We start from the raw sequence: 72,089 nt of genomic DNA, 5'->3' as shown, positions 1-72,089 counted from the left end.
GACATCGTTTTTATTTAAGATATATTTTATTTTAAGATATAAGTTTCAGAAAGAGTGTGGGACTCTTGCTGAAACTTGAAAGACTAGGTGTTAGAGGTACTCAAAACAATTTCTATCGCAGCTGTCTTACTGGTCGATCTCAAATTACTAAAATCAGTACCATGTTAGTGAGGAGCTATCGATTTCTTACGGCGTTACACAGGGTAGTATTTTGGGTTCAATATTATATCATATCTTTATAAAAGACCTTTGTGGAATCTGCTTACCCAATGGACATATCGGTCCTCTATTCCAAGTCAAACTCCAACCTTCAGCTCAGCATAGACTGAACTTTGCAGACTTGTCTATATATAATTTGTAACCAGCTTAGGACAAAAAAAATTATTTGCGATACTGCTAAACAAGACGCACGATGAAACAGAAAATATATTCTTTCTATAACCTAATTTCAACTGACACATACACACACGCAAATATGCTAACAAATAACAAAAAATACAAATAAAAATGAATCTTATTCATCAAATATGTTTTGTAATTACCTAGGCGATATTTCTAATATATTTATTTCGATTATTTCAACTTTCATTGAGAAGAGTTAACATCCTTAAAACAGGTTATTGAATTATCCTAGATGATGTATATTGATTAATCTAAATCTTTTTAAAATTTATTAAACGGTAAACTGATTATATTTTCCAGTATCTTATTATATATGTGTATACTATTTCCCAAAATGTTCTGTGTCCCGTATGCAAGCGAAAAGCAGGGGCATTACAAGTGTATTTTTATTTCTTGTATTAATAGTATTTATTTCAGCTTTTTATGTATATTATCATAAATATATTGTGAAACAGCCGTTAATATACCTATTTTTTTTTTAATTTTCATGTGTCTTGGAACTAATATTGTAAATTGTTCGGAGAGTTCTTTTTTGCGGAGTAAATACAATTTCAATATCTGCGGCATTATCCCATAACAACATTCCATATGACATTAGACTATGAAAATTACTAAAATAATGGTTTGCGAGTTTCCGAATCGTTTTATATAGTGTGATAGTAATTTAAAAAGAAATAAACAAACGGCTTATCATGATCGAGGTGTAGAACAACTTTTATATATTTACAGCATATGTCAAATATCAATACTCGTATTTATAAACATTGCATGAAGCTTCGACGATATATAAATATATTCTAATAAAAAAAGTTCGTGCTAGAAAAAGCTGTTGTATCAATAAATCGAGATACTTCTTCATGTCACGTGTCGCATTTTTCATATTACGTGACGTATCATTTGAATACGATGCCCTATATGACTTATGAATATGATGACGCGTCTAGAGAAATGAATCAAGCGGTATAAAATTTAAAATGTTATTATGAACAAATACTGTTGATTAATATAGGCGTACTATATTTTGATGTTGTTCATTCATTTATATACGTATATCAAATATATAAAACAAATATTAAATTATTTATTTTATGATATTAATAAAAATCAAAATCAAAAAGGTTTCCAGTACAAATACAATAGAAAGAAATTACCATGAGATTGATACGAGGATGCCTACGTGATATCTCCAAAACACAAAAATAAAGAACAACACTTAACTACCATACAGAAATTATTTATCGTTATTTTTCAAATAATATTATTTTCAGCAAAGTGGACAAAATAAAGGTATTCTAAATGTTTTTTTTCCTTGGCCATTAGACCAGTGTAATCATCGTTTCCACATTAAAAAAAAAATCGGTTCGTATTGGTTTAAGAACTTATTTTATATTCATTTTCAATACATTATACATTAAATATTCATTTTATTACGTTATTATATCTTTTTCAGTATCATAACCACCATATAAAAAAAAGACTCAAGAAAAGCTTTGCCAAACAATAGGAGATCACGCATCAACTAAGATATATTTGCATTGAACACCCTTTTTGAAAAAAATACAAAACAGACAACGTATTACAATGAGATATCAAATAGTTCAAGAAATGAAACGAATAAATGAAACTGAAATCAAATAGTTGATTAGAGACTGTAAAAGTTAAGACTGTCAAATTTTTAAGTGAGGATTTATAATTTTTTTCACATCTCACATTAAGTTTTATAACATACAGATTCGAGCAACTAAAATCTATCAAAAATTAACTGTCTAACTGCAGGGTGAATCGAACATCAAACGATATAGATTTGGTATATAAATTTTTTAATAATTTATTACGAATTATGCTTAGGGGGATACATGAAATGACAATAAATGGTAAGGCTTATAAGTTATTATTAATAATTTTGTCAATATAAATCAACCGCTGTTATGAATATTGTAAAATCTAAAATAATACAAGAATTATAATGTTCCAATTGTTACTTTCTTTTCAACTTTCTTTGGGTATATGATATTAATTTCTCGATTAATTCTGATGTGTTTTAGTTTGGATCAATATTTGTTGCCTATTTGAAAAGTGTCTTTTTATTAAGTCAAATTTCATGGTTTCATGTTTTTTGTAAAAAAAAAACACTTTCATTTTCATTTCACAATTTTAAAAATTCATTCATATATGTTTTTTTACTTTAGTTAGGGTTCGTATCAGTGGTAACTTCTGTAATAGTTTTCTTTCCAATTTTTTTTAAATTCTGTCCTTTTCTATTGTATTTTTCATGCTCATGAACATATAGATGATAAAGGAAGTAAGAAGACGACATACTTAAAAGTGAATACTAAATATATTTTTTAAGAAATTACTGGTGACCTGCCCCGGCTTTGCACGGGTATAATTTATTAAATAAAATAAAAAGTGCGCTTACTATATTATTACTTATTATATTAAGTATATTATTTATTAATTACTTTAAACAAGTATGTCATAAATGAGAAATATTAATAAATAATATAATTAGCATATTTATTTGACCTATATAACCTATAGTTTTTCACTGATTTGCAATAGATAAAAATATTTATTATGAGCGTACCTTAGGTGATAGACTTCTTAGGCATTCTGTAGGCTTTTTAAGACCCAGCATTTTATAGTAACACCATTTTGTAGTAGTAATATATTGACAAATTATATGTATAGATGTTCCCCGTCTATCGCTTTTTCTTTTATTGAAAATCACGTCAAAGTCCGTTGTGTGGTTAAGAAAAAGAAAGTGGAGATACAGACAGAGGCTGAAAGCGACTTTGAATGATTCAACCTAGTGATTGGATTTTTTTCGATGCAATATTTTCACATAGCTTGAATAGGTTATGATAGCATTTCTTAATTTTCTAGAAAGCAGGTCTTTTTGATTTTCTCACCTATTGTATTTTTCGACCATGTAACATAACCTGGGATTTCCCATTTTTGAAAAGGAGCGACCACGTTGTTAAAATGTAGGTCGGTAGATATATGTACAATTGTCAGATTTCTTTTCTGAGTATCAAATAAATTATAAGCACAAACTTTTAGCATTAGCATTAGCAGCCTGTAAATTTTCCCACTGCTGGGCTAAAGGCCTCCTCTCCCTTTGAGGAGAAGGTTTGGAGCATATTCCACCACGCCGCTCCAATGCGGGTTGGCGGAATACACATGTGGCAGAATCTCGTTGAAATTAGACACATGCAGGTTTCCTCACGATGTTTTTCTTCACCGCCGAGCACGAGATGAATTATAAACACAAATTAAGCACATGTGAAATTCAGTGGTACCTGCCTGGGTTTGAACCCGAAATCATCGGTTAAGATGCACTTGTTCTAACCACTGGGCCATCTCGGCTCAAGCACAAACTAAACATATTTAAAGTCAGTGGTGTATACCTGGGATTAAATCCACAGTCTTTGGTTAAGATTAAACCGGGTCATATTGGTACTTCAGAGATCAATCCTCTATGCTAAATGGATGCTAATACTGCAAAGAACCCTGCGAACGGATATTTATGTATATTAGTTTACTAGATGAATGTTCTAGAGCAGCCCGAAATATTCATGTTTTATTATTAAGGAAATAACTTTTGTTTACTCTTTGTAAAGCAGTTGCAATGTCTCGTGCATTTTCGGAAGTTGGAAAATGTGTAATTATTATCATAAGTTGAGTCGAATACGTTTTTATACTAATAAATTTATCTAGTATTAAATTTATATAGTAGTATGTACATTGGTAATAATGAAAATATATGAAATGAAATGATATTGCATTATTACAAAGTAAATAAAAATAAGATATTTTATGGATTTTAAACACAATACTTTTTTCATGTTATCTTATGTATATGTTAAATGCACATCATATCCGATATCTTTATAAACGATATATTAAAATTATATTCTTTATTTGAAAATATTGGACCAAGTATAAGAGGCGCTTTTCGTTGAACTAAAGAATATTTTTGTATTCTACATCTAGCTGTATAAGCATTGCTTTGTTGGTGCATGTCATAGGTATTATGAAGTACTTTCATTGTTACGAACAGTTGCAGTGGAGGTCTATAAGCTCGTTAAAAGCTAGATTTACATTTACTTCAAGATGAATTAATTTTATTTAAAATGAACATTAAATTTTCTCTTAATTCCTTTTTCGTTTTACACACGTTGGAAATAAACTTTTGAAGCAATACTAGTAGTGTAACTTAGCCCAACGCTCTACGTATCTATCTTCTTTTAATTTTAAATGATATGTACGATGTAAATTTTTTCATAATCAATCATAATCCTAAATAGAAAACAAAACAGAACTTTCCAAGACCAAGGACCCTTTGAACAACATTATGATTTTGACGTTAAAGCCTAAAATTCATTTTATGGATTATTATATTGAATTAAATAAAAAGTAGACGATGTTCATTAGCATTATTTTACTAGGTTATTTCTATTCGCTTTAAATTATTTTAATACCGATGTAATCTTTTAATGTAATAAAACAATTGTTTTCTAGTTTCTATGTAGTTAGAGAAATTAAAAATTCCAAATCCATATTTGTCAATCTATTAATTTCTTTTTTTTATATAAAAATAATATTTTAGGCTCTATAGAGTTTTTTATCCATTGATGCGATACAAACCGATACAAAATGTTTCACTTGGAAAGTAATCATTTTCAAATAAAAAGATTTCTTAGCACACATAAACGTACATAATACACAATTTAAGGTTTAAATCCTTGAGTTGCCTAAAAAGACGGTTTATAGGTTTTCGAATGAATACACCTTTACAATTTTATTCGACCAAAAATCTACCTGAGCTTAAGATCATAGTACACGGAGAAATGACTTAGTAGAGCGTTCTCCTACATTTTTACATGAACCGTGATAATATCGAGCCGTGGAAGTCTGCGTCTCATTTAAAACCCTTATTTTTTACAAATATGATGCATAGTAAAGCAAAAACGTAGCAATAGAACAAAATCGATTCGTATTGAGCTGAAGTTTAATCACAATTGTTATGAAGCATGAGCAAATTAAGTACCGAAATGTTTACAAGCTTTCTAACAATATGAAAATGTTGATAGTCGATCCAAGTACATTGCGATCAGCAATTGTAATAGACTATTAATTTAAACGACGTAAAAAATTGTTAAGTTTAATGAAAATTATTATATTTTCCATAATTTAATTTTTGTCCTCGTAACTGATATGATAAATTATTTAAGTTTGTAGTACACCTATTTGTTGTTCGCATTTATGCGAAAAGTATAAAGATGGATCGATCACATGGGAATCGCTGTGTCTTCCGCTGGCGAGTTATCTTAAGCCCTTTGTACTTACTGGAGTAGGTCAAGCGAGAGCTTTGCATAATGACATTTACATCCGGGCTAAGAAGCACTTGAGGATTTACACAACCAATCATAATCCTAATTTTCTGAAAGAAGGAATTATAAATCTATTTTTTTTTACGATAAAACGTAGTTTTAATTAATTTTTGACAACGACTTCGTTCGCGTTTTATACCAGTTTTATATATTATAAATAGTTAAAATAAAAACTCGCGGAATATAACTTCTCGTGCATTATTAATATGACTAAACTATTAAAGAAGTCTGTAATGTATTTTTTAATTAATCTCATAAATTAACAATTGTAATTGGATCCATATTTATGTCATATTCTCGTTTATAAGAGAGCCGAGATGGCCCAGTGGTTAGAACGCGTGCATCTTAACCGATGATTTCGGGTTTAAACCCAGGCAGGCACCACTGAATTTTCATGTGCTTAATTTGTGTTTATAATTCATCTCGTGCTCGGCGGTGAAGGAAAACATCGTGAGGAAACCTGCATGTGTCTAATTTCAACGAAATTCTGTCGCATGTGTATTCCGCCAACCCGCATTGGAGCAGCGTGGTGGAATATGCTCCAAAACCTTCTCCTCAAAGGGAGAGGAGGCCTTTAGCCCAGCAGTGGGAAAATTTACAGGCTGCTAATGCTAATGCTAATGCTCGTTTATATAGTAAAAATATATGTACATGTCGGATGTATCCGAAAAAATATTTCGATGGCGTTGCTAGGAAAATGATGAATTTAAAAATAAAATAGGGTTGGTTGGTATAGTTAAAGTCCTGTCACATTTTTTTCCGCAGTACCCTCATACCAAATGCATCCATTTATTTAAGATACAAATATATATTTGATATACGGTTTTACTAAAAATAGGTAGTTTTTTATCACCCTAGCAGAAGTGCACACAATCTGATTTAAAATCAGAGCTTAAAACATGATTTATTCCCTATTGAAAATCAACTATTAAATATACTGATTTAAAAGCAGTCGTCATACTTAATAACCCTTCCGCCACTACGTTGGCAGCCTCTAGAGTTAGATGCTTGTATCTAAATTGTATCACACGCCAATTATTATTATTCTTTTAGGTGTATTTTCAAAAAATACATGAGATGACTTTTTGCAATATTCAAAAAAAAATCAGTACTGAATGTTTAATTTATTAAATATAAATTATTGTGTTTATTTTAGTTCTGTTTTGCGCATGTTTCATGATTATGCTGCGTAATGGTATGGAAAACTCGGCCAGCTGAGAGAGTAAAAATATAATCAGACAAATGTATTTCGAATGACCTGTTAAATGACGCTTTTCGTTTTTTTACTACTGCCTTTATAAACGTTAGGTTTTCACAATAAATATAATTTGTGTTGAATACCTATAAGTGAGAACGAGGCTATGCTCGCGGAAAATAATACCATATTTTTTGGTACTGCTTTTCCAATGTGATATATTTTATCTTATCCAATAAACGTATATATGTATATATACCATTATTTATTCATTTAGGTATACCAAAAAGTGTGACAGTTTTAACGGGGCGATTGGATAAAGTTAAACTAAAAATTTCATGTTGTATAAAGGATTTAACCCAATCATGGTAATTTAACCTAATTTTGTTCACGACTATTCAATATACAAGGAATCCTTAATATTTTTACAGGTATAATTTTAATTTTCCTGCTCATACACACCACATAATCAATCAATGTATTTTTGAGTCTGTAAAGATGTGTGAAATAAATTATTTCCAAATATCAGCTGCTTTTTTTATATTTAATGTCAAATCCGATGATCTTCTAACGTGAACCGGTTTTCTACATTTTATTAAGATTGGCAGCACAGCGATAGAGATGATAAATTGAAGAAGGAAATTTATAGGAAGCGCATAGTGTCTTGAAAAGCGCGTTATTACAAAAGGTTTCAGTTGAAATGATAAAATTAGGAAACATAATTTAAAAAAAAAGTACACAGATTATATATTATATTTATAGTTTTAAATACAACCACAGGAACAATAACTATAATAGAAACTGCAAAACTAATATAAGTTCATAACGTTCATAACTTTTGTTCAGCTTGGAAGCCGATCAGTTATAGCTTTACGAATATTTAGTCATATACATTTTTGGTTAGTTAGGCATATCATTTCTTATTTTAATTTGAGGGTAGATTTAACACAAACAAACAAATTACAACACAATTTTGTAATTGTGTTGTAATTTGTTCGGATATCATTGTGATTATAACTAGAACATTTTGAATCAGTTGTATTGTTTTAATATCTTAAATTTTAAATAAGTATAACGTAATTTTGAATTATATTAATATTTTTAACTCATCCAATTTTGTAGATTCAGATATTTGTGTTGTCTGGTATAGTTTGATATTTAGTCTGATAACGACAGATATTTGGCTCTCCGGAATGAGATGATCAATTTTCTTTTTAATTCATGTACGAGGGAGCAGAAAAACAAGTTTGATTTATTCATAATTGCGATTTAGTATTGAAATATGCGTGATATTGAAATATCAGAAAGGTCTAATTTTAACAAATCTACCAAGCAATAAAATATATGTGGAAAGGATTTGACTTGGTTGACTTGTGAGTTGGTTTTTTGCAGCTTTTAATTAATATAAGTATTTATTTCAACTATAATGCAAAATGCATTTATCAAAGGCATCTTTTTACTATATTTATATATGTTAAAGCTTGAAAAACTCCCACTGTTGGCGTAAATCTTTTATCTCGTTTTCAATAAGTCTTTTAGCTTATTTCACCACATTGCTACAATGCAATTGAAATATTTATAATAAAAATATATTTTAACTATCAATATATATATACATATATATATTAATATTACTCGTTTAAGTATCATGAGATTATTTATTTTTATGAAAGAAATGTATTAATCTTCAATCAAATTTATACATTATAGGATAATCCTCCGTACCATGTGATATATGAACTTTAATACAGACTAAAAGTTACGTGATATGGTACATTTACCTTATTTATCATACCAATTAAACTACTAAATTTGCAAATGATGCGTGCAACGAAACGGAGCTTATACTTATTACGTGTATTTGTTATATTCTTTAAAAACCTCCTAACATTTGTTAATCTTTAACTCATTAATCATCCTAGAACAATATGTAACAATGTGTATTCTAATTAATAGCAACACCTTTAAAATGTGAGAAATATCATCTATGTATGTATAAACAGGTCTTCCATATAAAAACAGGTAACGATGATTTTTTTTTAATTTTTATGTGTAGCGTGTAATGTAATACGTGGTTATTTCTCAATGTATGTCTTCAATAAGGCTTTGAATATTTTATAGTATATGTTATTGTAGGGAGAAATGGTTATAATATTTTGTGGCTTATATCGTGTGACTAACCTTAAAATTGAAAAATTGTTACTCAGCTCACGTTTCTTAGCAGTCTTTTTTTCTGCTTGGTTAAAATACGATAGGCTTAACGAATTAAAAATTGGCTTCATTAAAAGTATATTAGATTTTATATTTCTATGGTACTTTTAATATTAGAAGTATGTACTATATTATCTACTTAATATATTGATACATGCTTATACCAAAATTTTCCACCAAAACGTTCGATTAAATTGTTTGTTTCAAATGTATAAATTATGATCAAGGTAGGTGGTAGTGACATTTTTTGCTTTATCCGTCATATAATTTGATTAAAATCCAAATTAAACTCGCATGAGGCAGTCGCTGGTCTCGTTTTTTAATGTTAAAAAACATTCTTACCTTCAGATCGCATTACTATTTAGTATTTTCAAATGTCATAACGATTTTACTACTTTCCATTATGCTTTAATCTTGAGACTAATCTAAAGGGTTATTAATCAAAATGAAGATTTTAATCTACGAAGTTAAATTATCAGATTGAAATTTTACGAGGTAATATAAATGGTAATATAAATATTCGTTTTAGTGATTTTTATTAAGAACAATTCTCGCGGCTATAATAGGACATTTGAAAGTGTTAGATTGTTTTCGCTTTCGGAATATTATTTTATTTCTTGCTGTAATCTTCTAATGTTTTCTCTTATTTAGTCAACTAAATAGATTATAGTTCTCTTTAATTAAATCTCATTATAGTTTTTTTTTGCATAGAGGCAAACGGGCAAGAGGCTCACCTGATCCTAAGCGACTACCATCGTTGTATCATCTATGGATACCGGAATGCTTGCAGTGAGTTGCCAGCCTTTAAGATATTAGTAGGCTCTTTTCTTAAAGGTTCCCAAGAATCGGTTCGGAAAAACTGCCAGGGAAATTTGGTGACGCAAAATGCCTTAAAAATAGCGCTGTTGTTTATTTCCATATACCGAGCTGGTATAGATGAAATTTTTAATTCTGATGAAATGTCCGAAGATATAATTCAGCGCCTGCGATTGATCCAAATAAATCCACGTAACATTTTCCCCGTGAAAAATGCTGTAGAAGATGCAGAGCGAATTAAAGTTTTTTGTATAAAGCCATAATCGATACGCTGATTTACGCGATGAAACTCCTGTCGCCTAATAAATCACTTTGTCTCGTCCCAACATTGTGACATGTGGACCTGTGACATTTCTTCGCAATTAAAGGATACAGAAGGCTTGAGAACAAGCAAGGTCAACGGTGTTTATCCACATCTTATACATGAGGAGGCAATCAAACAGTCATATGGGAGAGATCAGGCGCATCTATTACGTCGTTACTTGTTTTCCGAGTCAAGGGAGTCAAGACACTCTTTATTTGAAATTTTTTAAGAGAAAAGTTGCAAAAGCTGGGTTTTTGGACCCAGTATTTATTAATTTTCATTAAAAAGATCATATTTCAAATATGAACATTAAAAATATCGAGAAAATAGTAGGTTAGTGCTAATTGAACTATATGACTATTGAGTATAGGCGAATGAATTAGAACATTATAGCGTTATGGAACATATTAGTGCAATTATTGCTTAGTCTAAAATAGTACAATAAACATATCATATGGCTTAAGAGGAGCTTATGTTATCAGCTTTTATTTCAGTATTTTTATTTAAGCATACTATATTTTAGAGTTTGCAAGGCCTTCACATTATAAAAGTCGTGCTAAATAAATGTAAATTTTAAAGTTTATTAATTATAAAAAAGGTATCGCATTTGTGCGGTTATTTTGCTAAATTATAAAAGTATAAGGGATTGCTTTCTTTCATCAGTTAAAAGTTGAAGAGCGTTCAGCTTTCTCTAGGGCTTTACGAATGGACAAGGAATTAGGGCATCTGATCCTCGTCTGCGCTATCGGTTACCTACTTTAATTTGTTACTCCAAAAATGATTGCTTTATTTTTCATACAATGTTTTTGTTAAGTTAGCGTTATGTATTTTTTTAAATGATTTAATAAAACAAATAAAACCATGTTACTATATGTGTGTATGTAAAGTCTATTGATAACATAAAGGGAATAGAATTTCCATGTCGTAGATTATCTATACGGGTTTCAGAGCATCGTTCATTTTATTGATTACTATCCGAGAGACTGGATCTGGTAGGATCGGACATGCGATTGAAGTATGTTGAGCAAATGGATTGCTTTGTGAATTCTTTTGCAATCTCGTCTAATTACAGTTGGACATGGACATGGACAATATTCACACGGCGATCAATTTTACAAGTTCGTATTTTTCATAAACGTTATATGATGATGGCATATATAGATATATGAACGAGTTCGAACAAACTACAGTATTCCAGATTCCGTAAAAAAGTTCCGATCCGTTTTATAGGTTTGTCAGTTAGGTTAAAAAACGTTCCTGCAAATACGACGTGAACAGGACCTCCAATAGGGACAAATCCGCTATAAGCGATCTTATAAATTTCATAGGCCCCTTCTGTGTTTCGGCTTAAAATATAATAATAGCTCATAAGTCTTTTTTAAATTGAATTTAATGTATTGATTAAATAAGTATAAGGGATAGTAAAAATTAGGAAATATGGTGTTATCGAATTATATTTAAGCAAAAGAGTGAAGTAATAAGGTATATGTCATATGCACACAACCGTAACTAATCGTTGCACGCAGCAGACAAGAAAAACGGCTCAATGGCAACGATTACGTTTCGATTGCGATAAAATGACAATTTGATAGAAGAATTGACCCCAGGTGTTATGTTTATATAATATAGCATACTTTGATTTGATCAATCAAAAATTACATCGGTTCATTATTAAAGCTGTTCTAGAAAAAAAGTTCAGTTATTATTTGAGAAACAGAGTAACAACATACAGTTTTGAGCGCTGTGAAAAGTACTTGGGCTTTACTTGGTGTTGGGGCTTTGTTCAAGCCTTTCTAGGACGGTAGTACCTTACCACTCATCATATAGCTAAACAGCAATAGTAATGTAGTGTTCTGGTTCGAAGGCTGAGTGAATACAGGAACACGGGATATAACGAAACAAGTAAGAATATGATGGGACTAAAAAGAAACATAGCAGTTTAAATTACAAATTTTAATTCAGCATAGAAGCCGGTATATATTGTATGTCGCCGCGTCTCCGAACCGTTTCAGTTAAAAATATTCTAGAATCGTAGTTATGTACAATGTATGTATAATATGTCGCATGATGTTTATATAGGCAACTTGTAAACCACACCAATATAAATATTTTCTTAAAGAACCCCACAGCGACGTTGCTTGAGGAGACGGGTATATCATATATCACTAATATTTCGAAGAATATATTTTTATATTAATTGTGTGCTCATTGGATATCTTGTCATTCAATGAAATGGTCTTATTATCGTAGCTTAGGCAATATTTTCCCTAATTTGAGTAAATAAACTTATTTGTATTACCCGCTCAAACATATGCGAAGAATATAAGAAATGAAAACTTAAGTAAATTTGATTACGTATGTATTAGCTTACCTTAAATATTCATCATGAACAATATTAATATAAAACTATAAATGTTATTTTCATAAAATAATTGTTTTTTTTTTATGAAAACAGTATCTATAACAAGGTTGATACTTAATTTCTAGTATGCTAGTCTACCGACTAATTAAGACGCGATTTGAATTCTTTGAAAAATATTTCAGTTTTAATTTTTACGACAACTGCAGAAAACTTGCAGCCCGTGCTGGCCTACGCGAATTTAATTTCCGTCCGGAATCACAAAAATCTTTTGTACAAAAAAAGCCTAGAAAATTGCAGAAAAAATAAGAAATTACCGTTTTCAGTGCACAATCATATTTACATATATAAGTACGGATTTGATGCTAAGAAGATAATATCTTCTAATATAATATTATTATCATAACAAGAGTATCATAATTATTAAATCTTTTAAAAAAAATGCGATATTATCCATCATATTCCAATTCAATATAACTAACAAGAAGCACGAAAATATATTTTACTTGCTAGGTATTACATAAATTGAAATGTTTTACTCTTCAGGATATATAACGAAGGTATTTCTACGACATACATTTAATAGGGACGGCGGTCTTGCATCGTTAAATTAAAAATACAACTATAATCTTTTGAATTTCAAATGTGTGTGCATTTTGTAAGCTACTCGCTAAGGTTACTTATAAAAACTATAATAGATTTTTAATCGGTAAATTTAATTAAATTTTAGAGTAAAAGAATGAAGCTTGTCATATAATAGGATTATGGAGTAAATGGGATTTCCATAATCTATGATCACACTATTGATCACTTCATTCAGTAATACAAAATATATACGTAAAGCGAGATGGGGTTTTCCTTCCATTTTTTAAATGTAAATAAGTAATTGTAAGATAAATATTGTCGTAGTTTAAATTACAAATTTTAATTCAGCATAGAAACCGGTATATATTGTATGTCGCCGCGTCTCCGAACCGTTTCAGTTGCGGACGTTTTAATGCAGGCGCTCATAGAGTTCTAACAGTTACAATGAAAGCGGCCCTGGCGGAGCACGCCCGTGCCGCCCTCACGGCGCTCTGTCACTCATTCGATACGGACGCGTAAATAATTCTAGACACGAACTTTGTCCGCACGAAAATCTTGATGAATTATTATCCTTGCAACTTTATCTCGTGTTCTCGTTTGGATTCAGTACAACATTTCATATCGGTTATTTTTGTACGTTGTGATGTGATGAGATGTGATTATTATTTGAGATTGATATTTGTGTAACTTGGTAAGTTTATTTTTTAAGTCTAAATATTTTATGTTTTATTATTAGAAATGAAAGTAGCACTAAAATAAATTTTATGTTATTATTTTATTTATAAAAATTTGTTTTTTTTTTTTTACAATATTTATTTACGAGTAATATCATTTATGTACTGATTTTGAAATATAATATTCATTCTATTTCGGTAAAAACGGTATGTTCGTGAATTTATCAGTGATGTTTGGAGGTCATTTATCATGAATATAAACTATAGATATTACGTCATACATTTTCGAAACAAGCAGGACTAAAAATGAAATTATATGAAAAAATCTTTCATGTCTGATAAAAATTTATAATTTAAAAATAACGTTGCTCGTTGTTGCTTTTCAACAGCTAGTATAAATAAATGTTGTATGTATTTATAAGTAAAAACGTGTATATTAGCTATATTATAAAAAATATATACTGTGAAATTTACTTCTCATAACGACTGTCTAAAGCTTTTCGCAAAGTTCCATTTAAGCTGTTGAAAGTATGAACATTCAATTGGTCCATTGGACCTTCATACTTTTAACTTCACGATGAAATTATAATTAATTTGTAATAAAATATTAATATATAAAGTTTTATAGTGAGATCTTTTTTATTACTAAATAAAAAACCCAATTAGAAATATAACTTATCTAAGTATGCGCATCCAATATTTTTCAAAAGTAATTAATTTAATATGTATTATATAATCCATAATATAGGTTCCATAAGGATCTAGAACCCTACAATAAATAACGGATTTATTAAATATTAAAATGAGTTATGAAATTAGTCAAAAGTGTTTTTTTGACTCATTTCATATATTCTCACTTTTAATTTAATTCGCTGCGGATTTCTTATTGTAGCGTGTCTAATAATTCGTAATGTTATCCGCCCGACAGTATAATCGGTTCGAGTAATAATACTAAGTTGTTTTAGTTTTTCCATGAAAGAAAAAAATAAGACACTGTTATTACAAGCAAAAAAAACATCTTATAAAGAATATTTGGCTGTATTTTGTTTTTCTTGAAAGCGAACTTTCCGTAAAATAAATAAATGAGGCAAGCTATACGTGTATTTGAATATACATACAGTTTATAATTAACTTTACAAAGTAAAGTAATTATATGATTTTAAATTTCATTACGATTCAGTGAGCAATTTATAAACACGGTATCCCGAATCAAAGCGTACCTAAAGGCTAAAACATAAGCGTGTGTTTATACTTACATATCGCTTTTAAATATTAAATAAACAACCCTTTATTGAAAAATAATATACAACAAAAAGTGTATAATTATACATCTTAATTTATTCAATATTTTTTTTATAAATTCAGTCTGTTGGTACTGGTAGTGCTGTAAGTAAGATTGACCATTTTTTATATCACCAATACGCCACAGATGCTTGGGAACTAAAACGTTATGTTCCTTGTGCCAGCAGTTTTTTTTTTAAATATGTTTCTATAGATATGCTATCCATGCCGTTGTTGTATATTAATTTTATGTATGTTATTTTAATGTGCCTGCATATTTTTATATTGCCGGGCAGCATGCACGTATGCTATATAGTTAATAGCACAGACGGGCATGCACAAAGCCCTGTTAGTAAATATTTAATACAATTAATCAATAGATCTACAATATATTGATATTCTTCATCCAAGAAGGCGCAAAAAGCACTTTTGAATTGTCATGTTACAGTCTGGAATTAAATGTAAAGCTAATCGGTGCGGAAACTAAATTCTACCGAGAAGAAACTCAGTAGGTAATCTTTTCCATCATTCCAATTACAGGGTATGTCAATAAAGTACAATTAAATTTATTAAATCCACGCTTTTTTATCATAAATATAATGTTGTATTAAGTAATATCCCTTATTTATTGATATTTTTTTGAAATGAGCTTTAAATTTTTTTAAAAGGCCAAGTTAAAACTAAGAGTGGAATATTATTATAGAAATTATCTCCTATTAGTAAAATTATGCAAGTGACTTGTAAACTAGTTTATTATTTAAATTACACTATTACTAACAAAATAATAACAAAAAAAATTTAAAAAAATTGGTCTAATATTATGTGTGTGATGCTTGAACCTGCAGATAATTAACAGTTTTAGAACGGTTTTGATTTAGAGGATTTTTTAAACTAAAATCAATTGTTACAGCTGTTGTTAGTATAATTAGCGTATACTTTATTAGGTAGTCAAAGATGTTTTAGTTTATGGAGCTGTGGACTGTTAACTATACACTGTACTAAAAGTATTAAACATAATTGAATTATTTATTTTATTAACTACAGGTACGCTGTTTTCACACAAAACGCTTTTTTAACATTTTAATTGTCAATTTCAATGCCTCTTATAAAATGGAGCCGACGGTTATAAGATCGTCAATCGTCAGTATTGTCATACTGATATAATATGATATAATTATCTGTCATGTCATGTCATCAGTATTAATAAGATATTCAATTATGAAATTTCAGCATGGCTTTCAGCTTCTTGAAAATCTATTCAAAATCAAAATATATTTAAATCAAATAGACTCTTACAAGCATTTGAATCGTCATTTTACGGGCTTATAATAAATGAAAAATTATTAAGTGAATAATATTGTTTTGTTAAATAAAAATCAATAAAGGATTCACAGTAGTCGGAAACCAAGTGTTAAGGCTTATCTGTACTCCATTACTGTTGTTATAATAAAATATGAATATTCATGAAGTATTAATATTAACCTTATTATTATTTACACCTAAGTTTTTTGACATTATCATCGGATCTTCTTTCCAGATAGGTACATGTGTGTTTGTAAACAATATTCTTACTTATTTGAGACATTTTTTTATTATATATAAATCCGAAGAGAAATATAACGTAAGGTTGGTTATAATTTATTTTATTAATGTGAGAATTATCAGAATGTTTTGTAAATATGACTTGCTCATATCATGTTTGGTATTAATAAAAACAATTATTCCGTTGTATATTGTTAAAGGAATAAAATATGTTATTTTTAATTCGTTTGAATATATCCTTAGCTTTTTTTATTAAGTGTACATACAAAGCCAATGAACATTGGTCATATGCAGATACACACTGGTCAGCCAGCCCAAAAATAAAACGTCATTCTACCTATAATGAAATGGTTTTAGTTTGTTACATTACATATTGAGATTCTCGATATTGAACATTCGACCTAAACATTAAAAAAGTTTTCCTTTACGTCTATGAAAATTCAAGCAAAATTGGGAACTACTGAATATTATTTACCTACCATTGCTCGAGATGTTTGAAAACTTTATGAATATGTTTCAATCATTGAAAGCACTTATAATATGTATAGCCATAATACCTCGAAATCAATTTAAATTATTAGAACCAATTCTTGAATCTTGCAAATAACCAAGCGAGAGATCCACGTTATTTATATGTTTATATTTAATTAAACGGATTTACCTTTGCAAAATAACCTAAACCATATGTTGAAATTTCATTGAATACACAAGGCAAATTATATTATACAAAATTGTTGAGATAATAAAAACTGTGGAGTTTTTTATCACGCAGTATAAATGTAAATATTATAATTACATTGATGTAATCTGACTAGCTAAGCTAAGCAGAGTAATAATTGTATTTTTGGTAATTTCCTCTCTTTAGAATCAAAATTCCGAAGAGGTGTAACCTTTAATTTAACTTATTCTGTAAAACGACGGCTCCACGGTGCTTGTAAGAATGTATTAGAATATAATTATGAATATATTGTGATACGTCTTTGTTGATTTCGCTTTAACTATTCGTTTATACTCTCCCCAGGGAACCGTTCAGATTTTCTGGGATTGTAGGTATTTCTTTGATTCATCTGTCACTAGCCGAGATTTTATAAATAATTTCACGGATTAACGATCATAAATTTTTTTTTAAATTATAGTTCTTTGTGGCTGTTTATTTAAATTCACAACCATATTATTTTTAGCTTGACTCTGCTTGACTCTTTTACAAACATTACGACAAAAAATAGAACATAAATATGCTCATTATTATTATTATTATTATTATATAATGGCTGTACATTATTTAAGTTTATGTAAGTAGAACGAAGTGCATACATGAAAGTATTACTTTAAGAACAATAATGTCAAGGATTCAGTATTCTGTTCTGAATGCTGTTTTAATCCAAATCAGAAATATTTTAGTAGACTTAATGTTCATTCACATCCTTAAAATAATTTTGTTCTAAGGTCAAACACAAAATAGGTTTAATTTATAACTCCATAAAACATAAATTAGATTATAATTAAGTTTATCTCTTTATATTTTTATATTTGTCACACCACGCCCAAACGGCTAGACGGATTCAAAAGTAATAATTATAATTATTATGTTAATTAGAATGTGTTTATATCATGATAATAATTAAATCGGTCATTTCAAAATACTTTGAGAAATCAATAAAAACTGTTTTATGCATAAACCATTTGTTTACAGGACTTTTTGTGCTTAATAACAGATTCTTTTTTTAAATTGCATAATACCTGAAAAACTGTTCTTGACTTTTCTTGTTTAAGCGAAAAATAGGGTTAGTGATATATAATTTAGCTAAAACAGTCGTAGTGATCAAATTTTTTATTGATGTAGAAAATTACACTTAAAAATAACCTTATTAACATTTTACATGTATTGGTTTGTCATCTTTTAAATATATGATAATGAAAATAATTATTATTTTCATTCATGTATTTATGTAAGTACCCTTTAGTTTTAATATATGAATGGATGACTTGGTTGTGGGGCTTTGTGTAAGCCCGCCTGGGTAAGTACCACTCATCATATGTTCCACCCCGAAGGAGCAATACTTAGTATTGTTGTGTTTATATTTAGGGTGAGTGTAACTATAGGTACGAGAGACGTAATATCATAGTTCCCATAGTGGTGCAATGGCGGCGTAAGCAAAGTTTAAACTTTTTTACGGTATTAATGTGTATGGGCAGTGGTGACCATTTACCATTAGGTGGCCCATTTACATTTTACGTTCGCCTGCATATGTTAAAAAAAAACAAATGTCAGGATTGATTTTTAACTTCCTACCTTTTTTAATAACTGATCAGTCTATTTATACTCATTTAAAATACTTAATATATATGACGATGATATCAAATATGTGCCTTTATAAAAAAATACTTTGTGTGTAGAACATCATTAATTTCAAAAATGGTAAGGCAGGACCTTTGACGTAGAGAAAGTATAATTTAAACTAAAAATGGCTAAGGTACAAAATAGTATTCCTTTTTTTGTAATATTATTTAAAAATCTAAAATGTACCTACTTTATAAAACTGTAATAAATTTAGCTCATAAACGCTACTTTAAAGACTTTAATTATAATAATTATTTTTATATTTTATGCCTCAGTTATGAAATCATGATTAATATGTTGTCTGAATAACTTTTAAAGAGAATAATTTATGTTTTTCGTATACAAGACTGCAATGACTTTCATAAAATAAACATTTTTATATATATAACATAACAATTCATGGTAATATCATATACCGTTGTTAAAAAATAAAACGAATTTTATCTCGAACATACTGAAATATATTTGAAAATAATAAATTAAGTTAATTAAAATACTTAATATTAAGTTTTTTTATTCGAGGTTTTGTGTAATAACGATTATATTAACAGAGCACAGGTATCGATACTAATGGCTCTTACGGTGGTACTCGATTCGGTTTAACATCAGTTACTCTAAAAAGCACGAAATGATTTTCTTCAGTGTCTAGAATTAAGTATGTGTACGTGCAGAGTAATTACTTTTTTAAATTAGAAATCCAGACATCAAAGAACACTTCTTGCTTCTAAAAATCCGACTCACTGACTGTTTTCTGAACACAGAATGCTCGAAGACCCTGTTCTGATTTATAATATAATAAAGTTTTAGACATAAGCTTTCGGATATTTGACCAATTAAAAAAATAATTAAATACTATGAGAACTATAGAAAAATAATTTACAAGTTATTAATGCAGATGACTCTACATTGGAAAACATTTATTTGATATATTTATTAAGCAATGTAGTCATTTTTTTATGTACGTGCCATACATTTCTGCCAGGAAGTGAGGGTACTTTGGGTATAATCAAAAAGCAATTATTTGTATCCAATGTACATACGAAAGAATTTAGACACAACGGTTCGTTTGTAACATTATTTTGAACAAACAAAAATACTATAGGCATACGAGTATATTTTGTTATATCACTATCTGAAATTATATGTATAGACATTGATTTTCGTTAAATCCTTATGTGTAAAAAAAAACATATCTAGAAGATACGTACGTACATCATCGCATAATATTTGATCGTTAATTAAAAAACGTTTATTTTTTAGTATTTTAAAATTCAACTTCATAAACCTTTTAGCGTAATTGACAGAAATGACATTTTTTGGAACGAAATTATGTAAATATATTTATTAATCATGATGATATCGTATTAATATTTTCAATGGAATTTTTATTCAATTTCAGTGTAATATTTTAAAGGAATTTTACAACGTATGTAGTTTATTCGCTTTTTTACTTGAAGAGAAATTGTCCTTATCCTATTCCTTTCAAAACTAGATACAAGTTTAGCAATTTCTATATATTGGTCTATTTATTATCTCGTCTTTCCCACCTAGTGTAGGGTCTCCCATTTCAGCAATTGCCTTTTTGCCTAAGCACTTTTTGTTCACCTCATATGTTGGAAGCGGCTAGCGCATTACCATACCGAAGTGTTTGAGTGTAATAGAGTATCAGTTGACTGTGTTTTTTTATTATTTTTGTGTGTCGTATTTTTTTCTTTTTTCTCATATTTGTAGTAGAAGTATACGTTAGATAGGTTGAAGATAGTATTGATGTATTCAAGACTAGTTTCATTTTCTATTAGATAATTTTAAATTATATTTTAGGGTCCAGTATTTTTGAATTTTACTTCTAAATGGACCGTAACTTCTACAATCCGGTTTTATTTAAATTGCGAGGAGCCGACTCAATCGCCGACGTGAGTCCAAAGTTTCTGCTCCACGATGATGGGAATGGCAGTCATTCCAAAACAATCGAAAAAACAAATAAAAAGCTTTGATATTATATTGAAACGATAGTATTAATAATATTCATCTACAATTTCGATGTGAATCGTGAATAATTCATGAAAAAGTACGGCTTTTAATTTTAGCGTATTTGTTTATATAGGTAGGTAACCTACCTACCTATGTATACAAAATATTAAGGGTTGATTTGTTCTCAAATGCTTTGTTGGCTTACAAAACTCATAAGTATATACAAACTTAACTTGTATCACTTCTTATTATGTTCATCCAAAGCATTTAATAAAAATAACAAGGTTCTTGGAAGGAAAGCAAAAGAAAATTATTTGCAAAGTAAATTTTTTGACAATGTGAATCGAGAAGCAATTTACCCTGGAGGCTTAGATGTGGGAGCAATTTAATACCTTTATTAATATTATGGTCGATTATTATTTTTCTTGAATGGATATAAATTAAGCGATTTTATTGTACCAATTATAAATGTATCTATATTATATTTGTAAATATAGATTTGAATGTATTCATAATGAAATGTAAATTAAGTGAGATTTTCTACAGATTTTCCGCAACATTTAATTCAAATCACCCTCAATTGACACGTCAGCGAAGTGGAAATTAAGCTTAATTTACATAGTGCCTAACTTTGGCCTAAATGTTTTTTAAGCTTTATGATCAAGACAGTTGTCATAAAAATATATTAAAGGAGTGAACCCAGTTTTGTCACAACTCATATTTTGTTCTATCCTATCTTTATTATTTGTAATATTATTATATATTTGAATATCGAGAATTACGCATATTTCTTTGTTACTTATTGTAAAAGAAGGGCAATAAAACTCATATTTTGGTAGATATATGGTAGATAGATATGAGTAACAGGGAAATTCTCGACCTTATCTATCCCAGGAGGTAGAGACGAGTAGTTCCACTATCCCGAATATTTGTATACACCGCGCTCGTGGACGGAATATTTAAAGATCACTTGTAAGCACTATATATATTACAAATATTATCGTGTCTTTTCACAAGCAATCATGTTTGTATATCTGGAATTTTATACCGAAGGAAGTTATTTATTTATTTATAAATATAAAACATTAATGTCACACTGCTGGGCAATGGCCTACTCTTCTCATAAACAGGTTGACGAAAATAAATACTTTAACTACAATGATGATGTAAAATATAATAAGTAGTATATAAAAATATTGAAGTATCCAATAAAATATCTTAGAATAAAAATAACTTTATTAAATAAACACTTTAGATGATATTGCAAGATGCACAAAAATGTATCAGTTTAATGGAGAGCTGTCGATGTGTGGCAGACTGAAACGTCTAGAGAATTATTTTCACTTAAATCTCAGGAAATAACTCTTTGTAAAAGTGTGTCTTTATTTTCAATTTCATTACATTTTATTATCTTATAATAAATATATATGAGTCTTCTTTTATAAGCGAAATACCTCAATAAATTAGCTGTTTTCTTGGCTGCGATTGAAATATCTTTTGCTTGTGACTCGTAACATATTTTTGAAATGGAAATTTTGAGTTAATAATTTACTAACATTGGCTTAACTTCTAAAAAATTTAATTTAATTGTTTATCAAATATAAAAATATAATTGTTAATATGGCGAGCTACAGAACCTATACAACAAAAAATAATTAACAAAAAATCTAAATATTTGCAAATAACTTTAACCAATACTGTGTTTATATATCTGTGTCACCATATAATAATACCATATAATTGTATGTTATGTATAATTATGACATAGATATAAATACTTAATAGATGTAAACTGTTATATTATATTCTATCTTGCGAGATTGTAAGCTGTCGAGAGATTAAAATAGAGATTATTTTTAGGCATGATTAAAATAATTTTCACTCAAATATATCAATATTTTTTTCTTGAATTTAATCGATTGGATCGATAACATTTTTATTGTTAAATATATATCTCTTTTCATTATATTATTACATTGTAAGAAAAAAAGGGAAAAATTTATTAATCTAGTTCGGTTTACGGCCGTTTATATGTTTTATTTATGTTATTTAAATAAACACAACATTATTATTTTATTATACCACAAAGAAGAATAAATAATAGGGTCAGTAATTAAAGTTAGTAATTTATAATGATGTAGAGCAACGATGCTCGAATGAGCGATCAAACAAGTTTCAAATGAATTTCGTCTGAGCAAGAAGTTAATCGGTATGTTCTAGTCAAAGCTTTTGTCAATTCAAATGCCTTCTTAGCTATACGTATACGAGCGAGCGATAAATATATAAATTTAGGATAATGTGAATCATTATCCTGAATTTATTTTGTATTTAATTTTATTTACTTAGGATTTATAGTCAATCAAAAAAGCCTATTTTTTTCAATTTTATAGGGAGTTGATAACCTTTTGCGCATTAAAAACATTTGTAAATTATAACCATAGTCATCAATCCCTCATATTAAAGTGGCTTCTAAAATGAAGAATCATGATACCTACATCGCATAATGTAACAAGGCATTTTAAAATAATTAAAATGAATTTTAACAGCAATCGAGCATTTCATTTTCTATAGATATGATACAAACTAATCGGAAGCGAATCCATTAAATCGATTTATGAAAATATGATTTGATCGCAATTTAAATCGAAAATAATTATGTGTGGTTAGCGGTGTGTGTCTGTAGACACGTTTTAATAATATTTTAATACCAACCTACGTGTTATCTGCTTTAATTCCATCAAAAAATATAAATTAGTGTAGCTGAAATAATAGATTAATTGTGTATAAAATTATATGAATAAATTGTTAACACTGCATATTAAAGTGGTTCAAGTATTTACATTTTTATAATATATAGAGGAAGTGCGGACAAAATGACAGGGTGTTTTGTTTTTTAATCATATTTATTTATTTAATGGTATTATAACCTGTCTCAATCGTTTTTATTCGTCTTAGGTTTATTGACTATCAGTAACACAGTCTTTTAATTAAATAGGAACTATAATAAAATATATATTAAGAAAAAATGTAACTAATCACAAAAAACATGTTGTCCATATAGTACGGACAAAATGACATACTATTTTTTAAGAACACAGTTCACAAATTAATTGTTGGAACATCAGCACATTACGCATGTGCCCAAAGGAAACAAGAAATACATTGTAACCAACTTTCTATTTCTTCTCTGAAAGCCTTCAAGCCATTCTTGTCTAGCACGTTTCTTGTTGAAAGGGTGATCGAAAGCATTTTTTTCGGCTAGTTCATAGGCAAGCTCTTAGATTGATGTTCGCGTCAAACCAACAAATCGTGTTTCTAAAAACTTTATGTGTTCTACTTACACCTGCTCGATTTCAGAATGAAAATGTTTTCTTGAATCGTCCTAATCCCTTAGAGTTAGAATTCAAGTATTTGTTTTTATTGAGTGCATGTCTTCTAATAGTCACCTGAGGAACACCAAATGTTTTTATGACCAATTCCCATCCCATTTTTTTCTGCTTCCATGCTTCAATAGCCATACTCATGTATTCTTGGCTCCAAGACATGGTATGTCATTTTGTCCATTGTATATTATTTCATTTTGTCCAAATGTAAACAAAAACGAATAAATAACAATATACATCAGAAAACTAATTATTGCAATAAAGTTAATCGAAATGATGGAATAATACTAGCATAGTTCATTGAATTTAATCGAAATAATTACAAATAACAACCTTAAACCTTAACAGAAAATAGAAGAAGACCATCTGAAAAATAAACTTTTAAAGGCGCGAAACACGTTTGCACTGATTACTGCGACGAGACTTTAACAATGGCGCTCAAAATCTGACAGGATTTTAAATATGACTGCCGTCACGTGATACAGTAGCGGAGATGAAACTAAAACCCGCCAATTTCTAAATAAGGTGACTATGTCATTTTGTCCACACATATCATTTTGTCCGTACTTCCCTTACGTTACTGTAAAAGTTCGAACTACGGTAAATCCTAAGATTTTTCCAGTAAAACCTAAGATTTACCAATTCTTAATGGTAAATGTCCAAAAAAGTTTGCGATTCCAACTTTTACCACCATTCACATAGTAAATCTTAGGATTGAATTTGAAGGCACGGTAAACATTGAAAAAAATCATTTCATAACGTGTTATAAAATAATATCCCAAATGAAAATAATTTAAATAGGTTAGGATTAGTTTTTTTATCACTATCGTTTGATACCTCAGGTTTTGACTAATAGTTAATTGAAATAAGTGATTAAGAATTACCCATTGTTTTATTCCTAAAACTATCATCATCATCTATCAGATGAAAGCGTTAAAACCTATAGTAAAAATCGTCTCATTTTCAGAAATACTTATATTTACCAATTCACCAATTCATGTCGGTAAATCCTAAGACTTACTCATAAATCGTAAGATTTACCGTAGTTCAAGCTTTTATAGTAACATATACAATATTACTTGTGTCATAAGTAATATTTAAAATTTCGATTTCATTCAAAAACTACAAATTTTATTGATAAGCAACTCTCATATGAATTTAAATTAAAGATTCAGGATGGACGTACGCTATATAGTTTCTTAGCATGTTGCATTTTTTTTTGATATAGCTTAATATAACGTAGTCGTAGTTAGATAGGAAATTCGAGCCAAACATTTATCTAACCCAATATTTTTAGTTCCCCATAGTGTCTACAAAAAGACAGCGATAGAATGTTAGCTTTTGGTAGATTGATTTAATATTATTGGAGAAAAGAAAAACATAATGGCCTCATCAAACTAAATAACATATTAACCTAAAACGCTTCGGGTAGATTAATATTGCTAAAACTAACACATTGCAATTCAAACCAGCCATTTTAGAAATATTGTGATTAAAAAAACGCATGAAAACACTGGGCGTACTGCACGATGCCTTGGCACTGTACGAGTGAATAGATCGGTTTTCGAATGTTGTAAATATATATCTTCAATGATCATCCAATCAGGACTGGCATTTAGTGTAAAATAAAATTATTGTGTCTCCCAAACACATTATTTTCCTAAAAATCTTCGCATACTGTGGCAAATATTCAAGATCAATTGATTATTGGTTTGTAGCGGCGAAACTTCGTGGGTTGGAGATAGAAGAAACATCGTTTCCGCTATAACACGTGAAGGATTATGTCTTCGAAAACCGAATAAATCTTATGGTACGTTATGTGTCTTAGATAAAGATACTTTTTAATTGAAATAAATGGATATAATAAATAAATATGTTGGGAAATCGAATCGAAATTCGAAAAATCGTATAGTGTTTTCGTAATATTTTTTCTGAAATCCATACATCCACATATTTGTGTTTATCCTGGAATATGTTCGTATGTTTACAATATTGATTGCGGTAATTTTTTAAGTTTTTGTAAAGACATGCCTGGATTTTTAGAGAGCATTAGACAAAAAAAACTGAAAGTATTTCATCGGTGGTCGACCATTTCCAAAAGATCGGAATCAAATAAGTTGTATTCCTAACAATACGACGCTAACATCATTTGTTATAATTATATTAATAAATAATTATTTGCCACCTTAACTATCAATAAAAAGATACAATTATTTATACTTACTTAAAGTTAATCTTTTATCTAGTAATAATTTATATGCGAATTTGAGTTTATATATTTGTTACGTTCTAACCACATAAGAGATCATCATGAAATTTTGTATGTATATTATATGTGTAGGGATACAGAAAAGGACATAAGTATGCATCATCTGCCCTCGCACGTGTATGAAGCCGCGGTAACTACTTACTTATAAGTTAAGGGAACAATAAACGAGGTCGATTACAATGATTTATACCCAAATATATAATTAATTTTATGGTAGACGTTGATTTTTAAGTAAAGACATGTAGCGAATTCGAGTTATTGTTTACGCTTCTCGTAGTCTTGGTCAATTTGACACATGACAATGAAATTATCTAGTATATAAATAACTAAGCCGGGCTTAGGATAATTCCATTGACACTTACATTTATTAATTAATTGACATAAATAATTATGACATTGTGAACAGTGCTCTGTCGAAAGTGTTAAGTTAGTTTGGGGGCTCCCTTTTCCCTTCATACCGGAACTCTACAAAACTAAGTTTTGCAGTTTGAGGGTAGAATATCTGATGAGAGAGTACCTACCTAGGCGGGTTCACATAAAGCTTTATTAAAGTTAAATTCTTCTGCGGTTATCTTGAATTATAAAAAAGTCTTGAGTTTGTTGTTGTCTTACTAGTTATTACTCCTGACTTTAAGTATCAATGGGGTACTGGGCAGACAAATGGGTATCCCGATGCAGGCAAGCTGACTAGTGCAATTTATGAGATAAAAATAATTCGACAACTCACAGACATAAGTACTGCTAGGATCTTTTATTTTAGTAATTTTCATAGTCTTATATGAATTGTCATGTGGAATATTCTAATGGGTTAATGCCGCAGATATTGAAATTATATTTATTTTCTAGAAAAGAGTCCTCCGTACTATTTATAACCTTAGATCTAGGAATTTCAGAATATATTTATAATAATGTATTTTTTATACGGTAAAATAGGCAAAAATATTCAATAATAATATTATAAATATAGGTACTATTCATGCAAACGAGTTGTAACCACTGCTTTGTGCTTGCATACGAAACGTTGAACGTTTTTGGACAATGGTATTCAGTATACTCACATATATAACAAAATTACCGATAAATATAATTCCATTACCATTGAATAAATTTAAAAATGTTATCATTCGTTCTATCAAATTAATCTCATTGCTAATTAATGAACACTTTCTAAGTAAATGCTTTGAATGATCAAGAATAAGAATTGTGGATACTAACTCATTGTAAATCTGGTTTGTTTTAGAAGAGCAAACTATGCGTATTTCTTTTCGCTTCCTCTTGCTGGAAGGTTCCTTTTCGAATCCGAATTTTGGTAGTTGAATTATTGACGATTCAATGCTACGGTACAGCGTAACAGTAAACGCTGACTAATCTATTAAAAGATTTGTGGCATCTCTGATTAGTGTATGTACTTGCTGTTGAATCGCAATAAAATTCTAAACTATCAACAGAAAAGTCTGCGTGTATCTATCTCTATTTATTATATCAGTAACGTTAAACAAATTAATGTTAAGAAATTGAAACATTTTTTAAACATTTACATTTAATTTATCTCATAATATTTAATCATAACAAAATAAAAGATATAATATTCTTTTTTTTTATTAGTTAATACGCGTTTTTGTTAATTTTATCTTTTGCTTTGAAGTTTTGCAATTTGGATTAGCTTAAGATATATCACAAGGTATTATCGATGTAAAGAAAAGAGGTGGGCCGTACAGGATGATGTATTACAGAAAGGGCGGGTAGATTGCGTTGCTCGGTATTGATTACCTATATAATAACATTTGTTCATAACTCAACATTGACAGAATGTCGTCGCGTGAAAATCCCCTTTTCTCTTGCGAAGCTGTGTTGGTTAACAAGTTTATTGTAAATCGCTTAATGACTATCAACACAAAGCCTACATTATACGACAAAGAGACTTGAAATTTGTAGTACTCCTCCGTTATGCAGATTCGTACAAAGAAAGGACGAAACTTTTCTTCGCACAAGTAAAAATTTTGATTTCAAAGCGGCTTCTGCACTTCCTCAATTTTAAAGTCAATGTAATGAACACTTTCCAATATCGCTCTTTACTTACACACAATAAATACCTGTAACCGTATAATATTTCATGATTAGACAAATATTTTGATTCAATTATAATGTATATATATTTTCTTTCTCTTTCCGGGTGAAGTGGCCATGAATTGTCCTAGTTATATAATGAAATTCATTAAACGATTAGTTATAAAATAATCTATGAAATACCATTTGCCGATACAAATTCCAGAATAATAAATAATTGTTTTTATTAACAAGAGGTTACATTACTACTGTACTGTACTGTACTGTACTGTACTGTACTGTACTGTACTGTACTGTACTGTACTGTACTGTACTGTACTGTACTGTACTGTACTGTACTGTATATATGTATATATACATATATACAGCTTTACATAAGTACGTTAGTAGAATAATACGTACAGTTTGCTATTGTCCCGGTAAGCCAAGTTAATGTTTAAACAATAAACTTAGGACGATAAGGACTTTTGGGTCGAACATTACATTAACCTTACATGTAGTTTATATCTTTGATAGATTAATTTAAATAATAATTTAAATTTATACTCAACTAATTCTAAGAATATGTACATGTCAATGAAAAGTGCTTCTTAATTAATTTCGCTGTATTATACTTATTTGATTCTTCGTAAAGGAAAACTGCGGGCGTGCTTAGAAAACTCGTGTAGGAGTTTGTAGTTGTACTTGAAAAAGTCTGACGAGAACTTTCCGACACTTATCCAGTAATCTTGAAAATATGAGCGGTTTTAAGCTGTCAATCGTGGAGGATGAAATATTTTGCTGTGCTTTGCTGTATCGTACTCATTTAATTTACATTTCAACATTAAATTTGAAATAATATCAAAAAAGTTGGACTAAACCACAATCTTTCCTCGGAATTAATTTACATAATATTATATACCGAGTCCTCCGAGATTATAGAGACTCCGATGATTAATAATTGACAATATTTTTTAATCGATTCTTTCATTAATGGCCTTTTTAGATTATCAATTATAGGGTTGAATTTCTTATATTAATAATATACAACATATGAAACAACATTAAAATACATACACTATAGCAATAGCTAGTATAGCTTTAAAGCATTTTCGTATATTTGTACACATTAATTTTGCCTAAATTTGTGATTTACATTTTTACTGTTTTTACTGTACTGTTAATGAAGTCTTAAATTAACAATTTACAAAAAGTTATGATGTATATGTATATGTATTATATTTAAATAAGAAATCTAAGTTACTAATGATTATTATTAGACGAGAGTGTTTAGTTATTTAGAGTACTTGAAATTTAACTTTTTTTTTTCAGAAAATGTGTAACAATTCTAAGAAGAGGAGATATCCTTCAGCCAAATATTACATACCGTCGAAGCTGTAAACAAGAAAAATGTCTGGCTCGGAAGCGAACGGCGGTGATGCGATAGTGGCATATTGCGTGCCTGGTGGCCCAAACTTCCAACGAGTCTACGTGAAAGTGCACGGCTATGTAGCGCTTATTATCTGCCTACTAGGCTCCGTCGCCAACTCCGTCAACATCGCTGTACTTAGTCGCAAGGAAATGACCTCGACTACTAACTCCATCCTTACCGCACTCGCCGTCGCAGATCTTCTGGTCATGATAGATTATATACCTCTAGCTCTTCATGTCTACACGACTATTGCAGAAGAACTCAATCGAAATTCGTACGCTTGGGCAGTTTTCGTATACTTTCATTCTATATTTAGTCAAACCTTTCACACTATTTCTATCTGGCTTACGATAACATTAGCGGTTTGGAGATTCGTTGCTATTAAATTCCCCCAGAAAAACAAGACATTTTGTAACAAAAGAAATACGAATATAGCGATTGCTGTTGCTTATGTCGTTTGCCCAATTGTATGTCTTCCAATTTACTTTGCAATGAAAATACAGGAATTACCGAATAACAATACTGTCAGAGATAATGTGACAATAAATGAAACGGACACTGTGAATGTTTCCGCAGTTGGTGAACCGACGTACGCAATTTCAATGACGAATAATCAATACCTATTGACCTCTATATTTTGGATTTATAGTGTTTTCTTAAAATTAATACCTTGTGTAGTGCTATCTATCTTGAGTGTGTGTCTTATATTGAAAATGAAGTCGAGTGATAGAAGACGGCAAAAATTGCTGAAAAAGTCTGCTGTTGCTACTAATGAGGTAAATATCGATATAATAGAAGATGTAAATACTTATAGAATTCGTTTAATTCCAAGTCTGCTTACTTTGTTCACTTAGTTGTTTTAATTGCTATAAAGAATTACTCCGAACTTCGTTTAAAAATATAAGTCAAAATGTTAGTCATGAAAATATGAAAAACTTTGACTCTTTGCTAAGAAGTTGAAAATATAATGATTCGCAAGTTTCAAATATAAATTTATACAAAGTTTTTCTTTAACTAAATTTTCGCAGTTAGTGATTCTTAAAAATTAGTCTTTCTTACAAGATAAATTAAATTAACAATATCTTTGAAGTTGATCTAAGTTGTTAATCTGTAACTTATTAAATTATTTAAAGCATTACATAAAATAAAGTGTACATTTATAAAAGTTACTCTTCATGGAACAGACGATTTGGAATGAGCGTACATAATTCTTACGCCGCACTAAATCGCGTCTTTGCAATCGCCCACGACCATTTCTATTTCCATAGTCATCACATAAACACGGTAAAATGTAAGGACATTTATGCATGGTATGACATGAGTTACCTCCCAATGTGTGGTATTTTCTGTGAAGAGAATTTACTCTCATTTAAATATAGAACACAATAAGATGGAGTCCACACCTATAGCTATAATGTGGCAGGCAAAGGTAAAATATATTAATATTTTTCTCCGGTACATTTTGCAGTCTCAGTGCAACAACATATAATGGTAGCTATGTATTACATTATGTATGTCACAGAGCTATTGCAGTAATCAGTATCATTATAAAACGAGATAATTGTGTTTCCGTTAAATGTTAATTTGTTTTGATACATTCTGTTGGAATTGAAAAACAAGTTTAATTAGCAATATTAGCAACATTAGGTTGTGGTTGGAGGATTTTAATTGTATTATATGTGTTGTGTGTGTATTGTATGTAAAAGCAAATTAATTATTATTACCAGTTTTATAGTAAAATGAGAATGTATGACAAATCTTGTGTCTTAAAATTTAGACGTTTCAATAGAAACAATTACTTTCGATCAAAATTTTATATGTTATTCTCTCGAGCATCAATATTTAGATGAGTTTAAAATATGTTGATGTTGTATAATATTAACATAGAATTTTTCTCAGGGAGAAAAGACTCGTCTAAATGAAGATGGTGGGAAGCGAGGTGGTCGTACAGATCGCACTACGCGCATGTTGGTAGCATTGCTTGGACTGTTTCTGGCTACAGAACTACCGCAGGCTTTGTTTGGTCTGCTTACTGCGATTGCTCCACATCTGTTTGGAATATGCTACTATGCATTTGGTTAGTAAGATTTGTTTTTTAATTATTTTATTTAAAATCTAGCACATTTATTTATATAACATAAACAAAGCCGTCGACAGATGTTGTCTGCCATGAATTATGTATTAAATCCTCCGAAACGTGCTGCATCTTCAGGGTAAGTTTTATGTATATTAGTTTTTTTTACTTAAGAGACACAAAAACCAAAATACTCTACAAATATAATGTATACGACCACGTGGTGTGGTGGGAAGTTATAAATACCATAATTTACAGTATTCATGTTTAAGTGATATTTCGACTGTGTTACGAATTTTATCTTTCAAGCTTCAATCCTTAAGTCGAGTTTTAGTTTCAAACTTTTTTATCTTAGTTTCATGTGATAAAGCCCTAAGCTTTAATCGATAAAATTTATTCGAAGGAGCAGCGTCAACATCATTTCAACTTGTCGTTATATCCGTCGGAAGGCCGGCGTTGAGGTTTAGATTGAAGTTACGTTTTTATATCCATATAAATGTATGAATGCCTATTTACAACTGGTAGAAATATAGAGCAGGTTTTTTTAAACAAGTATTTATCATGGCGGCTCTTTTTTATTATTTCTAATGATTTTTTTTTTAAAAACTATTCCTAGCTACAATAAAGGCTTTACTAATTTTTAAATATAATAAACAAAAAATAATTTAATTATTTAAGCACATTTAAGGCCTAAATCTCATAAATGTAAATTGAGGTTAAAAGAAAATATGTTTCAAAGGCTTTTCATTCGAAAACCCACATTTATGTTTGCGGTTAAAATGACTTCCTCTTCATAAAATTTGCAATGATAAATTTAAGGTTCATTAATTTAATTGCCATTTGATTTATTATTTCCATATTATTAAGATAAAAAACAAAATCTTTTAATTTGACCAAATTCATTGTATCATGTTCGCCCCATTTTTCTGTAAAAGTTTAAAATAAAAAGAAAAAATCTTTTCTATTTCAGTTAATAATGACTATATGCATAATACTGACAGTTATGACATAATTAATACCTACTAAATTAATAAGATATTAAATTTAAATTTAAGCTTAAAAAAAAAGATCCAAACCAAGATGTATTTTAAATGATTCATTTATGTAATTAATTATTTATTAATTTAAACATTATATACATATCTTTATGTACATTTCCGGAACAAAAATTTATAAAGTTTAAGAATGATGTTATTTTTTTCTAATTTGAATTTAGTATTTAACATATTTACGTAATAATGATATATTTTCCCTTGTTATCCCTTCAGAGTTTGTTAAACTCACGTTCCTAATCCTGGCGTATATCTACGTTAGTTAAGCGCAAATAGTCGTATTAATCAGGTTATGTACTTGAGTGTTTGGGACTCGAGAGGCGTATCTCTAATCTCGCAAATAATAATGAAAGATTGCTGAAAAAAATATGTAAGAAAATAATTTACTCGAACACAACAACCCTTATTAAATTAAAGTTTCGAGAAAAATAAACAAAAGTGAACTGGAAAATACGAAATACGCAAATATTCACGAATTTTATGAGCTTCCGCAAGCATAAATTACCTCATAACATAGTAGAGAACAAAATTTTTGAAGAAAGAATTAAAATGTTTCTTTTTTTAAATCACAAGTTTATTTAAATAAACGGCCAGCACGTTTAAAATTTACATTAATTATTCTATTAAACGTGATCTTTTTACGTGCCTTTACGATTATATGATTATATACTTTCATTTAAAATTACACAACACAAACAATGAGACCACATTACATTCTAATGTAAGGTTTTATTTTTTATATTTTATCTGTAATTAAAGTAAAGTCATTATTTGTTTATTAACTATTAGTATAGTATAAAATTATCGTTTGATTTCAGTATCTCACAGTGCTATTAATCATACACTACTATACAAAATTATTATATAGGTTTTAAACATACAAATTTAATTCAACTATTTAAGACGTTATGGTAGTTAGTTACTAACTTCACCTTAAGTATCAATATATATCATATCCGATTCGTTCATATGTATCACACATTGATATAACATACGATAATAAAGTATATTTCGCGCTATACTTTTCATGGTCAGCCATACGATCAAGATTCAAGAATATTAGAGCGACATAACAAATGTTTATTTCCTACATTGTCAAACAGTAATTTCCTTTGTTGTTCATTTGGGTGTGTAACTGGTTATATAGCATTATATGATATAGAAGTTAATAAATTGCCACACATACCATTGTCATTTTAAATAGAGTTCGTTACAATTAAACAATTAAGTTTGTCTGACTCTTTAGTTTCCGCCCTTGACTTCATCTGCGTCCATAGTGGAAGATGTGTTAGATAGCTTATATGTTCAGGAATAAGTTCGAAAATTATAAATAACAGGCAAATATTCGAAATTTCACCTAAAGCTGTCCATTTTTCAGTGTCATTGAGTCACAAACATACAAACTTGACCTTAATAATATTATTTTAATAGGAGTTTAGTATCTGTAAATTATATTGTTGTACGTTGCAGATAGGCATCAACTAATGTAGTTGTATCTGACCGTTTTCCAGTGGGGAAGCTAATATGCAAATAAAGTTAAGCGACTCTATTAACTTTATCGATCGTAGCTGAACTGTCCCTATTTCTACTCTCGTCAGTAGGTGAATTACGTGCTGGAATCAAAGTTCATTGTACGTTATAGATGGTGTTCACTTGGTATTGTGTGTTCAGTGTGGTATTGATTAAGGATTATATGTAAAATATATCCATTTTTTTTAACACAAATTTGTTTGTTTTTTCCGCTCCGCTTCATTTATATTCTCACCTAGCATTCTATTTCACTGGTAATTTTATATAAAAAATTTTATTCATATTATTTTCTATTTGAAAATATAATTAACAAACATTATAATTAAAAAAAATGTCGAGTAAAACGATCCCTTCACCCGTACTGTGCTAATAATATCACTCCGTATCTGTCAGAAATACTAGCGTCAATTCTCAATAATATATACCATTCAGTACCTACTAATATTATCCGTCAGTTTCTTCTTTTTCCTTCTTATAATCATTACTTATTCGTAGAATAAAACAAAGTCGCTTATCGCTATCTGTCTCTATGTATGCTTAGTTCTTTAAAATTGCACAACGGATTTTGATGCGGTTTTTTTAATAGATAGATTGATTCAAGAGGCAGTTATATATAATACATGTGTAATTAAGTATACATTGTCCATTTAATATAGATCAATATGGCCCTTTACAGCATGTAATTTAAATGAATAATTTCGGAGATATTAGAGATTTAAAACGCAAGGACATAGCGGTTTGTATTATCTAATGACTGAAAAACTGTGAACGTTGTGAGTCATTCTGTAGTATATTTAGTATAAGCATTGCAGCCGTGCGAAGACGGGGTGGGTCGCTAGTAAAACATAAATATTTAATCGCGTTGCATTAAGCGCTTCAGGATATTCACGCAGCGTATAAAATAATCTTAACTTTGAGCTTTGTAAGTTTACAAGTGTAGTGTTGGACTCTATGTGTGTGATTCAGTAACAAGGGCGAGTGCGAAACTTCATAATTACAGGTATAAACGAAATAATACTATCGTGTAAGATACAGTATTTTATAAATACATTCTTTCATTTGTTATTTGACAGTGACAAAGTCCATAGTATGTTATATATAATATGTATAATACGTACGTTGAAAAATGTTACGGTAGACCTCGCTAATGGCGTATGCGACGTCCTGGGGGTTTCGGTGTGTATAGGATAACTCACCGGTGATGTTTGTTGTCAGGCTTGGTCGGTATACCTCATTTCGAACAGATTTTCTCTGTCGATATAAGGCAACTGGTTGATATCTCCGATGAGGACCACCTCGCTAGCTCCGGACAGCTGTGCCGCCATTACTATGGCTCCGAAGTGGTTCATGACGTTTATAATACAATAGAAATATTAACATTAAGTCTTTAAATATATACAAATATGAATTAAAAATTGTTACTGCACCGCGTGGAATAGTGGGAAGAAATCTCGTAGTTCCCTGTTGATTCGCAATTCCAATCCTCTGGGCAACAAACGAACCAGCCCTCCTGTAACCTGTGGAGGCAATAAGGCGAGGTATTATAGTTTTCATAAAGATCTTTGCACTACTACTTCAAGGGCGAAGTCTTGCAAATGCATAATTTGGAATAATACACGAATATTTGGAACGTTTGTTCGCTTTAGTTTCAGGTGCTAAGAATATATATTACTTTAAGAGGGAAGTTATCGGTTAGTGTAAGATATTTGGGTCTTGAAAGTCTTTCTAAAAAAAATGTTTACATTACATTTGATTAAAATATAAATTTTTATAAAATAAGATTTTTTATATGTCCTATTATACAATTATTCAAATTTATACTTAAAGTAAGTAAAAATATTCTTTCTAGGCAGACATTTGACTAAACCAAATAAGAAAATTTCATATATATTTTGTTTATGAAATAACAAGGAAAATGTTAGTATACAAATATAAATTAAAGGAAAAATAAATAAATAACGAGGGACTATAAGAAATATTATTTCCAATAATACGCCTTGAGGTTTGGTTATAAGAAAGGTGGCATTTAATCTCCGGAAAGCGAGGATAAATTTTTAAAACAAAAAACCCAGTCCCTGGATAACTTAAGTAGATGAATTTAAGAGTTTACAAATATTTGGACTTTTTGCTTTAAAGATCCTAAATAAAGACATTATTTATTATTTAAAAATTAATTACTAGTGCAAATATTTTTATAATCTTAACAATACATGTATTTACAATTGAGTCACTATGTTAACTATAGTATGGCAATTCGAAATCATATTATATGCATACAATTTTGATACAGTTAGCGATAATTACTGTATATACAGCAAAAGTGAGCGTGAATTTGTAAAGGTAGAGCTATTCTGTAAGAACAACTCAAAAGTCACCGCAGAACACGATTTAGTATAATAATTATATTATTTTAAAACAATACACGTATCAAAATGGACTGAAAGCCTCTGAGTCGGTTTTCAACAATTTACGATTGAGATTTGAAGTGAGTTCTTAGAGAATAGCACTACACATCCGATATAAGTTGCCTACTTCGCAAATCCTGGGAAATTCCTTTGTATGTTTCTACTATATAACTCAATAATATAAGAAGAGTTACTATTAGTTGAACATTATATAGATATAATCATCAATTTTATATTATATATATTTTTAAAAAAAGTAACTACGAAAACCGTTGGCAACTTTACGAATCGATAGTTGATTTATTCTCAATTTAATCACGTGACGTGACGATTTAAAATGGCTTACAGGAATACCTTTTTTATTTTTGATCAGACAAGAGAGGTAGTCAGTTTAGTAGTAGTAGTCTAGTAGTCTATAAGTGACGGATAAATAATTAGCACTCATTTTTCTCTTACCAATAAGTGTATGTCGGTACCTTTATAACAATCAATCTATTATGTATTGTTTACTTTATACGCGTCTTTGCTCAAAATAGCCATCATAATGTCAGTGTTAGCTTTTGTTTTATGTCTACCCTTTTCGAGTGAAAATTGTGAAGGTTGTCTCGATTTCAAAGGAGACCAAACCACTACACGGAACGTATTATAGAGCACAAGTATCTGCGTAAATACGGTGTACTACCTACTACTGCTACTTCTACTTCCTACTTCCCTTTTTCTCATAATCTGTTGGGACGGCAAAGAGTTTTGGCGTAGGAACAACTCCTTTAAGTGCTATCCGTTACGTAGGAGTGTTAAATATAAACATACTCCTAACTGACTAAGCAAACTGAGGGCTGCTACTGAGGATTTTCGGCAGAAATACGAATAATTTTTATTCAGCCCAGGCTCTCACGACCCTCGGGGTATCTGTATATATCTGTATATAGCCACAAGATCAACGAGGCAGTCGGATTAAAAATGTTCTGTAAAAAAATTTATGTATTGTCCGGTTGACGGGCGATGTAATTCCAAAAGTGATTTATGTTTTTTAACATACTTAATAAAGGAAGGAGGTTACAATATTTTCGGACGCGTATGTTTTTTTTTTTATGTTCAACGAATATTCGAAAACAGCTATTTGGATAACTTATACCTTTATCTATATTATTATATTTTTGAATTCAACTGACTAATAAAATTTACTGTCGCGTAAGCGCATGTTAATGTACAATGTACAAATCAACCATTAATTTAGTATTATTTATTAATCATATTAATTTTTTAACAATTTGTCATAATCATCCTACGGAAGAAAATTTAAACATTTATTTGAAAGAAATATGTTTTTTATATTGCCCTTGATTAAAAGTTTCAATAATATAATATAATAAATAGTTAAAAGTTACGGGAATTATCATATTCTTATTATATTTTTAAATCAGTGTATACATTTTGAATTTATAACATTTTGAAATAAGTCTTTGATGTCAGAACATTAAAGAACGATAAGTTTTTTGTATTAAACTGATGATTGAGTAAGTATAAAATCGTTTATGATTGATTGGTTTTTTCTTCATCTTCATCGAAGTAAATATTTATCACTCGTCAAATCCAAAAATACTTTACATTAACATGATGTACTGTATGCAACTGTTACTGTTCACAAAATAAAAGCGCCTTGCATATTTATTCAACATATAATTTTGTTCATTTTATTTAAGATTTTGTATGGTATTTATTCGATTGAAGAGCCGTGATGGCCCCATGGTTAGAAAATGTAAACCTCAGCCAATTAATCCGAGTTCAAACACGGACTATTCAATTTTCATGAGCTTAATTTGTGTTTATATGCATCTTGTGCTCGACGGTGGATGAAAACCTCGTAATGGAACCTGCAGTGGATAAAAATCAAGTGTATCCACCGATCATGGTACAGTAAGCTTCAATTAACTTCTCAAAAGGAGATTAGGACTAAGGGCGTGGACCTATGTCTACGGTGCGGCGCCGTTTGCCGTGCAACGGTACGGCACCGCCACTGGCAGATGGCGCGGCGCCGTGCCGCACCACAGCGTCATGCCATTTTTAAAATTTTTATTTTTATAATCTTCCTTTGACTTGTCCCAGAGAACGGGACGTGCTTCCACTAGTGAAATCAAAAAGTCTAAATCTAAATCATCCGCCATTCAATGCAAAAAATTACCGCACTATGCAACTTACAACACAATAATAGTGAGCACGTGCCGGTACACGACGCCGTGGCGCAGCACGACGCCGCGCCATTTGCCGACGGCGGTGCCGTACCGTTGCACGGCAAACAGCGCCGCACCGTAGACATGGGTCCACGCCCTTAGGCCAGCAGTTTAACTTTTACAGTGTTAATTTTATGAGTTGACGAATTTATCATAATTTTCAAATATTGCTTGCAATGTTATTTTATTTCTTGTCGTTAAAGAGCAAAGCCGACTGGTATCTTCTTGCTGATATCTATAAACCCTCCAGTTTAAGTAGGTGTGAGTCATCTAAATCTTTTTGGGTCAAAGGTGCTATTCTTAAGGGGCTCGTTAGGAGGAGAGAAAAATTCACGTAAGTTGCAAGTTCAGTGCAAATAAGCTGTTAACGTTATTCTCTGTATTTTTTCTTTTCCTTTTTTATACTAAAAATCTGTTTTAATTGAATTGAAGAGAAAAAGCTTTTGTATTTTTCAAATGAAATAGTAATCGTTTTGATTTAAAAAATTGGGTTATTTTTTGGTGTATTTTTTTCCTTTATTTTTAATCTTTTTTGTGTTTCTGATAGCGTCGACTGTGAACCAATTCGTTTCCTTCGTGAACTTAATTTTAAAAAAATCCTTAGTTTGTAATAAGTGGAGAAATTTACTTAGATTCGTTGCTTATTACTGATACTCTATCTAGATATTCTTATTTGTATACTGCTCGATGTCTTCGCCGATTGTCAACTAATTTTAATATTAATTATTGTAGAAAAAAATGAATGGTTTTATAGGGTAATGTTATATTAATATGTAAAAGAAATCTGTTTAATTCGGTCCAGTACCTTTTAAATGTTCTTATAGATTAAATTGAATTTACTTTCAATTTGATTGTATATTCATTGATTTTGTATTGGAATTATGACATTAGGGATAACCTTCTAAGAAATATCATTAGTAGTAGCAACATTAACGCTGCTCATCTGTAATATATCTAATTAATGTTATATTCGCAGTGCATCTATGCTTTATTATTGAAGGTATTAACGATGACAAAGCTAATAATCTATTTTATTAACAGGCGAGGTGATGGACCTCATGGCGTTGGTTGGTTCAGCGGTGAACTTCGTGTTGTACTGTAGTATGAGCCGTCAGTTCCGTTCCACTTTCACTCGGCTTGCTGGGAAGTTGTTACCACCACTGGTCCACCACGATAGCGAGCGCATGACCACTACCACAACGGTTAAGGCGTAGCGATCGCGGTCCGCAGTCAATACTACTGCACAACTTTAAATTTGCAAATAGTGAAGTGATTCAATTCAAATAACAAAGTTCCTTAATTTATTGAAAACGTGAATTGTGAGTTTCGGTCAAAGTGTTATTTTAAGGATCTGTATATTTCAAGTGTCTTCATGCGCTCGAAATTGTTTTATTTTCAAGCAATTTCGTAGGAAAAGGAATACGAGGGCGAACTTTAACAATTCAAGTTTTGTAAAAGTGGTACTGAAATCGAAAGTTATACTTTGAAATTGACTTTCATGAAATATATGTGTAGTAAATAGAACCTTTATTACAAGATGTAATACAAACATATTATTACTTTACTTAAATAAATTACATGTTTAGATATTTAGAAAAAATATCAAATTATATGTAGCTTAAATGTATTAGCAGTAGATGTTTATTCGTATTGATATTCGACTAGTCAGTGTTTTCTAAATTATTTTTATAAGCGATAAGAAAATTTAACATAAATATATATGGTGCTTAGTTTTACAACGTATTTTTAGAATAGTTTGAGTTGTAAGTAATATGAAAAACAACATAAATTCTAAATCAAAGTATATATAAAACTAATGGTATATATAAGAAATTCATATTTAAGCTAAAAATTATTTAAGTGTGATGATAGAACAGAGTACAGTAGCAACAATGTAATTTGTGTAAGTACAAGTTTAAATTATTCCTAAAATAACTATATATATTTATCCAATATATAGAATTAACAATGTATACTTATAAATATAAGTATATATAATATAGTACAGTGCGATTTTTTGCGCATTGGTAAATTACTGAGATCTCTTAGTGGCGCGAATCCGTTCAGATAGACACCTTTTTATAAGATAAGTTGTATTTATAATTAATATAGTTCTCGTATCTGAAATAAATCATAATGTTTCATATTAAATATGTGCCAACTTGTACTGACTGGAGTGATATCGGGAATGATTTGAAATTCCTTTTTCTATCTCAAGAGTTCTTTGTCCAGCAGTTAAGCAAGTACGGTTTGTTATTTTTTATGATATTGTTAGCAGAATTGTCACTGAGTGATAACCGATACCCTTGTATAGGCACTACAGTACATGTGTTTTATATGATTCAATGTGATGAAATAGGAAGCCTGTATTGTTCTAGATAATCCTTTTAACAACAATTAAACAACTCAATATTGAGCTTAAAAAGGGACTCTAATCACTAACGCTAACCATTGTCGTAAAATGAAACAGGAAACTAAAATCAATTTTAATGCGTCTAAAACTGTTATAAAATAATGCAAGATATAGTATCTGAGACAATGTTTTTTTTTTTGCTAGGACATTATACTAATAACAGTCCACTATTAATAAAGTATAAAGCCATTAATAAAGTTTTATTACAAACTTATGTATCGGAGAGCGACGGTTGCAAACGCTTTTAATTAGCGAAGTCCATTGTGATCTGGGTCGGATAGGTCTGTCGGTTAATTGACATACTAATAAGACTTGTATGAAGTAAACTTTATGCTTACTTGTGTAATTAAATAATATTATTGATGTTATAAGTAATAATCGAATCGACTGTTCACGAATACCGTCATTAAAAATATAGAATATTAAATAAACCGTACATTTGTAAGTATTGCATTTCTATTAAATGTAATATCAACCCTTTACCTAGGCAGCGTAGCATACCTTTTGACACCGAATTCTGACTGGTTTTATGTATAATAGAAATATTATTAATATCTATTAGTAACAAACAAGTAATCATTTATATTTTCTTACGAAGCAAACGAATGAAACGAATGTTACATCTTATAGTTGAATATAAGTCATTTTAAAATATGTCAGTTGTTTTTTTGAAGGTAAAACATAATTTGTTACTCTAAAAGATTACACTCTTTTGTTTTGATATTCTATTTGTAGTGGCATTCGTTCCGTACATACGTATTGCATTATCATGAAAATTATTATTTGAGTATGTACTTTTTGACATATTTAAATATAGTTTGTCCTTAAATATAGTATACATATATTAATGTTTAAAATATTATGTATGCTTGTTAGAAGTGTTAATAAGTGTAAATATAAACGAAATGAGACTTAATAGTGACATCTAGTAGTTTGTAAATGTAATCTAAAGCTAGTCAAAATTTTTGTATAGATCACAAAATTGTATGTTATCAACTAATAAACAATTCAGTCAATTATAATTGGTATGATTTTGTCTTTCCCGTCTTTTCTCAACCAGTAAATTACAATTACAGCTTAAAATATTATGGAAGATTATACTTTTTCTAAGCATTTTTTTAAGGTTTTTCTATCAAAGAATGTTCGTCTTGTGGTCTTAATTCAGCCATAATCATTATTAAAAATTTGAAGTAAATAGTCTTAATTCATTTTTTTTTAATTAAAAAAATATTACACTAAATGTCGTTATAAGTTAGCAAAAATTCGGTTGACAAACTGAAAGAAAAGGGTACTGAAATATTTTTCTTTGTCTTTTTATACAGATAGGAAAATATCTGTTACATTTATTGATAAGCAAAGAAAACGAACGATGAAATAAGTCATTATTTAGATATAATTTATTAAAAGATCCTAATTTATTTAAAGACGTCATTCTAGTTGTAGCGATATAATTACATCAAGTTGTAAAACCGTCTAAGGAACATAAAAACGGACTGGTCGTAAATTTCACAGCTCCTTTAATTTCGTTGCTGCCTGGATAAGAGTTATGTCACAACTGATCAGATAAAGTTGCAAATAGCCTCGAGTTGAATATCTTCTAGGAAGAATAAAATCGTTCTTCCTTTTATTCTTTTAAATTTATAAAATATCTTAAAATTTTAATGTAATATAAATATCCTTATGTAGTATTAGAATATTATATACGTTACATGAAAACAATATGAAAACAATATGACAAGTAAATAGGGTGGAGCCATTTTCCCTTTATAAATATTTTAGAACCACGTCCGCTGTCAGAACCTTGCCCCTATTATTTATCAAGTTGAATTTCAATGAATGACCAACATTTATTAATGGTACTGGTTTATAAACTTAAAAAAAAAACATATTTTACTGTTACAAAAACATATTTTACAAAAAATACATCAAAGGACAAAATAGAAACGATATTAAATATAGGGGCATATACTCTGTATAATAATTATGTTAGTGAATCGGGCCATATGAAACGACGCAATATGTCGATGTCAAAGGTCGACCGAATCTGGTAATAAAACAGCAGAAATCGCTATTATATAAATAATTTTACCTGGTCATATCTCACATTACATATAAAATGTATATTTTGCTATGCAATAATTTAAATAAATCACCTAACATTTTCATTTTATTGAAAATACATCAAATTAAATTATTTACTATCCAATATAACAGTATAATTAAATATGGCCTTTTTCTTTTTTAAAGTTTGGAATTGTTTATAATTTTATATCATGCATGTCGCTGTTAATGAAATTTCTACAGAATTTATTTTTGTACGTATTGTGTTATTTTGTGTACGAGTTGGATTCTTATAAAATTGCGAGATTTATTGCGAAACCATATGATTATAATTGTTTTGTTCTGAATAATATTTCTGTATAATTTTATATATTATACAGTTTGTAAACTAAGTATGAAAGAAATTTTCACACAAATGTAGATCCATAAACAAGATTTGATGTTCATACAAAAATCTATATTTTTGGATATCAAGCTTCATCACTATTAATGTAACGATGGACTTAATATTCATTTTTATTAATATTAATAAGTACATGAAAGTATTATAATAATTTTGTAACGCTATATACACAACTAAATAAATAGTGAAAATTAAAATTTTCTATACAATGTAGTGTGGTAATAGGACCTTTTAACAAATTGTTTTCTTTTTAATTAATTTTATTAAAAAGTATTGCAAAAATTATTAGTATTGCAGATAAAGGTACCTCAATTATACAAACATTTTTTGATATGTGGTGAATAAGACTTACTTAATTATATAATATAAAGGGAACTATGCCATTTATGTATATATATTCATTGAATGTACATAGGAAATATATAAAGAACATTGACAACCTCTGTATAAAAAAAAAAACGGATGAACTATGATAACAGACAATATGATTAAATATAAAACTACGTAACTATGAGTGGCATTATGTCGTAAGTCGTATCTGGAAATATTCGAGGAACGCAACAATCGTGACCGAGCAGAGCGAGCCATGGGAGCAATAAATGAATTTAATATAAAAATGCTTGTCGACTCTTTCTTTCCATCCAGCGTGAGAGATCATCCCTTTTGTTATACTAAAAGAGTACAGTAGTAAAAAAAAGTAAAGTAATACTAAAAAATTGCTCACTGGTGTCTAAAGCCCTTTTTCTTAAGAAGAAGTTTATTTTATCATATTTTTGTTCTTCCCTATAATGTTTTCCTTCCACCTAAGCACGAGATGAATTAGAAATACAAGTCGAACTCTTAAACATTCTGTAGAAGTTTCCTGGGTTTGAAATCGTGAACTTTGGTTAAGGTCCACGTCTATCCACTGAGCCTTGTCATCTCAGCTACATATAGAATCGCGAAATAAATTTTGCATTCAATAATTAAATTTATTTTGAAAATTGATTTAACTCGATTTATGCTGGAAGAATTTTTATATTTCGTATTAAATTAAACATTTTCATTCGATTTTAATGAAACGATTATTTAATTAATTTAAACTTGCTTGTTGTTGCTTTAAATTTTACAATTACATAAACTGTTTAATAATTATAAAGTTGTATTGTTGTTTGTTTGGTTAACTTGGTTAATAGAAAGTGGAACTGTATTAATAAAAAGATGGACTGAAAGAACAATTCGGACATTTGCGATAATTCGAAAAATAGTTTTTCGTTACTCTGAACCGATTTACTGAATCAAATCTTATCATATCGTTATTTTATATATATTCCTTAAATAATTTGTTGAACTTGATTGTTAATGTGATTTTAATTATTTTAAGCAGGTCGTTTATAAAAAGTTGTTAAAAAAAACTGTTCACATAAACAATTTAGCAAGCTTAACAATTTATATTTACATAGAAGGGAAAAATACAACGACAGTATAGTTTAGTTTGATGGTCACAATGTGTTAATCCATATAAAAATAAAAAAACATATTTATTTTAAACGTTTTATGTAGATAGATATTGCCTTCTACATTTTGCAAATCGAACCGGTAGAAATTTCGCGAAATATTTAATTAAGCGTGTGATAAAATAAACGTGGCGTATTGTACGGGAAAATAGATCGGTGTGCGAATATTTAAACATCTCATATATTTTTAAAAATAGCACTGGTTAAAATCTAGTAGTGGTTTCATTATTCTACTGATTTTCCTACGGATATCCTTAGCACAAGGTTGCTATTATGCTCCTATCCAATGTTTTTATATACTCAAGTATAGATAGAAAATATTTTAAAATCAAAATGGAAAAAGACACTAGATATAATTCAATATAGGACCAATCATCATCGATAAATTTATCGGTTATCGGTTAAACTTATTGTTTCTATATTTTTCTACCACAAGGTTTGTGGCGCGTGATCATAACAGCCTTTAATCAAACTTACAGTACATTCATAATGACATTCATAATTCGAATAAAATATTATCGCTTCGATTTTAAAATCTGAAGGCTACCATGTGTTTCGTAGATGAATAATATTTTACTAATTTTACCAATTTAAAACCGACTTAAACCATTTTTTTCAAACTTAATTTGGACCCAAAGGTTTACCCTCATAAATTAAAAAATAATTTCAACATCCAAATCGGTTCATAAATGACAGAGTCTAAGGTAAAAATCATAAATAAAATACAATCGAACTAATTGTTGTAAGTACTTTTACAAAATATTCTTTACGTAAAAAAAGCCCATAAAAAATTTGGCATAATTTTTTCCCACATCTTCAACAATCTTTACATTTCATAGTAGACCTTTCTCTTGAATTACTCCAACTATTGAAAACTATATGAAAATTTGTCTGTGTATTTTTCTCGGGCGCAATTAATGAGATTTTTTTTCAGTGTATTATAAGAAGTAAGTTTTATTTAATTTAAATTTAATATTATTTAAAAACTATTATTATTTCCCACCATAATAACAAAATCCACGACGTCGTTATTCCATTTCGGTAATCACAGGTAAGCATGTACTTGAAAGTTGAATAATATATCTCTTTTTTGGATTTTTTTGAGCGTTAAAGTCATTTCAAATTAGATATATATATTAAGTTTTTCTCGACTCGTTCATTTTGAGAATCAGTTTGATAGAATTAGTGTGCGTTGTTTTGTTACATTAGCTATTTTACCTAGAATATATCTGTCCACGTAACCGTATTTCGGCCACGGAGGCTTAATTCTTAAACTAGTTATCTCTGTGGGATTTGCGTGAAATAAGTCGAATTCACTTTGCCTCAATCTCATAATCCGATAGGATGACTAATAAGATACGACTGGAACGAGTTCAGGCTCAAGACCAACGGTTTATTTGCTTACCGAGCTAAAAGAATGCTCTTTAAGTAGTCTCTGACTCTAGAAGAAAATTTGTCGAATGAAAAAAAGTCAATGCTTTTCATTGATTATTCGGTATTTTAACCCAGGGATATGCAACTTCTATATACATATGTACGTATCAGTATCATCATACACTAAGCTATTGAGCCTTTGAACTTTTCATCATGCGTCGTGTCATGTATATGTCAATATATATACATCATCATATTATATCATAAATGTACCATATTCACATTCTACTTAAAATTTTTCATGAATTCGAGTTAGTCTTGAAATTTGAAAGCGTAGACAACATCTTAAAAGAGAAATTTACCAAACTCGGGTCTCAGGTCTGGAAATCCAAATATGAAAATATACGTTCGCTACGGAACGGATATCTCCATATTTTCATATTTGTGTTTCCCTACCATAACAGTCTGTAAACTTGATTACGAGGATAGAGAGGAGGCACGTGTCAGTTTGATTGCCACATTAATTGCCTATCTATGTGGCTTAAGGCTATATCGATTTAAGCGTCGATATAGTTCTAATCAGTAATTGTTTTTAGTTTATTATTGTTGCTTTTTTCGTTACTGAAGTATATTAGTTAGTATAATGTTCTGAGAATTATTTGGCCCTTACCTTTCAATTTATAAGTTTGTGTAGTTTTTTTATATTACATTTAATAATAGCAAGTATGTTTACAGTCGTATATCGGTTAGTAACTTCAATGTATGCCATTTTATAGCTGTTTTGTTGAGTGGAAATGTCAAGTCCCTCTTTGATAATCTGAGTAGAGTGATATATATAGTTTAAATAATAGAATGTTATGCATAAAGACCATATCATACAAATAAAAAAAAATGATTCGTATTTTTGAGTTATATTTCTTCAAATTGACGACCCATGCTCTTTCTAAGCGAACGTTGCAGAAACTATAACGGATCTACTGAAGCATATAATAAATGTAATAAAATTTTACAAGTATCACGGAACTTGTTTTTATATTTAATATAAACAAAATCTCTTAAATTTAGGTTACATTATTGGCTGCTCATATATTTTTCTTTTTCAAAAATACTATGTTCATATTAAGTTTTTTCTGTGAATAAAATATGTCATTGAAATTAGACATTTTAAGAAGCAAGTAAGACTAGTTGTAAGTGGACCGTCTAGTAAGACGTGAAGATAGTATGAAGAGTACGACAGGGAGATCGATACCTACTTATTATATTATAATATGTATTTATTTATATAATCATATTTTTATGAGCAAAATCGGGACAGGTGATTATGAAATATTCTACATCAATCATTATTACAGAAACAATACAAATTAAATGACGTCACCAGAACGTTTGTTTGCATGAAATGTTTACGTGGTAGCGTGTGGTGTCAGCCTCTATCGTTATTCGATGACTAGGCCTTTTATTTCTGCGAAAAAGAATGTCAAACAAGTCTATATCTATGTCTAGACTCCATTACTAATATTATTTATATTTGTTAATAATTGTGTTTACATGGTACTTATTCTAACTCGTAGATCACATTAGTCGTTAATTAAACACATTAGCGGTTAATTAATCTAACCTCGTGTATTACACGTCTAGCTAAAGTGGTCACGTAATACGTACAATGTATAAAGTTAAACTATTATTGACAGATACCAAGACACTAGTAAGTGTATAAAAATATATACGTTACATACGTATATGTTTTTACTTAAAAGACAAATATTTTTGAAGTACTAATGTTTTGTTTCCTTTTATGGAAGAAATATGTTAGAAATAAAACTATTTAAATAGTTATTCGTTAAAGGTATTATGTACATTATTACGTAACATGACATTCATGAAACATCAATATCTTGTCGCATATATTACTCCCGACGAATCACGGTTTCGTAGAAAACAATGGCTGTTTGCATTTTCCTTGTATCGGAGATGCTCGAACTGACTGCACGTTTACAGATATTCTGAGATCTAGGACATAACAAGTATTGCGTGGCTTAGCATAAACGAAAACGATATTCTGAAGTCTAGAGTTGATGAAAAATGTTCGACTAAGCCAGAGCAAGTGAACCACAGCCCATAACAGCAAATTTAAAAGATTGGTTATATATTATAATTATATTGCACGCTTTATTTTTTTAAATGGAGAAGCATTTTCTTGTTGAAGTAATTGGATTTGGAGCCGAAAGTGTAATTCAGAAAAACGAAAACAACTCATAAGAGTCTTATTTTTGTTTTGTTAAATCCTAATCTAATCCGTTTCACGTGATAATATGGATTATAAATAGTAAAACATATATGTTCCGTTCATATTTTATTAAAGTAAGTTAAGGAAGTTGAATAAGCCGAGATGGCCCAGTGGTTAGAACGCGTGCATCTTAACCGATGATTTCGGGTTCAAGTCCAGGCAAGCACCACCGAATTTTCATGTGCTTAATTTGTGTTTTTATTCATCTCGTGCTCGGTGGTGAAGGAAACATCATGAGGAAACCTGCACCCACCAATGCGGGTGCATTGGAGCAGCGTTGAGAGGAGGCCTTAGCCCAACAGTGGGAAATTTACAGGCTGCTTTTGTTATGTTAAAGAAGTTTAAGTATAATGTAATGTATTTACTAAAAAAATAATCAATAGACAAGTTGGATTATTTGTAATTGAGTTTTACGTATTTCATTAATTTATAGTTCAATTAGGTAAAGATAAAATTATTGTATCAATATGTCAATTAAGAATGAAATTGCCTCTTAATTTCTTATATTATGTAGTACTACAGTTTCAAAGATAAATTATTTTTATCGTTAGATAATGCCCTGTTATAAATATTTCTTCAGAATAAGTCAAATCTTTGAAGTTCTTATCTCAATTGAAAACAATAATGTAAGTATCAGCACAACTGTAGTCACGAATAGTTTTTTTTTAAATACTTTTATTTATTGATTTAAGTACCTGCAAACGTGGTAAGTATTTTTCTAATCGAATAATCGCTGCTCTTAAGCGATTTGTGGGTCATATTCATTAGTTTTATATAAATAGATATGATTTATACATTTATTAATCTCGATTGGCACACATTAATGGAGGAAAAATGGCAAATATCAATTGGCGCGTGTTAACACAGCGAGTTCATAACTTATAATACATTTTATGCAAATTGTAACACCGACCTTAAACTGTAATTTAAAGGTGAACATTACAATATTGAATAAGATGATATGAAATGAGACACTTTTAACCAGAGTGCAAAATATGTGATTTTATAAAATGTATAATGAGGCCCCAAAATTATTTTGAGCATTTTTACTTGTGAATAACACATTGTAAACATAAAGTTTATGTTATAATATAATTATACACTACTACATACAATTATTATAATTTTCATTTCCATCAACCATATATAAAGAAGATAATACATCTTTGGACAGTTATTATTTTATACTATAATTATTAATTTTTATAATAATATAACATGACAGGGACGATTCAGTGTGTATCTATCAGTATTGGTGTGTGTGTTTTCAATATTATTAACAATGTCGAGATATATTGTTGATACGAGTAAATATAATTTTTTGCTATATTGTCTAGTAGGCCAGTTATAATATACAAAAGTTGGGTCGGGCTCGTACTATCACAAGCTAGGTATCGACAACTTAAAAATGTGTCTGAAGAGTGTAAAGAGTTTATAGTAAATATTTAAGTTGTTGTATTTTGAGAAAGATAAGTCATCATTTTAATGGAGGATTTTTTTCTCGCTTGGTAGTCTCTTCAAGCTATTCACTAAAAACTCCAATTTCTATCTAGAGTTTTTCTGTAAAACAAAAACACAGCTCTCTTAATTAATTTGATATTTAAAAAGGGCTTTAAAGTGCTGTTTGTTCTATCTTTATTCGTTTTTAATGCCGTTATAAATAGCCTATTATTATGGCTTATGTTTGTTCCTGCTTAAAGCGTTTTAATTAATACAATAAGTCATAAATAAACCATGTCAGTGGAGTAATAATCAGGATATAGTAGGTAATTAATCATAGAGCAATTTGACGCACCGTCGAAACTTTGACACGGGTCCTCAGATCATTACAGGATGAGAAAGTGTTCAGCTTTCGCTCTTTATTCACGTTCACTTTGAATGGCAAGGTCTTGCTAGGCTAACAAATATAGTATTATAATAAATGTGGATTACAATTATAATTTACACCTGCTAATAAATATGAGATATATGGAATCATGTAATACAATTTATTAGAATATTAAGTCAGTATATGTATTTTATGTCAGAAGTTTATGTTTTCGAGCAAGCGTAACAGTTGCAAAATAAACAAAGGAACACAATTAATATTTCATCATTAAAAGTTTCACCAACCTATAATAATAAAACTTTTTAACTTTCTTTCATCTTGTTACACAAAGGACTAGTATCTCACGAGATTTATCATACTACTAGTTAGTTTAGATTGTCGGTATATAAAAGTATATAGAACCCTTATATAATTAAATATTTTTATTATTCTGTAAGTAAGTGATTTATTATATAAAAATATAAAAAAGTAAAAATATATTTTAATCAGCAAAAAATGGACTATCAAGCCAAATTGCAACTGTACCAATTTATATAATAATTGCATTATTTTACTTCATTGACAAAAATCAGGCTCAGGTCTGCGTTATGTCTAACATTAATTACGTTATAAAGATTGCTGTTAGCATTTATCTTTGGGTATCGCGACGCATAAGTCTTGATGAGAATGGAAACTAATTAGTGAACTGCGCTTTATCACGGACCAAGCTCAAACAAATTCCGGCCATGAATTTTAGAAGAGTATTCAACGAGAGTCATAGCATTTGCTCGCCTGAAAGAGCAAATTTAATCGTGTTGTATATTACCTACGTTTCTCTATACATCCTAGAGCATAAGGGTTTTTTACAGTTTGTAAAATTGTTATACCAATATTTTTGTTATAATCATATTTCATTGTGCAAATATCGTTATATATTTATTGTGAATTATGTAGAAAATATTTACATACGATATATCAGAATATTTCTAAAAAGGCTGACAATGTTTTCCGAAATCATTTGTTGCTTAAAATAATGGACGGGAAAAAAATACCTTTTTACATCACGAAAGCTTGTATATAAACTCAACAATTGGGATTGATATATTGACGTTAACATAATCCCTAGACAAGTCACGCAAAAAATGTTTGAAGTTGAGCCAACAAAAAGGCATCCATTTTATTTGTTACATCTGGTATATTTGGTCGTCCTTATATAGATAGTCTTGTAACACCATTATCATATAATGCACATTATATTATATTTATAATAAATTATTTCTTTTTGATTTCAGAGTATTTATCCCGACTTAAAAAAGAAGGTGGCTATGTAGTTTACATTTGCTCTCGATACATCTTTAATAAAAAAAATATAAAATTTTAATTTTGGCTCTTCCTAGTCAACGCAGGTTTTTAGATACCCCAATTTGAGCAACGCTGACTTATAAGCCACAAGACGGAAGGCATCAAGGATGTATTATATCGAAACGATCCCGTAGCTTCTACGATAAGTGCTGAATATTGCTATTGAAGAGGTTTTTAGGAGTAAAAGCTCCATATAGCTCCCTAGAGATCCGGGTATCTTACTAAAATATTAAGTATTGTCTTCTACACAATATAATGTTGTCTAATAGGGCGATCTTTTACCTTACTTATTGCTTCTGTTAAATCCTCTAACTCGATATGCCACAGTTGATATTAAAGGTAGTCTAAATTTTAATTTTCTAATGTGAAAAAATGTGATCAGGAAATTAATTTTGTACGAAATTTAGTCAGGTATAGCAAATAATAAAACAGTTTTATTATTCTATTGTTAGGAATATATCAATTAGTAAAAAATAGCTGAAGTATCTATATCTAAATCTCATTGCCTTTGATTATACCTATAACATTTGACAGTACGCCAGAAGGCTATATAAGTGTAAGGTTTATGCTGCGGGACTCTGTTATAATAATTAGTGTATTATTTACTAAGTAATTAAACAATATCATTTATTATTATTGCTAATAATGCAGTTATATTTTAGCAATTAAATAATTAGTATTGTTTTAAGTTATTAGTATAAATTAGTAGTGTTGAGTGTGATAAATTAATATTAAGTCATGAAAAATGTCAGTTTCACACAATATAATTTCAGAAGTATGGCAATGATCTTTTTACTATCATTATTTGAATTTTAAAATGAATATGTTACAAATAATTTTATCTGTAATGGTGATGTTTCCTATAAAAAACGCAGCGTACGTGACGATATGCTAAAGTTGAAATCAATATATTTAGCATAAATTTTCCAGATATTTTGGGGATACCAATGTATTACTGTATTCTTCAAATATCAAAATAGAAATAAAACATACAAACAAAAAACTCAAATGACTACACTAAGGAAATAAAAAGAGGGTATATTTGTATCATTTCCGTTCCTACCACTACCAGAGAATGAAAATAGGAATAAGTTGCCGATCACGTCACTTTTAGTAGATTAGCTACCTATCTTTGCTTCACACGTGTAAAATAAGGGTTTATATACAACTATTAGAACAAACATAAAAATATAAATTCTTGTGTTTTCTTTTGTTTTGAAATTCTCGCCTTTCATGTACAATAATATGCTTATAATACATATAAACCTTTATCTTGCATGATTCCGTTTATTAATAAAATCGCATTATAAACGTTGCGTACCTTGTATAAAAGATCTAAACGTACAGACAGCGAGAAGTGACTTTGTTTTATACAATGTATGTAATAAAAGATAAGTATTCGCTATTTTTAGAATATTTCACGTAAGAATTTTGGTATATCAGGAAATACCTTACCGAAATACATAATAATAATATTGGCAATATATTGATTTAGGTACCTAACGTTCAGATTAGAATACTACTAAAAATAAAACTCGTGAAACATCAAAGCGTGTTATGACGTTTAAATTCTGTTCCATTTATAATAAGTCTATGCTAGAGGTGTATAAGTAAAAATAAATAAATAGAAAAGTTAAAGAAAATCAGAGGACTACCTAATTTTCATAAATGGCTTATGAATGTTAATTACTGTCCCATATCTATAATGTCGGCTATATCGGAGATTACAATATTATTCTTCACTATGTTAAAATCCATCTGTCACCTTATCAACATGAAGATGTAGCTCAAAGTTTCGAATGTAACGAACCTCCTAAAATATTTTCCAGATATCATTGCAGATGCAGTTGCGGTTTAAATGAATTTACAAATTGATGCAATGTGTACTAATTCTGAAAGATACCTATAAACGTCTATTAGTCTTATTGTAAATAATATTTTTAGTTTATAAATACGTATTTACATAAGAATTATTTTCAATAAGGCCTTACTAATATACCAATACAAATTAAAAATACTTACTGTACAAATGATGAGATGACTATGTTAGTCTCATAAACGAAATGACGTCATAAGGGTAAAACGTTGTACATACACTGAATATTCCTCATCCTCCACGCGGGAATGTGGCGAACTCCCCCGAGTCCGCCACTGGAGGCTAGGCGTCAACGAAGCTGACGCCTTGCGGCGGATAAGATGGTAGGCTCCGCCGCTGACCTCCGGTGTAAAACACCTGGGAGGCTCGAGTAGCGAGCCCTCCCACTCCCTCCTAGCCAACGAGGCCACTCACATGGTCCGTCCTAACGCCGATCAGGGACGTACCAGGAGCAGCCCCGCGGCATCCCTCCCGCCAGTCTTAGTCGTGGCCGACGAGCAAGCTCAAGCCGGCCCCGTTGCCCAGGGTACACCACGAGGAGGTGACTGACATGTACCCCAAGTAAGCGTCCCCAGCCTCAACCCTTACCCTCCATTCTGCGGACTTTTGGATCACCCTTAGTAATCTAAAATCTTCTGAATATATGGAGTTAATCAGCAAATGCTTTATTATTATGGATTTATACGGATGATCGTCACCGTGAGCGTTGTGGGATTGCTAACAATAAATAAATCAGATTTTGTAGTTTTTCTAATTAGTTTAAGACGCTTACTACTTACTATACTACTTACACTCAATATCGATTAATCTATAACTAGCAAGCGTTCCTTTTTATATTCTCCGTCATCTTTTTTTCATCCTTCAATCTTCTTGAAGCAACGCTAGAAGTTTTTGCCGGTGCCAATCCACCAAGCAGCACCGTCACTTGAAAAAATTAATTAAGTTCTCGGCACCATCTCTTAAGCAACCTGCGGATTGTCCTTTTATGCTTTTTTTCTACTTGTTCAATAAGTTTTTGGAATAAATCTTTTTTAGAGACAGAAAGAAAAGTTTTATCTCATTGATATTGTATGTTTGTGTTTATGTATAAGTAACAATCATTAATAAATAAGAAAACGCTTTTGTTTTGAAACGCTTTCGTTTGGGAATTTCAAGATAATTTTAGTTTACAAACTTTGCTCGTTTCCGTAACGTAATAAAGTAAACAATTATTTTCAATCAGTTGCTGATAAGGATGTTTAATTAATGAAGAGAACGGCTCTGTCAATATAAGCTTGATAAGACTACGATCGATAACTTGGAGAGATATGGCTATTGTGTATTATGGCCGTACAAAAGTTATAATTTTGTAGTAGGGGCTTATATTATTTTTAATGATGTCTGAGTTTAAAGGTACCGGTAGTGTAAAATTTTTTTTAGTTGATTATATATTACTTATAGAATACAGTGAAGAGAAGAGAAGAAGATATATTTAAGTCAATTAATTTAGTTCGAGTTAGCGTAGTTTTATGGCACGAAGATTACAAATAGTTTCTAATATATAATTAAGGTAAAGTAGTCGATCAAGACTTCAGAAACTCACAACCCGACTTGCTAGGCAACTTGACGACCTCCGCGGTCGAGTAGTGTGTACACCGGTTTTCATGGGTACGCTATCCGAGGTCCCGGGTTCGATTCCTGGCCGAGTCGATGTAGAAAAAGTTCATTACTTTTCTATATTGTCTTGGATCTGGGTGTATGTGGTACCGTCGTTACTTCTGATTTTCCATAACACAAGTGCTTTAGCTACTTAAATTGGGATCAGAGTAATGTATGTGATGTTGTCCAATATTTATTGTTTATTGTTAAAGTGGAAATCTTTTAGAGGCTCAGTAAGGGTTCAAAGGGTGTTGATCAAATGTCGAACGTACTGAAGACCCGTACCATGGAGTCGGTGACTCAGAGAATCGTGGTTCTGGTGATATCTGTGTATTGGGTGGACGTTCTGACCACTTACGGGTGGGTTTAGTGGACAGGGTTTGACGATATATTATGATTGGTTTTACATTTAGGTCCCAACAGGTAATTACCGGACCGTTCGGTAACCTGTACCTGCATAGAATAGGTGGGATTGTCAACCTCCTGCCACGAGTGTGGTACGCCTGTGGACACGGCTTACTACACCCTGATTTTAGCGCCATTCCTTTGCGGCCTACCAATACTTGTATCGGCGGTGACCTCTCGTTGAGCGAGAGTTGTTAGGAAAGAGAAGGTCTCGAATATGTTATGCTGCAACAATGGGCTGCGAAGCAGGAGCGTTAGCAAAGTGTCTCTAATGACCTGCTTTGCCGAAGAAGATCGAGGAGTATGCGTGTATAGTGACACACTCCCACTCGTCGCATTGAGCGTCACCGAGTTTTTCTATATTTTGAAAAAGAAAAACATTTCAAATGATAGAAAATTGTAACAGTAATAATATTTGTGTTACAAGATAATCTTAGTACGATGTATCTTTACTAACGCGTATGTACGGTACGGATAGTATTAAGGAAAGTTCGTGATCACATAAAAGAGCATTAGAGTTGCGTAATCAAATTGAAGGGCATTGTTAGGTTGAAGGCTTTGAGTCGTGACTTGAGTCACGTGGGTCACAGCTGCCTCGAAATCACATACTAAATAACGTCTGATGTAAGCACGTTGTACTTACATTTTGCAATGTCAAAAAGAAGGAAGTTATAACTAAAAAGCTAGATTTATTCCAGTGATATACACTGGCTTACATTTTTTTATATATTTATAAAATAAATAATTCATTTGAAATAGTAGTTGTAACTCGCCCGCTTTGCCTGACTCAAGTTACCTAATCGTATTTTTTTGCGACTATCGTGGCTTAATGATTTCCTATTTGTTTTTTTTTATTATTTCCAAAAATAAGACTAATACGGTGGAATATTTTTTTTAATTAAAGAGTTTACTTAGGTATATAATTAAAAAAAAAAACCAAATCATCTACAGCTAGGAGACTTTTGCATCAGCTATCAACGCCTTATACCCAAGGTCATTTATTAGAATTAGTTACACATTTTTCTATATAGTGACTTTAATACAGAACAAAGAATTAAAAGAAAAATAAAAAATAGTCTCCCTCCACTGAATCTGCGAAAATGTAGAACGTATTTTAGTAATTAGTGAATGTTTGTGTGCAATAGAGAGAAGCCTTATATTTATATTTCTTTTGTGTTTGTATGTGAGTATACGTATGTATAGAAGCATCATTCTGACTGTGTTAAATGTAAATAGTATGTTATCGGAAAGGTATATATTCCGTCATTGTATACAATGGGAAATAAAAAAAATGTTTTATTTATAATAATGATAGCTTTAAAAACTAGTTGCAGAGTACTAGGTTTAGACTTTTGTTATTGCGTATCCCACTCGTCCACCAAGACAAATAAAAGATACCAATAATAATTGATTTTAACACATATTTCAAAAGTATCTTAAATTACATAATACAAGTATACACTTTATACGTTATTTTAAAATTCCGGGAAAATGTGAACAATTGTTTAAGAATTATTCACATTTCCCCGGATAGAAAATTTATGATTTATTTTGTAATATGCTCTTTTCCTAGGAAACCTACATTTTACATAGCAATTGGAAAAATATCAGATTCCTCAAAATGCCATACCTATGGGTAACTATGATTTATGAAAGAACGATTTTAAAATAAAACATGAAGATTTTGAAATTCGGTGGGTGTGCTTCGTTACAGCAGAAAGGTGCTGCTCCTCCTTCGCGTCTTTGGTGTCTTAGAAAACTTTCTTGGTGCTTTTTCCAGTGAACCATTGGTTCAGACCAACAAGACCACGTAGAGTCAGAGATAAAGTCACAGAGTCGGTTTTGTTTAGTTTTTATATATGTCCTAGTATCATTTCACGAGAAAATGTATAAATACCTACGTTGTCTATGGTACTGTAGCCTGATTGAAAGCCATCTAATGAGACGGTTCGTGATAACAGCTTATATACGTGGCTCAGGTGGGTAATGAGTCGGTAGTTTTTAAAATTATTTTATCACCCTTCTTGAAGAACATACCAATCCCACTCCTGTGGTTATGATAATATACGTATATTTAACAAAGTTCTTGTAAAATTTAAAGTAAAAAAGGACTTAGAAATATTTAATTTAATTGAAAAATAACCAATTTTTGAACTCAAACAAAACTAAGGTCAATGGTCTCACAGCTTTGGACTTATGATATAAAATGTTGAAATGGACATGTTGTCATCTAATATAGCAACCTTTTTTTGGTCGGTACCATCACATTTGGACCAAAACGGATCTGTCATTGTCCTTTATATTCTGCGTATACTGATTGCATTCGAATACTCATTTATCAATGTTGCTACATAACAAATTGAATTAGGGCGTCACACTGAGATTATCTGAGTTGTACAATGTGTTGAAATATTTTGACTAAGCCCGATTCCGAGTAGTCGCTTTCACCTGCCTTCCTTCTCTCCCTAGGTAATATAGGCCAAAAATATACATATCTAATATAAATTATATGTTTCTTGGTGTTAGGGCTTTCTGTAAGCTAGTAGTCAGGGTGGATACCACCCACTCATCAAATATTTTATCGCCAAGCAGCAAAACTTAGTCTTGTTGTGTTTCTGTAGCACGGTATGTGAGCCAGTGTAACTACAGGTACAAGGGACATAACATCTCAGTTTCCAAGTTTGCGATGTAAGAAATTAAAATTTCTTACGGTGTTAATGAGTACCGTGCGCTAAATTCTGCCACATGTGTATTCCGCCAACCCGCATTGGAGCAGCGTGGTGGAATATGCTCCAAACCTTCTCCTCAAAGTAGAGGAGGCCTTTATCCCAGCAGTGGGACATTTACGGGCTGCTAATGCTAAAAAAAAAAAAACGGTGTTAATGTGTATGGGCAGTTTTTTTTCGAACTGTGTATTGCTGTTGGCCCTAATGGCCTCTACAGCATCACCAGGCGGGGTAAGCGGGGCGAGCTAAACTACTCAAACCTTGGTGTTGGGAACCCACTTAAGGACTCAGAATACGTGCGTCCTAAGACCGGTCTGCTGTGAGGCTGGACCTCGGCTTAGGACGCCGTCCTCGACGGGAAGGAGGAATGACGTGTGCATTCATCGTCGTAGGCCTACGCGTCGACGAGTCGGTAAGTATGAGGGACTTCGACTCCGTCGGCGGGTTCGGTATCTGTTGTCGGTGTGTGTCATCTGTGTTGCCTATCGAAATTAAGTTGTCGGCAGTGAGTCTGTCGACGGGATTATGTAGGACGTGCTTAGGATGCTTACGGATCGGGTAGGGTAAATCCAAGGGGCTATACTTGCTCGCCTCGGATATAAGTGGGTTAGAGTGTTGTGACGCTTTGTCGAAATATCTAATGGAGAGGTATGGGCAGTGGCTTTTACTTACCATCAGGTGGTCTATTTGCCTGCCCACCTACCTATGCTATACAAAAATGGTACTTGATCCTATTTCTTAATATTTATAAATGAATAAATGAAATTAAAATACAAAAAAACAAAAAGAAATCTCAATATAATTAATTATAACTATAATAACAATTTATTTTGTAAAACAGCATCTAAATATAGAAAACACGATATAAAAAGAGAGAAAATAACAATTTAATTCCATTATTATTAGACAGGATATTGTTTATTTAGAACCACTTTATTTTGTTGATAGTTCAAATAAATATATTTTTTAAAAGTAAACAATCACTCATTAAGGCTATTTTTATTAAAATAACTTTAAATCTAGAACGGTTACATTTATTAAAACTGTATAGGGTCAAATATGCTAAGAATAGTGTAGTCAGTAGGTAGATTTAAAGAATTTTGAAGAATACGACTCGCTTTCGAAAATTTCTTACAGAAAAATCCTGTTCTTGAAGAAAATGCAATTTTTTGTTGTATGTTTTGTACGAAAGGTTATATAGAAAAAAGAAATTTCATTTTGTTATTTATGGTATTTCTCGTACCTTTAGTTTGTTCTCTATACCAACTCTCAGTCTTTTGATCCTTTTAGAAATAGGGTTCTAATCTTGAGATTAAAAGATATATAATCGAAAGTCATGAACAGCATTTGAAGACTGTTTTCTTTGAGAATAATAGTTAGGTAGCCATGCCGACCCTTCTCAAATTTCCAACCTGTATAGTTTAACTATTGAACGCCTTTCACAAACGCAGATAAATAAGTACGTTTTTATGGCTAAAACATTTCATGGGAATTCATTTATAAAAAGTCTTAACAATGAAACGTTAGGCGTTTTAACTCAAATATTATTATTGAAAGAAAGAAGATGAGGAGAGAGTAGTTATAAATTTATTGAAATAGGACGTGAAGTGAAGTTAGAAAAATTAAAATGTATCTTTTGAAAATCCTCAAAGAACATTTTATTTTACTAAAACCAATGGAAGGATGTTCGTTAAGTAGGAACTCTTTATTTAAAAAAAGCTTTTTAGATATCACCTTAACATTATATAAACTTAGTATTATATTAAAAAAAAAAAAACACATAATGTGTATACAAATAAAGATATAAAATTATTTTAGTCAAAGAAAATAATACTTATAATAAAAAAATATTTTATTTAATTTTTTTTAGATAAAAAAGTTTAGTCAATGGAATAATATATTTCGTTAAATGTCAATTTGAATCGGAAATGGCAGTTAATGTCAATCAGATATGTGTCTTTCAAATAGTATTCTATAAATTCGCCTGGTTTTATATAAAAGGAAAAAAACAAACATTTAGTAATTATGTCTGGATATCTTTGGGGCATAGCACAACTAGTGAATGATCCTTCCAATGATTTACTTAATGTCATTCAAAAACGTATTTCAGGGAATCCGACGAAAGGTGCTTCAACTTCAAAAGTTCGAGAACGCGAATGTAGTTGCAACGATATAAATAAGATCAAGTTAAAAGATCAAATTAAGAATGATAGTCACACACCATGTGCTGCTGAAACATCAAAAAGCATAAGAATAATAGAAGATAAAGGAAATAAATCAGTTCAAAATGTTTCAAAGTGTGTTCAAATGGGACACCCCCTCAGTGATTATCGTGAAGTGGCTGTTCAGAACAAGCGACATCGTGCGCAACTTAGCAAAATGACAAGTATGCAACATATTGTTCAACTGAATGAAAGTACGGACACTTCTAACTACATCGTCAAAAAGAATACGCACACCGAACCTATAGACGAGAAAATCTGTAAAAACCATTGTGAGGTACTTGCGGCTCTTAAATATTGGTCTAAGCCCAAAAAAGAAGATGATAAAGATCTAATTCGACGCTTGAAGATAAAAATTTTAAATTTCTTAAAAAAAATCAACATTGAAAAAATCCAAAATTACCCTGAGTATAGTGGATCTCAGAAACAAATTATAAAATTATATAGAGAGGTTTCTTTAAATAAATTACAAAAAAATAAGCAACGCGAGTTGTTATAATATAACATTTATTAAAGGTGCTTTTTATGACATAATTAGATGGACAAACAAATAGGCCACCTGATGTTATGTGGCCACCATCACCCATAGAAATTATCGTTGTGATAAATTTTAACCATTCCTTCCATTACAAATGTGCCACCAACCTTGGGAGCTAAGATAATATGTCCCTTGTGCATGTAGGTACACTGGCTCACTCACCTTTTAAATCAGAACTCAACAATACTAAGAATAGCTGCTTGGAGGTCGAATATGTGATGAGTGGGTGGTACCTACTCAGATAAACTTGTACAAAACCCTACAACCAAGTAAATTAAATTGTTAAATCCAAGATAATTTTAGAAACTCTTTACATTTAAAAGGATTAATCGTAGCCATTATACGTGGGTTTTACTGGACGGCGTAAATAACTTAATTACTTAAAATATTCCAAAAAAATAAGTAAATTAATAAGTTTGAATTGGTAAAGGCTAAAATTATCATAGTATAGCTGAGCGAATGAATCGCGGATTTTATTTTTTTGCCGATAATAGAGCACCACCGCCTCTTTGCGTTCGAGGCGAAAAAAGAAATAAGTAATTTATTCCAATATCTATCCAGTGTAAAGTGTTAAAAGCGATTTATGAAATGAAAGTGGTGTAATAAACTTTATTATAATAATCCGAAGATGTATTGTATACGAATAACCCTAGAAATAAAAGTTATATCTCTATCTATACTTATATTATAAAGAGAGACTTTATGAGTTTCTAGCCGGACCGGTTCAAATCGTGTCATATGCGATATTGTATATCTAACTTAAAAAAAAAGAATTTCATCAGCAAAGTTCTATGGAAATATTTTTTTTTTGTTTTGTTTTAAAAGGAGCAGTCACTAAGCTGCAATGTGGAGTTACCTTTGCCCGAACAAAGTCGAACAAGAAAAGTTTTATATTTTACTATGTTATTTATTTTCTTGCATTTTTTCGAGAGAAGCACTATATAAGCCTCAGCGGAAATGGCTGTTATCAGACTAGAATTATTGAATACCTTGCCTGCGACTCAAATATCAAACTCTACTCGTCCAGCTGCGCCCTACTTTTCCATTCGACAATAATGTTCTATTAATTAGTGTAGTTCATGAAACTTTTGCACCATAAATAATATAAAATCCAAGATACGGTGTTCTTAAATTTTATGAATTTAAAATTAGTACATTCGAAGTCTAAAGAATAGAGTACTTTAAATTATTTTACATACTATAGGACTATGAAGGATTGTTTTATTTATATGTATAATTATGGATTACCTTAAAAAGTCCTTAAAATTAAAAAAAAAATACATTTTCTTTTAATTATAGAGATGATAAAATCTCATGAATGTACAATATTTATTCGGGCATAACATTCACAAACTAGATAAACTTTTTTGCTACATCAATACTGTAGTCGTTAGCGGTGTTTGAGCAGGAATAACTTTCAGTTGATACGTTTTGTCTATTTCAAATAATTTGCTGATAAAGAGTCGCTGAATTAACACTTAAGACTTGGAATACTGTTTAAAATCATTTGAAAAAGAGTAAGCAATCCGATTTATTTTTAATTTGTACAAAAACTTAAGTAAAGTTAATATTTTAAATTGATTGAGTTTAATAATGCTTATATATATTTTTTTTAATTAAATTGCAATAAATAATTTATCTCATTTAATAATAATATTAAGTTAAGTTTCGTTAGGTCGTTCCATTCATAACTTAATCTATTTTGAAAATGTATCCGGAGTTGTAAGTATGTATAAATGTATGCGACCGGAAAATGCACCATCACTGTTTATGTTTTGGTTCTGTCATTAATACCAAAACAGTCATTGTAATGTATGAAAGGTTTGAGGTTTAAATATTCAATTTCACTTTGTAAGCTAAGTGGCTTCTGTTATCAAACATTTAACTAGTTGAAACGATTTTCCTCTTACTAGCCTGTTTTCCACTTAGTACAAACTGAACTGTTGCATTAAGTTTCTCGAAATATAATATGTTCAATTGTTTGCTTGGGTTCATACTTAGATGGTAAGATGACCTTCACAATTTTAGTAATTGGAAGCCCTTGGCCTCTCAGAAGAATAATAATGGTTAGTTTGGTTTGGTTAGAATTCCATAAAAGAAAGAAATAAGAAATATTTTTTTTAATTTAATTTTCGGACAATATATATGTTATCTGTAACAGTTTGAGTTTTGCCATTTTGTAGTTATATATATTGACGTACATTCCTTTTTAAAACTAAAATAAATAATGATATCGATATAAAATGTATAATTGTTTTCATTGTGGGTTTTTTTATTATTCAAATTTTAATCTTACAATTTGCCCAATTTATTAATCGGAAGACATCGTTTTGTTTTTTTTTTAGTTTTAATAATCAAGTGACAATAATTGTGCGGATGCTCACAACTGGTCCTCTTGCGTAAATATTTTTTTCTTTATTTATAAATGGAAACTTGTAACAGAATAATATAAGAAACACTCTCTACATCGGCCTAGAGACTAATCTATACGGTTCGAATGGTCGGGCCCATAAAAGTTATGAGGTGCTTTCGAAAAAACAGACGGATTACGTTCATCATTTTGTTTATCGTAGTCATAAAATAAAACACCACATATTGTTTATTTACTATTAGCAAAGACCCAACATATGTTAAAATTAACATTTTCTTTTATAACTTAAACTTACAGGATGGGCATAGATTAAATACTATTACTATTTTATGAGTTATGTCAACATTGAAACGAAAGGCAATAACGACTACTATGTTATATATGTTATTTATTATTATTTTTAAAACTCTTTTTTTCCACCCGTTGCTATCGCGACATTCCTCTTTTCTTTCTTTTTACTTCGGTTGCCTATAGCGAATGACGTACCGAAAAGAATGGTTCGGGTATTCAATTCCTCTCACTGTTTAATCTCATGGGACGTCAGTACTAATCACAGGCGGGCTTGGCGAATAGTTCAGGCACTCAATGTCGTAGCATAGCTTTGGCTTGGCTTTGGATTTGATTTGGCTTGACTGGGCTGGGTTTGGTTTGTCTCGACTCGGCTTAGCATACAGCGTGGCGTTACTCCAAATATTTTTAAATAGGTCAGTGGTATTGAAAATTTGGCCAACAAATGGTATGTGGTCCCCAAGGCCCATAGACGTTGGCACAGTTAAGAATAAAAACCATTGCCATTGCGCAAACAACTTTGTGACTAATTATTAAACATATAACGTTGTTTACAGATCTTTAAAAATAGTTAATTTTGTTGATTTTTAGTATCAGTATTCAGTTCATATATTATGTAAATTCCTGTCCTTTAAACTTTGTTACTTCAACAAGAACTTTTGAAGATCTTGTAAGAGATCTAAAATTAAAACATTCCTACTTTCAATAAGCTCAGTTCTTGTATAGTATATTGATATAAGCTCTCTCTCTTATAAGACCAGACTGAATTGGAGCTGATAAATCTCTGGATGAAGTAGGAAATTTTATTATATTTGTTTATACAAAATATGCATCGGAATAAAACCTTTAATCCTCGTAACCGTGCGAATCTGAGCGGGCTGCTAGTACAATATAAAATGAATTATTCATAGTTATCATTAATGCAATAAAACGTTATGTAAATTCAATAATACGAAACGAAGAAACATTGTTACCGATCAAATTGATTTAAGAGCAGTAACGTTTCAGAACTGAATTACATAATATTTGTTGAACAATGATTAAAGTTACTGGGTGTAATTGAAGATATGTGATGGATGTGTGTTCTCTACCCAGACGGGTGGGTAGAGAACACACATTCATCACATATTTTACCGCCAAACAGCAACACTTAGTATTGTTGTGCTTTGGTTTGAATGGTTAGTGACTCAGTGTAACTACAGGCACAAGGGACATAATATCTTAGTTTCCATGTTTCTTGTTGCATTGGTAATATGAGGAATGATTAATATTTGTTACAGTACAAATACAGTACATGTCTATGGACTTTGCTGACTACATATCATCAGAAGGCCCTTTTGCTAGTACGCCTACCTATATAACATAAAAAGTCATATGAACTTCCAGTGTTGCTATTGTGGTCAAAATATACATTATAAATACACGTTAATACATAATACAAAGATAAAAAAATATAATTACTCGATAGATAAGCAATATGCTTGGTATTGATGTACGTTATCATGACCTACTTTGGGCCATTTACGGTGGCTATTATAGGCGCAAGCGGTGTCTAGACCACTGTTCAGGATATATTATAATGTAGAATTATCTTAGCAATCATATGTGTACTAACATAGTTCGATGGGATGATCCATCCATTTATGTTTTGCTTATTATAAATATACCCTCTTTACTGGTACACCCGGGATTGATCTCGGGACTTCATGATCCTCTGTTTCAGGCTAGAGCCTATGTGTAGCCATATCTGGCAGCTTATTATAAAAATATTAAACTATTATAATATATGTTGGTTAATAATAATTGTAAAATATGCATTTCGTAAATTTTCATATTCCATACGGAAATGGCGCTGTTTCCTGAATGATAGGGTATAGTGTGAATTATGAAAACATATATTAAATATATTGTTTTACTTTCCATATTTTATAAATATTTTAAAAACATATATAAGAGCCGAGATGGCCCAGTGGCTAGAACGCGTGCATCTTAACCGATGATTTCGTGTTCAAACCCAGGCAGACACCACTGAAATTTCATGTGCTTAATTTGTGTTTATAATTCATCTCGTGCTCGGCGGTGAAGGAAAACATCGTGAGGAAACCTGCATGTGTCTAATTTCAACGAAATTCTGCCACATGTGTATTCCGCCAACCCGCATTGGAGCAGCGTGGTAGAATATGCTCCAAACCTTCTCCTCAAAGGGAGAGGAGGCCTTTATCCCAGCAGTGGGATATTTACGGGCTGCTAATGCTAATATATATATATATATATATGTTTTTACATTTAGTCTGTATATATAACTATTGGTAATCGAGCGAAACGGAGGAGTTCGACAAGTTTGCTCCAAACTTAGCATTGTCATTCGTTACATGATAAAGTTATACATGTGGGTGAGTATGTTATATATGTACATGCAAAAACACTTGGTATGCTTCAGTTCTGAAAACTTTGTTGCAAGTCCTTGTGTAACTTAACATGACTAGTTAGTTATTAGTTTTGAGTTCAATGACAACAAAATTCTAAAATAAAGTTAGTCTTCCTTCGTTAAAGAAATTATACTGATAAAAAGACCTGCCTTACAGTAGTCGCATATGATGTGAAACATCTGATATCTCACCTTGATGAAGTACCTTAACATTATATTTTCTCGGAAAATGGTCTGGAACCTCCTGGCGACCAAATCTACTTCTATTTACCGAGCGCGCTCTTTGTTCAAATCAAATAGCGCGCACTTACCCGGTTTCTCGTTACACACTTCCGTCCCTTTTCACATCAGACAAATCACTCCTACAGATTGCAGGAAAGCGATCTTTACACATCAAAATAATAATATGTAGTGCACAAATCATGACTTCCTGGAATGCTATCGGCATTCCACCTCTTCCACATTAGCTTCCGCCCGTAATGTCATTTCCCTGACGAGACGACGAGTTTAATATTAACGTATATAGCTAGAAAGCGACATTCGTTGCTCCATTTTTTTATGGATTTAAATTAAGGATATAAAATGAACATATACATTTAGTCTGTAGAATTTATCTATACTAATATTATTAATGGAAAAGTAACTTTGTCTGTACCCTCTACACTTCTAACAAATATTAAATCCGATTAGATTTAGATTAAATTGTTTGGTATGGAGATAGTAGATACTTTGGTTTAATTCAATCCTCGTTGTAAAATGGGTAGTGACGGTTTATATGCTGCTGGTTATGTTTTATAAATTTTATGCTGGGAAAGCCGTGAGTCCTTTTAGTAAAAATATATATACATTTTATTAATTAAAAACTGTTCATTAAGTATCTGCTTATAAATTGTTAAAGAAAATACCTTGTAAAATCTCTGCGTCACTGTTCAATAACTCTTTCACGTTAAAAGCCCAATGACTTTGCACAAAAAAAAAACTATATTTATAATTACGTGGAACCCTTTGTAATAAATCAATGCATCGATGTAATATTTGCTTCAAGTCTGTATACATTAAAGTCTTACTCATTGCACGGTCATGAATCACTCGGATTGATCATTTCATTACCACCGTTTGTATCCTTTCTAAAATTGTAATTTAATTTGATTGATAAAAAGAACAAGACTATATCATTCAGTACATATTTTTCAACTGCATGAATAAAAAACTAGTTACAAAATCAATAAAATATTCAATTATTACATATATATGTAAATAGGAATTGCATATGATAATGTTACACGAGTACGAGGTCACCGGGATCGACAAAGCATTGAAATGTTCATTACGTAATAATATTTTATTTGTCGTGTAAAATATAAATTCATAATAAGGAAGGGCGTTTGTCAAGGTTCTGTAATCTAATTCGGAACTCTTCATATTACTTTATATCCATTTATAACCCTTTCGGATATATCTATCTGATGTTTAACAAGGTGAATTTTGGGTGTTCCTCTCTTACTCTTAAACGTAAACACAGGTCCCTCCCACCTACCTATAGAGACTATAGTCTCTAAGGTTTTTAAGTTACTAGATAAACCTAGATAGATAGCTCTAACGTTTGCTAATCTGTGTGTAAATAAAGAGTACTAGAACCTGTCTTACTGTTCTCACGGCTTCCGGAACTTCGATATATGTGACCAATTAAACTATTTCAGTAACTCTAGTTCTTCTTTGGATAATTTCATATCCGTATTCTTTTCTAAAAGATACTCTAAACATAACTGAATTCGTAGCACGTTAAGCGAATAGAAACTAGTCTTATAATTCATCAAATAAATGATATCGTAGAACTATTATTAAAAACTAATTAATGCAAAACTACTTGAGAGTCTTACCAAGATATTATTAGTGTGCAAAGTCATTATAAATGTTATTTTCTTAATCAAATTGCTACGGAATCTTACAACATGCGCTCCATAAATATAACCTACCTAAATAATTTATTTGATTAGTATCATATTCTCATAGATCGCCTCTTTGATATAAGAAACTACAGGGATGCTCATAAAACATTGTTTATCTCCTAAAATAAAGGAGGGAATTATTTTCGTGTGTAATATTTTCATGAATCATTAAATTGACGTAATAGTACATACATGTACCATATATAAGTAATCCGAATAACGCGCTACGTTTTATTTGTATCTAGCTTTTGATCGCGACTCATGAAGTTGAAAACATTTATAAAGTATAAGTTCATAAAGGAGCTGTTATCAGTAAGAGTGGAATTTCAGAACGTTAGGTAAAAGTACTGGGTCTTATAATGTTGAAATCGCCAAAAAAAAACTGAATATAGATACTTAAAAAGTTTAATTTTAATCATAATAATCATAAAGATCAATTCCCAAATATTTATAATAAAATATGATTCTAGAAAAATTTATGATTCTAATAGAGTCAAAATATACTACAAATAGCATATCAATCTACGTATACTTCAAATCTCGTTTAATATCATTTGGTTATCATTTTGCTAGCTTTATACTTCACTTTACGTGACATCAAGTCATCGCGTTACAAACAAGCTTCAAATATCCTATATAAAAAGGAAGTAAGTTTACAATGGCTGCGTTATTTATTGCACTATTTGTTATTTATCTGTTGAATTTAATATAATTCGTCGTCTCGTGTGTCTTTTGTGTCAAAACAAATCGAATCGAATTATTCTACGTCAGTATATTTAATTTTCTGAATAATAAAATCAGCCATGAGAACTGTACTGGAATTAATGTAATTTATCAATCAGTAAATATAATTATTATACAACTTTCTTCTATTTCAATAAATAACAAAAATATTTTGTTGAAACATCGTTTTAAAGTTCATGCCGTTATCAGTTCTGTCGAAACATCTGAGATTTTGTACAAGTTAACAAAAGTTGTCTAACAATAGCTTCCAATAACCAGTATTGTTAAAATAATTAAAATGAAAATCAAAGTATTCAGATTCAAAGAACCTAAACAAATTTAATTAAGGTAACTTCGATAACAGTGTTTTTTTTTAATTAAAAAAACAAATCTTTATTTTTGATTTATTTAAAAAAAATAACAGTGTTAAAGTCTCAGTGAGTAATGATATTTCAAGTTTTCATGATTACGCAAGTCCACCGGTTTTGCGAATTAACATCTACTTAAGAGCTCGAGTCACTTCAGATGAGACTTAAGCCCGTTTGCCTCATCAGTAATAAAAAAAAAACAATTTTCGCTCGGTATATATATGTAAAGTTGAATTCATCCGGAGTTTTAGGTTGTATGGAGAATTTGTTTCAAAATATTTATTTCCTTTTTATAGCAGTCCTCGCCATTTCTAATAAGATAAATATTTACAAGTATGTTATTTTATTTTTAACGGATCCCTTTCATCCATTAACTTTTGATTATGCGAATAATTCCGTATTCAAATCGAATGGTTATGACATATTTTTTGTATCCATAAAAATAAAATTTGTTTCCCGGCAATTTACAAAGCACATAGCATATAATATATAAAGTAAATATATTGTGTCACAGTGGAATTACAGATTTACATTACAGTGGTATAAACTAAGGTTTATAAGCACACGCGTACATACAAACACTAACATACATGTACAAAAACACATATTATACAATAAAAACACAATGAATACAAGACAGTGGAACAAGCATATGTTAATTAGTAACTTAATAAGATAATCCAAATTTTTGTTCACAGTTAAGACGTAATAATTCAAATAAAAACTTACAAAAATAACTAATCATATTTAACTTTGAGACCCGAACAGTGGTTAGAACGCGTGCATCTTAACCGATGATTGCGGGTTCAAATCGAGGCAAGCACCACTGAATTTACATGGACTTAATTTGTATTTATAATTTATCTTCATCATCATTCGGAGGAAAACGTCGTGAGGAATTTTAATATTTACCTTCGTAAGCCACATGCACCTGCATATGATATTTCAATGAAATGCGGCCAACATTGTGACATTAGCGTGCTGTTAGCTTACCTCTTTCATTTTTTTATAATTTGTTTCTTCTGCGAGAACTTCGGTTCGTGAAATTCATTGTTATCTGCCCTGGGCTCTTTTTATAATGTTAATTTAGACGCCTACGGGCATTTGTTGTAGGAATACAGCCTTTTAACATCTTTGACATACCAGTTATTATAAAGCCTTTTAAGGATAAACGATGAAAGGGTTGGTTTGTTATTTTATAAAATAAATGAACAAATATAATTGAGAATAATTTAAGGATAAAGTAAGGTCCATTCAGATAGATTTGTAATACTGTAAATATTTTGTAACATTAGAATTGAGTAATAGTAACAATAAGTACATATGATAATATAATGATATATATATATATATATATATATATATATATATATATGGAAATGAATATAGAATAATTGACTGATACAATAAATATGTAGTTCAGGACTTAGACAGGTTAATAATTACATAATTTTTAAGATATAGGTAGGCGGATGATGGTAAGTGGTAATCACTGCTACCACCAAGTCCAACAATATGTATGTAATATTTACTTTTGTAATTTGTCCCAGTAGGTTCCTCTACGAGCTCCAGGAACATTTTCTTAACAATAAATCTTATTAAATATTATGAATTATACAAAACGTAAATTAGAATAATTATATTGCTATATTGATTGACGTTCATGGTTACCCCTCTGCTCCTTAGGGGTGTAGCGTGATGTTATGTCGCCTATATCGATCCTATCGATTAAAGCTTCTATAGTGTTGTTCATTATATCTTAATAAATCATTGTTAGCTTATGGTTCCACGGATAATAGCGTCAAACTATACAAAATTTCAGGGTTAAGACACTTAATTGCTTTTTCCGTTTTTC

The 72,089-nt window shown here is 30.3% G+C and overlaps 1 protein-coding gene across 1 annotated transcript; it reads left to right on the top strand.

Moving 5' to 3' along the window:
* The first annotated feature begins 13,724 nt into the window (after positions 1–13,724).
* On the top strand, positions 13,725–40,947 carry LOC125064754 (G-protein coupled receptor dmsr-1-like). Its single transcript, XM_047671955.1, has 4 exons — positions 13,725–13,959; positions 30,108–30,983; positions 32,107–32,284; positions 40,541–40,947. Exons 2-4 carry the CDS (start codon positions 30,186–30,188, stop codon positions 40,711–40,713), a joined length of 1,149 nt encoding a protein of 382 aa, XP_047527911.1. The 5' UTR covers positions 13,725–13,959; positions 30,108–30,185; the 3' UTR covers positions 40,714–40,947.
* The last annotated feature ends 31,142 nt before the right edge of the window (positions 40,948–72,089 follow it).

Source organism: Vanessa atalanta, chromosome 6 (genome assembly GCF_905147765.1).
Source record: "Vanessa atalanta chromosome 6, ilVanAtal1.2, whole genome shotgun sequence".
In the NCBI taxonomy this organism is placed as follows: domain Eukaryota; kingdom Metazoa; phylum Arthropoda; class Insecta; order Lepidoptera; family Nymphalidae; genus Vanessa; species Vanessa atalanta.
This window is presented reverse-complemented; position numbering and strand designations above follow the sequence as displayed.

Coding starts and splice junctions, on each gene's coding strand:
- LOC125064754 (XM_047671955.1), top strand. CDS start 30,186: ATGTCTGGCTCGGAAGCGAACGGCGGTGATGCGATAGTGGCATATTGC. Junction 30,984..32,106: donor CTGCTGTTGCTACTAATGAG/GTAAATATCGAT, acceptor AATTTTTCTCAG/GGAGAAAAGACTCGTCTAAA. Junction 32,285..40,540: donor AATATGCTACTATGCATTTG/GTTAGTAAGATT, acceptor TTTTATTAACAG/GCGAGGTGATGGACCTCATG.